Consider the following 72,089-nt stretch of genomic DNA (forward strand, 5'->3'; position numbering starts at 1 on the left):
TGATAAAAAAAGAAATTGATATGATTATTGACTTTAAAATTTCTTTATGAAAATTAAAAAAGTTTTAAAAGATAGGTGAAAGAGTGTGAGGTAAGTTAAGACATGAGTCGGATCTGGAGTCAAAATAATCAGAAAGCCAATATTTCAAAAATGAAAGTTTGTGTCCACGTACCCTCAAGTAAGCAAATATTGTTCCTGGTAAAATTCCGGTTTTAAGTCTGTAATTTACTAAAACAATATATTTTATTTACTATGTAGTTGTTTGAAATGGCCTCAGAAACCAAAAATAAGGAATCAAGAAGATAACCACAAGCTTAAAATATTTGTTTCTCAAATGTAATTGGCTTTATATAAATTGGAAGAGGAGACTGCTCTGGTAAATGTTCCCTTCTGCAAGTGTTTGGTGCAGGTCTATGTATATATGTATATATCAAATTAGATCAATCAGATCAAACTTGTAAGAATAATATTAAATCTCCTGTATTCTAATTAATATTTTGTCTGCATGTCTCATAGAGGTATGGTAAAATTTCCCACTTTGATTTTAGAAATGTCTATTTCTCCTACTAGTTCTATAAATTTCTGCTTTATATATTTTGAGGCTAGGTTACTAGGTACACACAAATTTAGAATTGTTATATATTCTTTGTGGACCATCTCTTTCATTATCATGAAATACCACTCTCAAAACTTGGGGTTCACAGTGTTTCTTACATCTGTTACTTAAATTCCACTGATATTAGAGAATTCTCTTAACACTTCAAATATTGATTCTGTACAATCAAGTTTCTCACATCCTTCCAGGACTGCAAATTAAATGTGCAGTGTTAACAGAAATAAGCAATAAACCAATCTATAATACGAACAGAAAAGCGTCTTATTTTGCCCCAAATGAGGACTTTAGCCTGGGAGACACAGATTCAAGAAGCGTTTGAATTCTGCCTGACTACAAAATGGGGGAGGCTCATAAAGGCAAAAAACACAAAGTTATGTAACTTGTTTGTTAAGGATTATAACTGGAGCTGGCAAGAATTAAGGGTGCTTTTTAAGCAAGGATGGGTTGCGGTCTGAAATGACTGCATAGTTACAAGGGGAGACCTTGAGACTATAAGGCTGCAGCCGGCAGCTAGCAGATATTGTTTTGAGAAAGGCTGGTGGTGTCCTTGAGTGTGACACAGTTCAGAAAATTCAAGTTCTCAGTGATCCAGGAACATACCTGAAACCAGGTTCACAATGGCCAACCAACTCCATTTGAATGCCTAAACCACAGTCACTCCATTTTGACTTTTAAAATGCATTCTTTTCTTTAAGGGTTAAAGCCGATGTAGAAGGCATGTTTAATAGACCATAAAGAGGCTGTTTTGGTTAGCCTGAAGTTTTAGTTAAATCATGTATAAGCCAGAATGTCTTCTCCATAGCTCAATATGTGAAAATTTCTTCTATCAGTATTATACTTGTTAGTAAATACACATATCTTTTACTGTGTGTTTTTGATGTTTTTGTCATATATGCCGCCCTTCAGTCTCTATTCTTTAGTCTGTGTGCTATCTGTTGAATTATTAATTCCACTTTTAGTATGTGATTCTTCAGTTCTAGAATTTCTGTATATTTATAAATTCTAGTTCTAGGATGAAATTTCCTGGTTTTCGTTTAATAATTTGAACATTTTCATCACAATTATTTTAAAGCCTCCTTCAAACAACTCCAATATATGGCTCTCTTGTGCCTCTGTTTCTATTGTCTAATTTTTATCTTGATTATTGTCAGCTATTGCATACTTTTATGCTAGGTTAATTTTGCTCAAATGCCAGATGGTGTAAATAAAACAATTTAAGACTTAATTTGACGCTCAGTATAATTTATACTCCTCCTGAGGACATGTGGTTTCATTTGTGGCAGGTAGCTTAATTAATTTAATCTAATAAATGACTAAGATGCTTTAAAACTGAGATTCAGTACCTGAAGGAATTTTATTTCCTGTTAGCCCTACTTCCAGGGTGTGCATCTTTGGGGTTCTTAGATCTCAGAGGGAGAGCTGATCTGAAATAAGTTCCTTTGCTATAGCTGGAGAGGAACCTTAGACTCCTCTGTTCACTGAACTTTGGTCTATGTCACCCAGAGACGTAGAAACACCATTTTGGCATTACAGTCATTTAAAATCCTTTTCAACACTTGGCAACTCAAGTCTTTTTAATTTTCCCCCTTACAGTTTGTGTGAAGTGGTATCTTATTGCGTCTGAACTCTGGGTTTCCCTGGTAGGTAGTGATATAGTACATCTTCTCATGCACTTACTGATCATTAGCATCCTTCTTTGGTGAAGTGACTGTTGAACTCTTTGCCTGTAGCACTGTTGGTTTCGTATTATTGAGGTATGAGTGTTCTTTATATAATCTGAACACAAGTCTTTTATAAGAAATATACATTGCAAATATTAATTTGCATTCTGTAACTTGATTTTTTTTTTTTTTTAGTTTTCATAATGGTGCTCTTTAAAGAGGTAAAGCTTTTAATTTTGAGAAAATTCTGTTCATTTTATACAGGCTCATGCTTTTGGTGTCCTGTTTCAGAAATCTTTCTCTACTCCAAAATGTTACACATTTTCTATGAAGTTTTCTTCTAGAAGTTTTACATTATTAACTTTCACATTTAGATCCATGATCCATTCTAATTTGATTTTTGTGTATTGTGTGAGATATGTGTTGATGTTTACTTTCCTCTTATACAAATATAGATATTTAGTTGTTCCAGCACTGTATGTTGGAACTTTTTCTCCCTCACTGAATTGCTTAGAATTTTTATTTAAAAGCAAGGAGGATAGATGTATATTTTCTGACTCTATTCTATTCCATTGATCTATATGCTTATGCTTTCACTAATATCATCCTTTTGATTACTGTAGTTTCATGTCTTGAAATCAGATAATGTACATTCTCCAAATCTGTTCTTGTTTTGAAAATTACTTTTGTTGCTCTAAATTGGTTTCAATCCTATATAAATGCTCAATCCTGCTTCCTTTCCTCTGCCACAATTGTTGATTCTGAGTCTTTCCTCATTAACTCAAAGATTCAGAATCTTTTTCCCAGGCACCTTGACTTGCAACACTTATATTTTATATATGGTAAATTTGAGGCTCTTTAAGAATGATTGGAGATTAATGTCACAATATAGTACATGGCACAAATGTTGTTATATCCATTCATTTTTAACTGAGAGCCTCCTTGGCTATTAAACATTATTTGTTTAAAGGAAAAGAAATCTTAAACTCCTTATAGTTGCTAAATAAGCACTGCATGATCTTTCCCCTTCCTACATCTCCCGTCTCACATCCATCTACTCTCTTCCTTATTCTTTATGCTCCAGTCTTACTGGCTTTCTTTCAGTTCCTGGAATTGAATAAATTCCCACAGAGGGCCCTTGCACATGGTGTTTTTCTCTGCCTGGGGTGCTCATCCCTCCAATCTTCTCATGGTTGATTTCTACTTATACTTCAAAGTTCAGTTTAAATATTCTTTCCTGAACACAATGTAGATGCTCTGTTATTATCCACCACAAAGCTTGTGTGTTTCTTTTACAATTTATATTTTTAAAATTATTTTACTATTTTGATTTTCTCCTGTACAAGGGAAGATGGTGTCTACCTTGTTCCACTGTTTCTGAATCTGTAGTGATTTGCAGAACATCTTAAAGATAGTTGTGTTAACGCCTGTTGAATTAAATAAAAACGTTTGATATCTTATGGAATCACTTTACCTCTCCCACTTTCTTTTAAGACAAACATTTTTCTAAGTTTATTTAGTTTTCTCAGGCTTCTTTGTACTTTACCTCTGAAATAGGATATGACACTATTGAGTCCATACTTTCTGGTATAACTGTTTATCCAGTAAGTTTATCATTTTCCTCCTTTTGTTCGGTGATCCCTTCAATGTGGGTATCCCCTAAAATTTTATTCTTTGTCACATCCATGGATTTTTAGCTGTTGCTGATGCCTAGCCTTCTCAAACCCAGTGTTTTAGTCCACTTGGGCAGCTATAACAAAATACCATATATTGGATGCTTAAACAATAGACATTTATCTCTCACATTTCTAGAGGCTGGGAAGTCCTATGTTCTAGTGCCAGTGGATTCAGTTCTTGGTGAGGGCCCTCTTCCTGGCTTGCAGATGGCTGCCTTCTAGCTATATCTCTTATGACAGAGAGAAGAAGCTCTGGTGTCTCTTCACCTACTTGTAAGGCCACTAATCCCATCATGGGGGTTCTACCCTCGTGAACTCATATAAACCTAATTACCTCCCAAAGGCCCCCACCTCCTGATTTGATTACATTGGGGGGTTAGGGCTTCAATGTATGAATTTTGCATGGACACAAATATTCAGTGTGTTATTTCCAGTTTCAAGGTTTTATTTCCACCTGCCATCTGGACATCTCTACCAGGGCGTGACATACAATTAAAATTCAATGTGATTATAAACCAAAGCTTGTACTTTTTATATTTTCATTTTTAATCTACAGCATTCCAGGATCCAGGGTAGCTGACATAAACTAGTAGCTGACACACAGTAGATTCGGTTATTCATTATTAAAACATGAATAAAATTATTTAAGGACCAATCAGCTCCTTCTCTTTCCTCCTCCACTTCTCTGGATGTCACTGGTTCACTTGGTTACAAACTTTTGGGTCAACTTTGTCTTTTTTTGTGTTACTCTTTCTACACAATGTCCAGTTAAGCAATATTTTGCTAAATTCTACATTTAACTTGAAAAGTGCTTTGCACAGTTAGAAATTTCTTTTCAATGTTGACTCCTCATTTCAGACTAATCCAAGTCTATTTTAATAAATCTTTTTCTTCCTTCATACTTCTCTCAACTCAGACACATCCTACATCATTGTGAGACTAGATTCAGTACAGCTCATATCAACATAGTCCCCGATTCACAATTGAGCGAGAGCTCTCAGCTGCCCTTCAGAGAATTAGGGCAACCGTTTGTCCTCCCATGAATCTCCTCCATCTCCAGTAGATTCCAGCAAGTAACTCCCTCTTTAAATGCACATGCCTTCTGTTTTTTATATCTGAACTTTTGATCATGTTATTCCTTCTTTTGGAACATATTTCTTTTCTTTTCCTATAAAAGTCTTGAAATTCCACCCATCACTGAAGGTGGTACTCAAAATACTCCACCACCTGGAGTCTGTTTTTTTGATACTCACAAACCTTAGAGGTGCATTTTGCTCTAATTGATCCTCCAGCATTTTGCTCATGTCTTGCTAACGGCACTAAGCACATACAAGGCTTAGTGTGCTCATTTAGCAAAGTTAAAAATGAAAATGTATTTCCTTCCCCATCCTTATTAAATCTTAACTTTTGAGAGCAAAGACTGAGACTAGTTCACCTTTTAAACTGACACATGCCACACAAACAGAAGCTTAATGCCAGGAACACTCCAGGTGGCACTTGGTTGGTTGATGAAAAGAGATGTATAAATAAACAATTCCTATTAAGTTGACTTGATTTTTTTCTTCAACCAATCAGATTTCTCCAAGCTTTGAAGAACGATACAGATAAAATTAACCCAGGAAATATCTACTCTGGGCAACTGAGGAATTTTTAATATGTGGATAAAACAAGAAAGTATTGCCTTAGTTATAGGTTTAAAAACATTACTTCCACACAATATTATACAAAGACTCAAAACTACTTTTAGCAGAAGAACAATGACACTAGTCTACAGCCTATGAAATTCACCCTCCTTCAAACGACGTTAAGCTTCAAACAGATAAAGCAAAGGAGCATAAGATAACATTGCCAACATAGGGTTGCCTGATTTATTTGTTTCTTGAGAGGAAGTAAATTTTTTGCCCATCATTTAACACATCACTAGGCTTGCCTATTCTTTTCTATACCTTTATTTACAATGTATCTGTTTAACTTTACCCTGTGGTTACTCCCCTGTCATGATTATTCACTGTCTAATGTGTTTTATTCAAAACCAACTCCATTCCCAGTGACATTTACTACCATTGAGCTTCTTAGTTTGACCATTTACACTTTTGGAAGACGATACAATGTCACACTCATGTACATAACATCCCTACATTGTGATGTCAAATATATTACCTATTAACCAAATTTCTTCACATATCTGGCCAACTGAACAATCTCCTTAAACAATACTTTACAACATGAAATAACACGTCATAAGAAAATATTTCGTACTGAATATCTCAACAAGCCAATTTCCCTACTAAAGAAAGACCTCACACAAATTAATTTAAAACACGTTTCCACATATAAATGACATTTCTTAAATAGATTAAAAATTTAAGAAAGCATGCAAAAATCTGTTTCATTAGAAACTGTCAAAAAGCAAATTTGATCACAGATTAAACTGACACTTATTGAATATTTGTTATGCGGTGATTACTGTGCCGTGGATAATTTATTAAACAAAACAACAATGTTCCCGCCCTCGCGCATAGCACAAATGGTGAGCAAATGAGAGAATTTTTAAAAATTAAATACTTGCAGAAGTTTGTAGCAACAAACTATAACACATGCTGTGGAATACAGCTTGCTGAGCCAGTTACAATGCGACATGAAATTCCCCAGGAGCACCAAAATGGATCACCTGCGTTACAAATTCCCCTCTAAGCCTACAGTACAGAGTATGGTGACACCGTCTGTTGCCTGTTGGTCCCTTGATGTAAGGATGTAGAATGCTCTATAGTTCATACTTCAACAGAACCTTTATTGTTTGCCTTTAGGGCAGCCTCTTTGGGGACTAAACCCTCTAACCCTGCAAAGGCCAGAGCTGTGTAGAGTGGAAGCTGAGCCCCTCCGTGGGTCTTTGGGAAAGATGGCGGATGTGTCAGGGCTCCTCAGGGACACAGAACCAATAGGGTGTGAGCACACAAACAGAGAGATTGATTTTAAGGACCTGGCTCACCTGATTCTGGAGCCTCGGCGAGTCCACAATCTGACGAGGTAGGCTAGCAGCCTGGAGATAGACCCTGGGAAGAGCTGCTTTTTGCGTCCAAACGGAGTTTGCTGCAGAATTCCTTCTTCCTCGGGGGAACTCTTTTGTTTTTAAGGCCTTCAACTGATGGAATGAGGCCCATCCCCATCATGGAGGGTAATGGAGGATAATCGATTTGAAGTCCATGAATGTAAAGGTTAATCTCACCTACAGACCCCGCGGGAGCGGGCGGCGTTCCTGCAGTCCCCGGCCTGAGGGCCATGGCGCCGGCCGCGCTCTTCCGCGAAGTGAGCCCGGCGCTGTGCAAGGCCCGGGGCGCCCTGCAGCTGGAGGAGCTGCGGCGCCACCTGCGGGCAGGCTTCTGCGGGGACGTGCTGGCTGCGCCGCCGCAGGAGAGCGGAGGCTTCGCGGTGGGAGGCCGGGTGGGAGGCCGACGAGCCAGCGCGCGGTGCAGGCCGCCCGGCTCTGCCTCCTGCGCAGCCGCGCGCACCGGGGCCGGAAGGCGGGCTGCGAGGGGCCCTGCGCGCCGCTGCACCCCTGCAAGTTGTGGTCCAGGACGAGTGCAAGTTCCTGAGGGACCAGACGGACGGTAGGAACGGTTACAGAATTAATTTAAAAAGAAAAGGCCTTCCCTGGTGGCGCAGTGGTTGGGAGTCCGCCTGCCGGTGCAGGGGACGCGGGTTCGTGCCCCGGTCCGTGAGGATCCCGCATGCCGCGGAGCGGCTGGGCCCGTGAGCCGTGACCGCTGAGCCTGCGCGTCCGGAGCCTGTGCTCCGCAACAGGAGAGGCCACGGCAGTGGGAGGCCCGCGTACCGAGAAAAAAAAAAAAAAGAAAAAGAAAAACACCTTTGCAGAGATATCCTGAATAATGTTCGAGAAAATATCTGGACACTGTGGTGCAGCCAAGTTGACACGTGAAATTAACCAGCACAGATGGTAATTGGGCTGTGCCTGTTTTTACTACTTAGTTCCTGGACCCATGTATTCTTCCCATTGAAGATAGAGCACCACCTCAAGATCTCTAATTTAATGCATAGGCTGTATTTTAGGTCACTGGGTATCACTGTCAACTCAGACCGGTGCTCGGTGATCCTGGAAATGTTTGGCTATTCCACTTTTCCCTGTGTACTCATCAGAATAAATGGCTATAGGTCCTTCTGGGGAAGGACTGGGACAGTCATTGCCAGAGTATAGCAGAGGACTCCCTTTCAGACACCTGGCCACTTCTTCAGTTAGTAAGTTCTGGATCTGAACATTGGTTAAAGTTTGAGAACGGAGCGAGTAATTATGACTTCCCAGTGGGACAACTGCTCTCAGCCTCCTTTCCCTCCATTTTTGCCTTTTTCGGATTGTAAAATTTCACCAACACCCTTATTAGCCACTAGTCTATTGGCCGCTAGGGATGCCGTTGTCTATGAGCTATCTCCAGGCGCCCTGCCAGTTAACTTGTCTTCTCCTCCAATCTTGATGTTTATGCGGTACTTTGGGCCTCTTGATGTCCAGCAGTGAAATACCGCCATCTGACCTCCATTACTTCATGACACATCATTATTATGAATGGTAAAGAGGCAGCTCTGTGACCGCAGAGGAGGGCCTGGACTGAACTTTTTGTGTGGCACTGGTTCCCCTCTCGCCGGCACGTCCCTGATGGCCTTGAAACCATATTTTTGGAGCTTCGCATAGAGCATAACCTGGTGATTTTTTTGGCCTCACTTAATCTGTCCATTCCAGCACACCCTCTTTACCTGGTCCCTTTGTTCCTTCCAATGCCGTCATTCACAGCAGCTTAAGCCTTTCCACTTTGTTCAGCATTGGTCAGAGCCCGTTTTTTAGGCCTGTCATAGTCACTCTAGTGGTGAGTAGAGTGTCCCATTCCTAGCCTTGCTAGGCTGATAAATCCCTGCGATCCTAGAATGTTCCCTGAGGTCAAAGAAATATTGCTTATCCAGTCATATATATTAGTCTGTTTGATCAAGTTCCCTCAAAATCCAGTCCTAAGGGCAGTGTTCTGGCTCATGTTACTGGCATGTAAGTGATTGTTATGTTTCCTTCTGGGTATAATTTCTTTCCTTCCTTCTCAGCTGAGCATTTCCCCAGCCTAGCTCTCCTGGGATTTAACCCTTGTAATTGGCTTAGTAGCCAAGAGAGGGAGTTGAGGGCAACTCCGGAGAGGACCCCTGTAATCTTGCAGGGGTTGGGCCTCTTGGGCATCTTCCAGCAAGACAGCTAGCTCTTACTAGGAAGAAGTAGTCAGCTGTGTGAACTGTAACGGTTTGGCACACAAATGTCTGTAGAGACAGTTCCTTCACAGGAGTCCATTCAGAAGTCCTCATTCCAGGTTTTAGGGTCCCAATCCAGGCCCTGATTTTTTGCATGGCATACCCACCTTCATGGAGCATTTAAACATGTCTGTAACTCTGCAGCTCTAATTTCTGGAGTTGGATGCTTAGCTGTGTCCCCTCTTCCACTGCAGGATGAGGGGCTATCTGTAAACTTCCATAGAGGCCCTCTGGCTCTCAAACTCAGTCTTTAAGTCCTGAACTTCACATTATGCTTCTGCAGGGCAGTAATTCGACTTTGCAGTGATAAGCTCCAATGCCTTCTAAGCATTGTTGCCCTGATACTTTTCAAATGCCTGAACTGTTAAATCTATAAAGGAATTTCTCTCCACCGGGATAGTTTCCCAGGCCACGTCTGGTGAAATCATTAGTGATTAGAGTATACCATGTGCCAGGGATTACCGGTGCCCTTCATTCGTCAAAATAGCATCCTCTTTGCCTGCCAGTCAGTGAGTGACCTAGTCCCTGATCCCATTTTACTGCCTGCTTTCTGGCACCCCTTGCATTAGTTTGGGTTCTCTGAGAAACAGATGTTACACAGATTTACAAATGCAAGTCATTTTTTTGTGGAAAGTCATCCTTGAGGAAAATGAGGAGTCAGAAGACGTCGGTAGAGTGCTCAGACCTTGATGTAGGTCTGACTCCTATGAAGGAAAGGAGAAAGCAAACAGAATTGTGTAGGAAAAGTCTTAGACTGTAGTGCAGTTCTAAGAAAGTTGCCTCAAGGCAGATGGGGAGACTTCAAGCCAAGCACATTGGAAGACTGCTTGTCTCCCAGGAACAGGCCTGCCTTAGTATTTTAGCTACACTCAGTCCCTGGCTACGGGAAGTGTGACTTGGGCACAAATGGCAGTGTTGGGTTGCAGAGCACAGCAGCTGGGACCGTCTGTCAGTTTCACTCCCTGTAGTCAGAGACTGGGGAGGAGCATTTTCTTGACTGCTAGAGTCCAAAATGCTTTTCTCCTCTTTGGAAGGAAGATAAACCCTTTGGAAGGCACATGTTGAAAATGGCAGAATCTCTGTCAGCCTAAGTTCCTGAGTGAGTGCGTGGAGGATGGGATCTCCCACTGCCAGTATGTGAGAAAGAAACTGCTGCTGCGTCCAAGCAATCTACATTTTAGAGTCTGTTTGTCATAGAAGTTCATTTATTTTAGGTGATGCTTCTTCTCGGCCTGCCTGCAATTCTCTTTTGTATTTGCAGTTACGTGCTTTTGCTGACATCTAACAAGTTCTGACCCATATTTTTCACTGCCCCCAGTGGTGCCCACTTACTAATCTCTACAATATGTTTTTCTGATCTAAAAAACAATGACCTAATAAATAAATAATAAAAAACAGTGACCTATCTTCACCCAGAGATTGTCTCTTGTACCAGCAGGAATCATATCTTTGAGATGGAGCTTATCTAACATTCAAAGTCTAATTCTGCCCAGTGCTTTGGTGTCCTACCCTAATTGCTTATTAGATTGCTCTTTTTTCCTACCCTACTTCAACACTGCTACTTGTGTATTTCTGAATACTGTGCATTTGCCTGGTTCTTAAAGCACTTTATCTTGACTTAATTGAAAATTTCTGTTTATTACTTGAGTCTTGCCTGTTGGCTGTTGTCCCTTTTCCTTGCCTAAATTAGGTGTTAATGTTCTCCCTGGTTCCTTACATCATGTCTTCTCTGAAATACTGATATTGGTTTCATATCTGGAAATTTTGAATCCTCTACTTCTGTGCTCTCTTATTTTATGACCCCTTGGTTCTGGACTATCTTCCATGTACCTGGTACATGTTTTTTTTTTTTTTTTTTTTTTTTTTTTCCCGTACGTGGACCTCTCACTGTTGTGGCCTCTCCCGTTGTGGAGCACAGGCTCCAGACGCACAGGCTCAGCAGCCATGGCTCACGGGCCCAGCCGCTCCGTGGCATGTGGGATCTTCCCAGACTGGGGCACGAACCCGTGTCGCATGCATTGGCAGACGGACTCTCAACCACTGCGCCACCAGGGAAGCCCTGGTCCATGGTTTTAATAGGGATCCCTTTGTTATTTTCTGTTCCTGGTTCTGATTTCCAACTCTTTGCACAGCCTTTCATTACACAAGACCTCACTTTAACAAAGCCATTTTTCTCTCTGGAGTACCTTCCGATATCCCACTCCCAGGCTGATCTGTCCTTTAACAAACAACACAAAGCAGATGACTTTCATAGCTCCAGTGATTTCTTCCATTCCTGGGTTATTAATTTATGACTATTTTGTTTAATTGGCCATTTATTGTATCTTTAAATATTTTTGCTACACGTTGCTAATTGGTTATTTTTATAGCCATTAAACTTTTGGAGAGTTAAAATATTTTTGCAGCTAATATAAAAGGTTTGAACAGAAACTAAAAATACATATATGTATATATATATATATATATAAATAAATAATTTTAAACTCCACCTTTAATTTTTTTTTTTTTTTTTTTTTTTTTTGCGGTACGCGGGCCTCTCACTGCTGTGGCCTCTCCCGTTGCGGAGCACAGGCTCCGGATGCGCAGGCTCAGTGGCCATGGCTCACGGGCCCAGCTGCTCCGCGGCATGTGGGATCTTCCCGGACCGGGGCACGAACCCGTGTCCCCTGCATCGGCAGGCGGGCTCTCCACCACTGCGCCACCAGGGAAGCCCCCCACTTTAATTTTTATAGAGCATAAAAATGTTTAATGTTCTAGAAAACAAACCTGCGGTTACCAAAGGGGAAAGGTGGTTGAGGAGGGATGAGTTAGGAGTTTGTGATTAGCAGATACACAAAACTATATATAAAATAGATAAATAGTGAGGTCCTACTGTATAGCACAGGGAACTATATTCAATCTCCTATAAAAAACCGTAATGGAAAAGAATATGAAAAATAATATATATGTATATCTGAATCACTTTCCTGTATACCAGAACCTAACACAATATTGCAAATCAACTATACTTCAATTAAAAGAAATTAAAAAAAAACTCCTTCTTTATAGATATTGTTCTGAGGACTAAAAAAATAAAATAAAAGTTAATGTCCTAACATGTATTTTTCAAAATTCCCAGTTTGGAGACAGGAATTATTCAGATTGATTTTCTAAATATCCCCATATTGTTCATTTTTATTTTAACTTCATGCAGGGTGGCACTAATTCATATAAAATATTGCTGATTAATATAGCACAATTATTCTAAGCAAAGAGAGCACTTTTGATTAGTCTTTCAAACCACCATGGTCTTCATCTATCCTCTTACTATGTCAGTGGAAATGATTAAAACACAATTTTGAAGCCATCTGTAGAGTCAAAGTAACATTTGCCTCCTCAGATGCTAGAGTAGTGTAGGGAATACCCTATACTTTTTTCTCCTGTTACCTTGTAAAACCCTAGCCATGTGTACCATCAAACTCAAGCTCTAATATTCAGAGTTAAAACAAAAATCAACATTAGTTTATTCTGGCACACTACATGTATTGACCTCTGTGCAATCATTCACTCCAGTTGTGAAATATTGTAATACAATATGTGGCATAAAGAGCACAGCAATGAAGTTAGCTCTCCAAACTCAGCCCCAATGTCCTTGTTTATAAATGTGAGTAATACAAATTACAGTATAGAATAGCTTTGGAGATGAGACCAGATAGCATGTGTAAGTACTCAGTACTGGAGAAGAACATTTGTAAGGCTGCTAAGTACTAAATAAATGGTTTTTATTTAGCTGTTTTGAAGAGGAAGAGAAGATGGACGCAGCAAAATGGGCAAAGGGAAAAGGGAAGAGGAAAAAGGAAATAGGAGAAAGGCACAGAAAGCCTCCGGAGGCCTGGATATTCACTGCTCTGCAATCCTTACGAAGATGATTATGAATGCTATAGTGAGTTATTTTGAATACATCCAGAAAGGGTTTTTTTTTTTTCAGGAATTGTTAAACATGTTAAAGAATTTGAGAAAATTGCTATCATTTCAATCAACAGAAACTTTAGATGTTAGACTATTATATAGTATAGGGTTTCTTTTCTTTCTTTCTTTCTTTTTTTAAATTTGCCACAGACATGGTTGTATCCCTTTCTGGCTCTATAGCCTTGGGCAGATCATTTAGATTCTTTATAAAGTGATAATTAATACCTCTCTCCAATTTAACTATCTTAAGGTTTAGATGTTCTTCACGAGGTTTTTTTCATTTAAATTAAGCTTTCACTTAAACTTTCTTTAAATTAACTTCCTTGACCAAATTAAGCTTTAAATATTTTCATCAAGCTATTGTAGATTGTTAAAGTACAATTCAAATGATTTTAGTTCCACAATTTCTTTCTTTCTCCCCTCTCCGCTGCTCTCTTTCTTTCTCCCTTTTTGTTTTCTTTATGTTCTCCCCTCTCTTTCCTCTACTTTCTCAAATATGCATTCAGTAAAGTTGGTTTCTGTTTCTTTGCAATTTCAGTATCTTCAGTACCAGCCTTTGAGTATGTATAATTATTTATGAATGAGTATAACTGAGTGTAGAATTCAGCAGTTTATTTCTGAACCTATTTTAAAGTAATAATGTAATAATTTCAAAATATTTCCAAAAAGTCTTTGTTTACATTGTTTTATATGCTCAGTGAACAGTTGAAAGAGAGCCCTACCTTATCCCTTTATTTCTCTTAAAATACAAAAGCTGTCATTTTAAAGCATTACTGAAAATAAAGTAGAACAAAAGATAATTCTAAGAGAAGAATTGAGAACAACACAAAACAAAAAACAATCCAAACCACCTTCCAAATGCCTTTCACCACACTCTGCAAGGTACTGAAATAGACTTTTCTATTCCTGTCACATCCAGTTGCAGGATTTACCAGAAGTGGACCTTGTTCCAGTTAGATGAAGTAAGGTTATACTGAAAGCTGCTGATGTGTTTTCAGAAGAATTGTTATGATCCTTGGGAGAAATTTCTTAGAGTAATAGAATTTTAGCAGAAATGAATCTGTTACTAGCTGGGAAAAATTGTTACAGCCACAGAGACTTAAGATGCCAAACTTGCAGTTTTGATTATGGTCTATGAAATTAGGACATAGGAGAAGGGAAATACATTGAAAGAAAGTTTTATTATTTTTTAACAGAAACTTATACCCCTGTGAATTGTACCATCTCTTTTTTTCAGAAAATAGTAATTTTTAACCATGGCAATGAACTTCACTTGCACGTCACTTCACAGTAATACCTTCCCCTTCCCTAGCTAATCCAAATGATGAAAGGAAGACAGACACATGGACTATTTTCTTGATGAAATCTTTATCCTGAGGAACTAAATTTAAAAATTTATCTTTGGTTAAAAACACTAAATTGAATAACTGACTGAGACCGATCACCAACTTAAAGGTCACTCTAGATCACTTATAATTTAGGAATTTATTTTTAAACTAAATCAGTTCTAGTTTAAGTTATATATTCAGGTGAAACTGCTGTAGGCAAGAAAAATTTGGAGAACCAAAGGTAGCATTTGACCGTAAATGAGGAAGTGTGTCATTTACACACTAAAGCCAACAAAAAAACGTTAGGGAAAATAATGAGAAGTTGAAGTTCATGTTCACAGTTTCATATTAAAAAGTGCACAATTTGTTTTCACATTTATAACTGTATTAGTCCATTCAGGCTGCTATAACAAAATACTACAGACTAGGTAGCTTATAAACAACAGAAATTTACTTCTCAAAGTTCTGGAGACTGGAAGTCTGAGATCAGAATGCCAGAGTAGTCAAGTGAGGGCCCTCTTTCATCCTGCAGACTTCTCACTGTAACCTCACATGGTGGAAGGGGCTAGGAAGTTCTGTAGTGTCTCTTATAAGGGTATTAATCCCATTCATGAGGGCTCTACCTTCATGGCCTAACCATCTACCAAAGGCCCCATGTCTTATTAACATCATATTGGGCATTTCAATGTACACATTTGAAGGGACACATCAGACCATAGTGATAGTAGTGGGACAAAATGAACCAGAAAATAATATAATTTTTTTGTAGATTTCAAGTGTAAACTCAGTCTAATCATCTCACTAAATTCTGTCTTTGCTGCTTGCTACTAAAGATGTCAACTAAGCAAAATCAAATCATAAGAAGCAATTAGTAATTTCTAAAATTGGAGGTTTTTCAAACAACAAAAGATTGCTGAGGATCCAAAGTTGATCACCAGGCCTGTGATGTAGGAAACTTGTCTCTTCATTCCCACCCTTTCCATTGTGACCACTGTTTAACATGCCCTATTATTATATTGGAAACTGATTGTTTCTCCAGCCCCTAACTGGAACATTTTTGGCACAATTATTTTAGATTAACCAAAAATACATAATTTAGAAATACTGTACTCCAGGTTTTTTCCTTCTTTATCTGTTTTATTTTCCCTGAGTTCCTAGCTACGTGATTTCCAAAATTGCTTTTAGCATTTATTGCTGAAAATTCTAAATTATATGCGTATTAGCAAGATCATAACCAAAGTAGATACGTAATACACGCTTTAGTGGAAGAATACAGTGTTCAGTGGGGCACACATTTTTGTACCAAAGGACTCAATGCTGTATTTCTAAAACCATAGTAAATAGTAGTGGGAAATAAAAACGTCCTACTTCATGAACAGGCAGCAAGCTGTCCCCTGAAACAATAAGCTTTGGATAAAACACTTTTGCCCTGTTACTTAATAACTCATTCTGGGAATAAAAATCAGCTTTCGGGCTTCCCTGGTGGCACAGTGGTTGAGAACCTGCCTGCTAATGCAGGGGACACGGGTTTGAGCCCTGGTCTGGGAGGATCCCACATGCCGCGGAGCAACTAGGCCCGTGAGCCACAACTACTGAGCCTGCGCGTCTGGAGCCTGTGCTCCGCAACAAGAGAGGCCGTGACAGTGAGAGGCCTGCGCACCACGATGAAGAGGGGCCCCCGCTTGCCACAACTAGAGAAAGCCCTCACACAGAAACGAAGACCCAACACAGCAAAAATAAATAAAATAAATTAATAAACTCCTACCCCCAACATCTTCTTAAAAAAAAAAAATCAACTTTCCATGTGTCAATTTACTTCTTTGTAAAATAAGAAAAATATTAACTATCTCCTGTATTGGTATTAGGATGTAATTGAATACAATTAAATTGTCTGTGCTGATGTGCCTGTCACAGGATTTGCCATATAATACATACTCAAGAAATATTACTTTCCCTGTCCAACGAATGTTAATCTGCCTTCCACGTACAGATAAAAACAGGTGTGTACTCAAGACTCAGCAAAATTCCTCTATTGTCAGTGTAGCAATATAATCTCATGTTCTGTTATTTTGGACAAGTCACTTTCACTCAGTGGATTATCTAGAACTCCTAATTTATATCAGAGCATAAATAGGGTCTTCGTAATTATGTGACAAGATTATAAATGTTTATAATTATGCGACAAGGTTATAATTTTTTTTTTTTTTTTGCGGTTCACGGACCTCTCACTGTTGCGGCCTCTCCCGTTGCGGAGCACAGGCTCCGGACGCGCAGGCTCAGCGGCCATGGCTCACGGGCCCAGCCGCTCCCCGGCATGTGGGATCTTCCCGGACCGGGGCACGAACCTGTGTCCCCTGCATCGGCAGGCGGACTCTCAACCACTGCGCCATCAGGGAAGCCCTATAAACATAATTTTTTACTTTCAGTTCCAGCTGAAGTGTCTAGATAATACTAAATTGAATAAAGTGGCTTTTATCTTTAACAGCTTATAGAAGAGATTATGAGGCAGAAAGAAGTCTTGCTAAATGTGAGAAAGAGATTTTACATGAGGAACTCTTTGTGTCCTGAGCTCCCCTGCCCCGTCCCCACTCCTGCATTAGGGGCTGGGACAGGCAAGCCCTTGCCCCTCACTTCAAGGAAAGAGAGGAAGTCTTCAAAGTGACCAGGAAGAGAGCTTGACGTATGTCCCCTGGGATTCACTCAAAAGCAGAATGGAGACCTCACAATAGTAGGGAGGAAGTGATGGCTGCTGGGAGGTAAGCATGCACTACAGTGTCAGCAGAGGAAAAAAAATGTGTGGGTCCTCATGCTCCAAATGGGTTCACTCATGAAAGATAACCATCAAAGGATCATCTTTGGTTCTATCACAGTCAACTGAAAGGGTGCAAATACCTTGGGCCAAAGAACTGGTTGCACTAAAAGATGCCCAAGGGATTACCAGGGTGTTGCAAATGACCAGCCATGAAATTTCTTGCACCCTTAACAAGGGAATTGTAGGCCAGATATCCCCAGAGTTAGAGAGTTTCCAAAGAACACACAAAAACTGTCCAGAAGCAGAATTGCTTCATCTTGTAACATTCTTCAGTTTATATAGACATGCTGTGTGTAGTGCTCTCAAGTGAAGAGGAGTTCATCTCTCTAGTATACATTATTAGTTTAAGAAAGTTTATTTTTGCATTCAGATTGCACAAAATATCTCTACCTGAAGAATGCAGTGATGTTGTTTTGCTAATTTTTTTTTTTTTTTTGGTGTAGATACCTTTGAAAACCAGATATTGCTAATGCTCTAACACCATAGCAGTATAAATGAAGTAAGTACTTTCCAGTTCTTTCCTGCTTCCTTTCTTTTATATCCATCAACTTTGGAAAGGTCAAACTCTGAATTTGCAAAGTAGGAGGAGTGGTAGATATCGAGGAAACAGAAAAGAAATCAACTACATCTCCCTGTTTTTTTTAACCTACTCTATTAGTTGACACTCCATTCTTCTGTTTATATATATATGGTTATTGTTGCACAACCTTTGAGTAAAGAGAAATATACCTACCTAGTAAGCTAGTATCTTATGATCTGTTTTCTCTATCCATTTGAATTTTATGTAGATCTATACACGAGTGGATGTAACAATGCTAATGTTTCTGATAAGGTATTTTCCTTTACATTTTATGTTAATGATAAATAGAAAGAACAAATAGTGTGTGTTTTTTAAATGTTTTCATAAAGATTGGTTTTGAATCTATGTCTTCTGGTTAACTATTTACTACTAGAAATAGTTCAAAGCAAAGAGAGTTAGACCACATCCTGCAATTTATGAAAGTATTGAAGCATGACTTGAATAGCTATTACTAGGTACAAAAGCTGTATACCATCTTGTCATTTTTTTCAGTAAATGATAACATGCTTATATTCATTCACATATAAACCATGTAAATAGATGTTTTCACACAGAAAAGGAAACCCTGACTGGTTGAATTGTTCTAGTATAACTGGGCTCGAACAGACACTTAAGGGTTTAAGAGGGAATGCCATGACCAACAAATCCAGACGCTCTCTGAGCTCAACTAATCCAACAGAAACATTCAGCTTTATGCTTGTACCCTTGAGACAGCTTGAATTCAATAGCTATTTGCAGAGTTATGTGAGGGTGAGACAAAAATGAACATACCATGTAAAATAGTGTTTCAAATAACATATTGGTTTGAAGACATTTATTGCAATTCTTATATGGCTTTATTTCTTTCCTATGGGATGGCTTAGCTTGTTAAAAGAATATTGCCCACTAAAATAATATAAACTTTTTTGTCCTTAAGGACAACATAAACATAGTTAACCTATACCGTCACAGTCTTCTGAGGCTCATACTGAATAAAAGAGGATATTGTCTGGACAGTCAGCAATTCTTTCTTTGCTCAAAACTGTGTAATTACCTGAGGTGTTGCTATAAATCCAGTATTTACAACATACATTCCTTAGAGCGTGAGGTAATCACATATGTCATAGGGGAAGAAAAGAAGTTTCCATTTTTTCTGTGAGACCCTTTTTTCCCCAATCATTGAATTTAAGCTTTGGAAGAAGCGTGAATATAAATAATATGCAGACCAATGCATGAAATCGTACAAAACTACTTTAAACAATACATTTAATAATTGTGGTAACAGTGTCTTATTTCTAGTGAACGTAGAATGACTAATGACCTTACTGCTACTATTTCTTTTCATGCTTTCTGTGTATATTATTTCAGAGGTTTCCACGTTGACATTGTTTCTTATGCTCTCTCGTGTAAAATTCAAACATTTTCATGCCATACTTCTTGAATTAAAAACATTCTCACCTCTTCCAATTTGTTGTACTGTGTAAGTTCAAGGTTACTTAAAAATTGCTTCTATTAGAAAATTTTAGAGCAGACCTTGCTTGCCAATAAAATGTCCTTAGAAAGGTATTGCCAAGGAACTCTGTTCATTTTTCTGTTGTTTGTTTTCAGGATCTTTGCTTACACACACACACACACACACACACACACACACACACACACACACACATTACTTGGAATTCCTGAACATTCTAAGAGCAAAGCTCACCCTCAAGGCTCAAGCGTAGACAGGGTCCATGAGGCTTCGTCCTGGAGCCACTGTGAGTCAGAGTGTAGCACAACATAGAACTTCATACTCAACCTCAGTGAAAAACATTTAACTCCCAAAGCTCTCAGCCTTCTCTTCATTGCCTCAGTGTAATCCATTTATTCATCTCAACAAATGATTATTAAAATTAACAGCCAGTGTGAACAGAACAGGGAACACAATAGAAATAATCTCTGCTCTTCTGGAATTTATAGCCTAGTAGGAGAAACATATTAAACCTGGAACAAAAACATATACAATATGCATCCATAACAATGTATGAATGTTACAAGAATTTGACTTTAACAGCTTAATCTAATAGGGATGTATTGTCTCACATTAAGGAAGTTCTGTTGTGACAGGTTGTAATTTTCAAAGAAGGTCACACCGATATATTCTACCTTCAGTGCTCTTCCTACAATTTAGAGGTAGATCTTATATTTTCTCCTTTTGAATTTGGTAGGGTTCTACTATGGTAAATATGACACCATGGGACTTCCATGACTAAATTTTAAAAGGAAATAAAACTTTTGCCTCATCCTATGGTTACACTGGCTTTTGTAAAACAGCTACCAGGCTATGTAGAACCATGTGTAGGCATCCCAGTCCCAGCCCCAGCCCCAGGTCCAGCTGAAGTCTCAGTCAACAGTAGGTGTCAACATCTGGTATTTGAGTGAGTCTTCAGATGATTCCAATACTGTCTTCAAACTCTCCAGCTGACACTGAATGGATCAGAGATGAGCCATCCCTGGCAGACCCTGGCCAAACTACAGATTTGTCAGTGAAATTAGAATTAATATTGTGTAAACCACTAAGTTTGGGAATTGTTTGAACAGACTTTGATACCTTTAAGTGGGGAGTTAGCAAAATTTATATATATAAATGTATACATATATATGTATACATTTATATACACACACACACACGTATTTATATATCTTTGGGAATTAGTGGAAAGTGGACAAAAGGAAGCTTGAAAAATCTTGAAGTGAGAGTTAATAAAAGCCAAAAAGGGGGGGACTATTAATAGAAGCCTCATGGCCCTTAAAAGGCTGTCAGTGGGAACTTTAAGGAAAGTAAGAAAAATATCATTGTAAGTGGGAGGAAAGGGGGAAACTTTCTACTACCACTTGTTATGTAGTAGTAGAAAGTTTAGATATTCTGTCACTTACAGTAACATGAAAAATAGCATATTTGTTGAATGCACTTAGCCAGGCAAAATGTTGAAGATGCTACCTACCTCCTTCAAGCTGCCTATAATAAAATGAGGAAGTAAAATTTTAGGCTAAAGAAAGAACCATTAGATAAAAGTGAGCCAGGACTTGCTGAGTTCAAAAAATGTAGTCGTTTCTCATTTCCTGCCTGATTAGACAGAAAAAAGGATGCTAACATTAAGACATGATTTTCGAACAAATATCAAATCCAGAGGACTGTACCTGGCATAGATAACCAAAACCAAAACCAAAACCAAACAAACAAAAAACACTTAACTCTCTAGAGCTGCTTGTCTTTCTGCTTTGCCACTTTAAGCATGTTGATTTTATGCTCATATTCATAAGCTGGCTGTTGTATTTCTAGAATGCATCCCGCTCTACACAGGAGGGAGGATAAAGGCAAGGGCAAATGTTGCATGAGTTATTTAGACTGTCTTGTTTCAGTTTCAAAATTAGTTAAATGAGGTTAATGATAGTAGCTACCTCATAGAGTTCTTATAGGTATGAAATATATTAATAAGGACAAAGCATTTGGAATCATGCCAGAAACATGAATACTATAAAAGTGTTTATTTAAAAGAAGAAGAAAAAAAGTGTATGCCTGATGAATCTATTCTTCTGATCAGAAAAACAATATGAAAGCTTTTTTATGAAAGCCCTAATTTGTAGAATTCCTCTCACCTCCCCTTTGCCAAAACTGAATCACATATTTTTAAACGGGTGAAATTCCATATTAAAGAGTATCGGAGACTTAGTAATAAAAGAGAAAAAGGGACGCTGAGCAGGCAACTGTTATCAGCGTCCTGAAGAAAACCTGTAAAATCCCATGTGAGCATGTACTAGGGATTCTGAACCCAGACTGAGGACCTACGACGTTTCAAGTAGGACAGAATGTACTGTATGTATTTGTGGCACAATTTGTTGATAGGATATTTGGGGGTCATACTGGGGAAAACACATTGGGGAGAATCATAATGAACTTTGAAGACCAAAGCAACAATAAACTTTGTCATTTAAGCAATTATGTGTATACATACACATTTTTCTTTTACATATATTCATGTATTCACAATTTTCTTCCATTATATCTGTTACACTTTCTGTTTTAAGTGTGTCTTAGATGCAGTTTATTTTCACTATTTTTCATTTTTTTAAGCTTTATGTATTTTTATTTGCCTTTCTTCAGTGTATTCTTCTGTCATATTAAATATTCTGCTGAATCCTCTAGTAAATTTTTCAGTTATTCAATTTTAAGCTCTGGATTTTTCTTTTTTCTTTTTTTTTTTTTAGATGTTGGGGGTAGGATTTTATTAATTAATTAATTTATTTTTGCTGTGTTGGGTCTTCGTTTCTGTGTGAGGGCTTTCTCTAGTTGTGGCAAGCGGGGGGCCACTCTTCATCGCGGTGCACGGGCCTCTCACTGTCGCGGCCTCTCTTGTTGTGGAGCACAGGCTCCGGACGCACAGGCTCAGTAGTTGTGGCTCACGGACCTAGTTGCTCCGCGGCATGTGGGATCCTCCCAGACCAGGGCTCTAACCCGTGTCCCCTGCATTAGCAGGCAGACTCTCAACCACTGCGCCACCAGGGAAGCCCCTGGATTTTTCTATTTTTTAACAGCTTTTTTTTGTTGTTGTTGAGTTTCTGTTCACTCATTGATCTCACACTGTTCTATAATTTTTTTAATGTGATTTTCTACAATTTGGGGGCATATTTTTACTAATTTGAAGTCCTGTTGACTAAATGTAATATCTAACCCAATTGGAGTCAGTTTCTATTAACCGCTTTTTTCCTCCCTAAAGTATGAGTTATATTTGTCTGTTCCTTTACATGTCTATTAGTTTTTTGTTGAAAATTGGACATTTTACGTCATATGTTTTTTGACTGTGGATTTTCACTTTTACTTCTGAGACTGTTTAACTTTTATTCTAGTAGGCAGATGATGGAATTTATTTATTTATTTATTTTTAATTAATTAATTAATCTTTTTATTTTTGGCTTTGTTGGGTTTTCGTTGATGCACGCGGGCTTTCTTTAGTTGTGGCAAGCAGGGGCCACTCTTCGCTGCGGTGCGCAGGCTTCTCATTGTGGTGGCTTCTCTTGTTGTGGAGCACGGGCTGTAGGCACGCGGGCTTCAGTAGTTGCGGTATGCAGGCTTCAGTAGTTGTGGCTCACGGGCTCCAGAGAGCAGGCTCAGTAGTTGTGGCTCACGGGCTTAGTTGCCCTGCAGCATGTGGGATCTTCCCGGACAAAGGCTCCAACCCATGTCCCCTGCATTGGCAGACGGATTCTTAACCACTGAATAACCAGGGAAATCCCAGATGACTGAATTTAAAATGTGAAATGTGTTGACCCACAGTGGTCCGTAATGATACCTCTGCCCACTTTCTTTTAGATTTTTGCATCTTAATTTTTAGCCTGGCTACCTGGTGGCATCCCTCTGCTTGCATAGTTTAGAGATCAGGCATGGATTTGGGTAGAATTTATACTCAGATTTTGAGGATTACTCTTCCTGTGATTCTCTTTCTTCTGTAGTTCCCCTTTAAATTCCTGGTTACTCAGTCATCCCAGAGTTCAACTTCTTAACCTCAAGCCAGAAAGGCTTTAGCTTGCTGATGTCTATGCTGTGTTCAGGTAAGGAACATGCTCAACGTTGCAGCAAACTCTGAAATCTCACCGGGAGCAAGTATGTCTTTCAAGGGTTGAACTCTCCCTAGTTTCTACAGGCTTGTACCTCATGCTGTCAAGGACTTACCACATGCCTGTGTAGTCATTAGTCAGCCAGAGATGTGAAAATAGTTTATATTCAATTTTTGATTTTAGCCATTCTATGGCTTTTCTTTGCCTTCCCTGAATTTATCTGTCACCTTGAACTGGCAAAGCAGTGGCTTTCCTTCACCAGAACTGGAGCTGGAAAATGAACCCTGGCTAAAAGCCACATGCTCACATCTCTTACCCAATAGGGTAGTATTTTTTCAATAAAAGTTTTCTCAACTTGTTGCGTGATTTTGCTTGTTTGCAATGATTTGGTGAAGTTTTTATAATTATTACCTTTAGGTGGAATTGCCAGCCCTCTTCACACTGTCAGTATCAGAAGCCCCCAATACATTTTTCATCACTCTAATTTCCATTTCTTTTCAAGTTATACTAGCATTGTTACCTATGTTTTAGGTATGATTTTAGGATGATTTCATAATCTCACTTGTGTATTTTAGGATGATTTCATAATCTCACTTGTGTATTTTAGGATGATTTCATAATCTCACTTGTGTATTTGGTGCAGCACAATATACTTGTCCACCTGTCCCAAACTATCTAAGGTGGAGTATCACTTTGAAGCACTTATCCTGAGCCATTTTATTTACATTATCATTGCTCAAGTTCCAGGACTGGTAGTTTTCCCTGCCCTCAGCCATCATATATTTTCTAGTGGTAGATAATTAATTATCCATTAACCTCTCCCTTCATATGTCTAATTTTTTATGACCTAAATATCTCAATGAGTATTACTTCTTTAAATAATAATTCTAATATCCAATTACTGAGTAAAGAATTCAGAGAGGCTGGGCAGAATTAGAAGCAGTTGCAGTTGTACGTTCCAATTTGTCTGGTTGTGGTCTTAAAATGACAGAAATGAGGACTTCCCTGGTGGTCCAGTGGTTAAGACGCTGCCCTTCCACTGCAGGGGGTGTGGGTTTGATCCCTGGTCAGGGAACTAAGATCCCACATGCTGAGCAGTGTGGCCAAAAAAATGGGAAAAAAAAAATAGTAAGTTAACTGTACTTCAATAAAAAAATTAAAAACAAAAAAATAAAATGACAGAAATAAAAGGAATACTACCCATGGGTAGAAGCTATTCTTCATCTCTTCCTTTCCTCTCTTTCAATGTTCTCACTTTAGAAAGGATAAGTATTATGCATACCCAACTTTTCTCTGTCTTATAAACCACCTGCTGATGTGAATGTAAAGTTCTGTATAAGGGATTGATGTGAGAGGGAACAACATACATATTTATTTACTCCTTTGAAAATGTTCGTTCATTGTCTTATGTGCATAATGACGTGTTATTCTAAATGGTAACCAATGAAATTGTCTAAAAAGGTTTGAAGCTAACTGTTTAAAAAGTCTGTAGCTTTAATATTTACATATGTAATATATGTACACACAAATATATAGTCTAAAACTACAAAAGAATAGATGTATGAGTAAGCAAGTGAGTGAGTGAGTGTATGTGTGTAGGTACTCAGTGAGATCAGGAATTTCTAATATCCTATATCAAAACTTATGGCTTTAAGCCTCAAAACATGTTATATTATTTCAATGTTTAGAGGTCTGCCTAATCTTCTCTATCACGAGAGAACAGAAGAGTTCAGCTGGAGTAGATGAGAGACAAGTCAGTGCTTTACGGGCTCTTTTCTGTAGTGCATTCTGAGCTCTTACATACTTGATGGGTACAGTCTTTGTCGGGATTCTTGCATCTTGTGATACAAATATAAGAAATAAATAGAAAGAATGTTCAACTTGTGCCTTTCTTGTCCAGCCACACACTTCTTCCCCCAACCATATGTCATTAATATAGCTAATGGGATTTTGGCACCAGACTGACTGGGAAGGGATGTGGTAAAGGTGCGGGCAGATGACATGAGCAACGAAAGCACTCACTATTTCTCTGTTTAAGCAGTGGCAGCTCCATCAGCCTTTCCTTTAGTGCTCACTGACAGGGCTGGAGGCCTTTCACGGCTGTGTCTCATGCATTCATGGGTCGCTCTGACACCACAGATCCTTTGTTCAGGTCTGAAAATACAGCTCATTGCTTTCCTTCTCTCAGCTGCCATATGGCTTTGTGGAAACTGGCCTAAAAGGAAGCAGGAAAAAAAAAAAACCCTAGAAATAAAACAACCAACAGATGAAATTGATTTATTTTCGGCATTAAGAGATGGGGGTAGAGGCCTTTCAGAAACATAAAACCTTGCACTGAGCAGGCAAACAGGCTGCTCATATGACAGCTCTTGTATATGTTTTTTAAAAAAATAACATGTGGCAGAAAATAGAAGGCCCATTGTTTTACTTAACTACTGTATCCAATTTGAATGACATGGAATTTTCAAGCTTAAGTAAATTGTCCAGTTTGCCAGTGTACTTTAGTTTTAATTGGACAAAATACTTCAGAGCTTTAAAATATGTATGGGCCATCAGCTTTCGAGAAGTTTATCTTACTCTAAAACTTTGCAAATAATTCTTGTCTGTGAATCACTTTATTTTAGTTCTTCTACTGTAAGCTTCTCAGCTGAGGCAGCTATAGCGCTCTTCCGAATTGCTTTAAATGCCTAGTTAGAATGTATCCAAAGGATGGCTTTTGAAATGACATTTCGTCATGCTGTAAAGACGTGACAAGTGCTAAAAAAAGCAAATTAATAGAGGACATATATTTGAAAAGACAGTCGTATCTCTGAACAATTTGTTAAATTGAAATATTTAAATTTGAAGAACAAGATATATTTGAACTCTAAAATATTATTCTATAAGGCTATATCTTTTTACTTGGATGTTTAAAATGTAGATAAAAGTCAGAAAAATGGATACATGTGAGTGGTCCACATGACAGTGGGGTAGAGTTGTAATTTTAGATCTATCATTAATACATTGTTTGACTTCGGCAAGTCATTTAATGTCCTCTGACTGTGTTTGTTGTTTTTTGTGTCTCAGGATTTTCCAAAATTTAAGAAATATATATATCCCTGTATTTAAAAAAAATCTTGCTGCAAAGCTTTGCATTTAAATAGATAAAATTAGTGCTGCTTGGGACTTCCCTGGTGGCTCATTGGTTAAGAATCCGCCTGCCAATGCAGGGGACACGGGTTCGAGCCGTGGTCCAGGAAGATCCTACATGCTGCGGAGCAACTAAGCCCGTGCACCACAACTACTGAGCCTGTGCTCTAGAGCCTATGAGCCACAACTACTGAGCCCACGTGCCACAACTACTGAAGCCCGCGGGCCTAGAGCCCACGCTCTGCAGCAAGAGAAGCCACCGCAATGAGAGGCCTGAGCACCACAACGAAGGGTAGCTCCCGCTCGCCGCAACTAGAGAAAGCCCGTGCGCAGCAACAAAGATCCAAGGCAGCCAAAAGTAAAAAAATAAATTAAATTTAAAAAAAAATTAGTGCTGCTCTAAAAATCTTCTGATGTCCAAAGGAAGTTACTCCAAGCGATTCTGTGCTGCTCTGTCTTTTTGGTAATTCCTTGGTGACTTTTTTTTGAGAAACCAGTTGTATGATTTGTAAAAATATTCATCAGTTTCAAGTTGCATTGTTTCAGGAGGAAAGAAATTGAGGGTGTAAATTCATCTTGGCATCTGGATGTTGGAAGATCCGGTCCTCACTTGTTACACCGGTCTGTGAGCGAGGTGTTTTGTTGACTACAGCCAGCAGGCAGGTTAGTTTTGAGCATGTGTGAAGTTTTCAGAGGAGACAGTATTTAAGAATTTTAAATGGCTAGCTAAGAGCTCTATTTATATAATATATATAATATTATTAACATAATATTATATATTTTAAGCAACAGATACTTATAACTATAAATATTTAGGAGAGAAAGATATTGGAAAGGAATTTAAAAGCAAACAGTCTTCTCTGGTTTTTCTGCTTAAGGTCAGATTAATTTTTATTAAGACCACATGGCATTTGGCCCTGTGGTTTACAATTATGAAGCTCAAGAAAGGATTATACTACCTGAAATAAAAATACAGGGGGGTAGAAAGAGTGATTGTTCTCAAACAAAGCAAATATATTAAAAAGAATTTTCACGTTTGAAATGTGCAATTGCTATTAGCAATTCTTTGTGACTTTATTCTCTGTAGGTCCTTCTCTATGGTTCGCACTCTGCAGTTGTACTTAGGGATCGGCTGTGTTCCCCTGAATCGTAAAGAATTAGTTTCTTCTTTAGCAGGAATCTGGGAAGCATATGGTCTTATGCAGATGTGCGCGAGTGTAATGCTTCTTTTTCTCAGAGTTCAGACAACGGCATGTGGCTCATGGCTCACTTTGTGTCTGTCCAATTTTTGTTCCATGTTTTCCAACTTGGAGGAAGCAGAAATGAAGCTGCTTCTCACCTCATTACTTGATCTGTGGAGAACGTACTATAATGACTTGATGGTTTGTATGGTCCCAACAGGAGTCATAAAAATCTTAACTTGTACGATGTGTTGAGACTTAAAGTTTTTTCTGCCTCATTTTCAATAAGATGACAAGAAGATGTAAAGAAGGAAACAAGTTTCTCAACAGCTAAACTAGTCAAAATCCTAGCCTTGTCACTGAAAGTTTCTAGAGTTCTGAAAATCTGCTTCCATTCCTTAGTGATGCAAACTTCCTGGTTTATTTATTTTACTATGATTTCATCTGAATATTATTAAAAACTGCATTTTTATTTGAAAAATTATGATTTTAATGACTTCCAAGGGAAAAATATGGAATTATCTTTAATAATTACATATTATTAGAAAAAGATTAAAAATTTTAGTAAAATATCTGATTGTGAATATCTCACTTTTGAATTTATACTTTGGTTATCTGGTAACCATTTTGAAATGGTTAAATGCTACTACTGTCATAACCTTTTCAGAAAATCTCTTGATGTATCTATACTCTCTGTTTAAAAGTCTGGGCTTTTATCTACATCACCACAAATTTAAATATACATTATGATAGATAAGATGATCCTTTGGGACATAGCTACTTGAGATGATAAATCTGGTGTTTACCAGAACATTCTTTAAAAGCATCCTTTGTATTCTTTTATAAAGAGAGTTGCATAGAGAGTTGTTTTGAGGTGTAGAGTATTGATCGGCTTCAAGGTTGCTGCAGCAGTTTGAGTCTAAGAGTTTTCTGGCTGCCTTCATGACAAAAAAAATTTTCTGTATCTGAAGTATAGTTGATTTACAATGTTGTGTTAGTTTTTGGTATAGAGCAAAGTGATTCAGTTCTATATATATATATATGTGTGTGTGTGTGTCTATATATATATATATATATATATATATATATATAAACTTTTTCACATTCTTTTCCATTATGGTTTACTACAAGATATTGAATATAATTCTCTGTGCTATACAGTAGGACCTTGTTGCTTATCTATTTTATGTATAGTAGTTTGTATATGCAAATCCCCAAATCCCAATTTATCCCTCCCCTACCCCCTAGACAAATTTTTAAATGGTTCATGTTCAGGAAGCAGAGACTCAACAGGGATTTGGAATAATACAGAATTGCTTTAAAAGACAAGCCAGATATTGAATATCATTTTAAAACTAGAAATTTATCTTTGGTGATCTAAGTTGTTTTCATTTTCACTGTTTTAGGCACCCAGTATGGTTTCCATTGCTGTAAGTCTTCTCTGGAAATTATGAAAACAAGGAAAAAAATTCTTAAACAAACAAATGAAAAATACGGAGACTAAGATTTCTTAATTTCTTATAGCTCTTATCTCTCCTTGGGAATATTTGTTTTTTAAAAGAGAAACACATTTGTAGGACACATGTTTAACTTAGAGGAATCACATTTTCTGATACAAAATTTATTGTGTTTTGTAAATAGGAATAATATTTGGAAGCGAGAGGCAGATGTCCTTTCCACATGTAGTACCTTTAGGAGGTACCAGATCCACAACTACGTTCCAACTAGGTCTGAAAAGGTCACATTCTATTCAGGTCACATACAAATGAGATGTATTTTACTATCAGAACTCTTGCTTCCAATTACACCTGTGAAACAAAAAAATAATTGGACCGATATAGGTCCGATTGTCATGAAACTACTTAATAATCATATAAATTTGTGCAGTAAAACCCTTTCTGGACCTCCAGATCCACATCTATATAATGAGGCTAATTATATCAAACTATAGGACTGTTGTAATGATTTGGAACAATTCAAGAACAAAATAGTTTGTCTGGAATATAGTAGGTACTCACTAAATGATAAAATATAATAGATATAGAGCATAGTCTATTTTTTGTCATGATACTATAATACACCAGGCGTTGTGCTGCATGTTAAACTCACAGGAACTTATTTAATATTCTCAACAATCCTCTGAGGCAGAGGATACTTAAAATTATTTAAATATTATTTAAAATTTTAAAATATTTTAAATTAACCTAATTTTAAATATGAGGAATTTAAAGCTTAGAGATACTAACTTGTCCATGGTTTCATGGTTGATGCTAACTGTGGAACTGGGTGTAAAACCAGGATTAAGAGTTCTTACCCACTAGAATAAACGGTCTCCATTTTGACATCCATCTACCTGTGCTTCCAATAGAATTCATTTCCGTGTCAGCATTATCCTGTTTTTGTAATGATATATAAGGATACACCTTATAAATTTATACTTACTCATTCTAGATTAGATAGGTGGTTATTATTTACTCTACTTATCAGATCACAGGTGGCAGCTTTGCAGTTCACTATCTAAATCTACTACCCGATGTGGAATGGCATAAGCTGCAGGACCCTGCAATACAGCAATTTAGTCAACTGCGAATCTAAACTCCTAAGTTGTCGATTTTCTCTTTGAAAAACATAAACGTGAAGGATAAAGAAAATTCCAAAATAAAGGAATTGAATAACTGGAACATTTGCTTTCTGTGAGATGATGGCAAAATGACGTTTGACCAACTGGTAAAATATTTTAGTATATCTCTTTTAAAGACCTAAGATTTTGACTGGAATTGTTAGAATACTTTTGAAAATATTGAAGTCTAGACAAGGAGCATTAAGGATAGAGATTCCATCAACCCTGAATGAAGCAGGTGAACCCAACAATAAAGTTGTAGCAACCATGCCGCCTAAGATTTCTCTGACCATGTGATGACACCAGCTGCTCTGCTAAAAAGCCTTTGAAAGTGTTCTTCTTTTAACCTCCTGGGATATTTCCGATTCCAGCTCTGGATATTTCTTGGCACAGACATTTTGGACTACAATTTATCTTTGTACTGGCGGGACAATTCTAACTCATGATCCTGAGCTTGGATAATAGAGGATTATTGGCAGGGAGAGTTCTGTGGTTGGCCTTTAAAAGCTTTTTATTTTCCTGTTTAATCAATCCCTTGATTGTTTATCTTTCAGGCATAAGATAATATTTTTGCCATTCTCCTTTTGACCGAATTTATTTGGATAGATTATTTGTATTTTTATTCATCTGTGAAAGAAGCATAACAATTTTTGTCACTAATGCATATGCATTATGTAGTATGCCAGAAATAATGGTGTGAGAATAGCTTCATTTTTCACCTCTTGATGCACTTTTTTTTATGACTAAGAGGCCCCACTGGACTTTATGTTCTGTTCATCTTGTTATGAAGAAAATTCCAGGAACAACTTTTTTTAAAACTATGAACAGATTATTTTGAGTCTTAGTATATCCTCAGCATACTAGCACTTTTTTTGCCATTTCTTTCAAAACACCTTTATTTGGGGGAGTCAAGCATTTAATTTCTATCAAAAGGTAAAATTTTATTTTGTAGATTTATCTTAGTGATCTCTGAAATTATGAAACACAAAGATGCAAGATGAAGCAAATTCTGTGAAAACGATGGCTAGCATAAAATATTCAATAAATTTTTATTAATGACATCTTAAGTGATTGTGTTGATACTCTCTATATTTAGCTGTTACTTATTTGGGACCAAGATTAACAATATATTTAAAATGTATTGTTTAGTTTCCATAGTTGCATAAAGATTTCAAGGGAAAAACAGGAATCATATACAATTTGTCCTTTTTTTGTTATATGAACACAACTATTATGTTATCAGCATGTTAAGTAGAGATATACAGGAAAATACAATAATACATATATGAAAATTGATGCTTTCAATGAAACAAATACTACAGGTAAGAAAGTGTAATACTTAGGCTAATTTTTTGCGTGTGTTTTATTTTTTGTTTTTGTGTTTGTTTTGGTTGTATGGTTGGCTTTTGTGCCTAATTTCTCCAGATGGCCAGTTTTCTTTATATCAGAAGATAATTGTTGTATTATCCAACTCACCTGGCTGGTATAGCATTTTACAATTTGTAATGAAATAGGTCAATTCTTGAGTAGAGGCAGAGCAATTGATTGGATGAGAATTCTGTCACTTTCATGTTCTTAGACTACTGGTCTGCCTAAGACTCTGTGTAACTTCTGTAGATAGGCTAAGAAATTTATTGGTTTTCCTCAGCTATTAAAGTAGGAAGAATATTAGGGATATTCCACTCATCTGAACACTGGATGAACATTACATAAGTGGATATGAAGTGATAAAGTAGTCAAAGATATTAAACTCCTAAAAATAGCAAACGAAATATTGATTCTTTTAGAAATTTTCTCAAAACTGAAATTGGACAATAGAAGTCAACCATTGTATTGACACAAAACAACATTTCTGAAATACTTAATTCTATACGATTTTCAGAATACATCTTTTCTTTTACTAATATGCCTACATAATTTTTTAAATTAATTTATTTTTGGCTGTGCTGGGTCTTCGTTGCTGCACACGGGCTTTCTCTAGTTGTGCCAAGCAGGGGCTACTCTTGTTGCACTGCGCAGGCTTCTCATTGAGGTGGCTTCTCTTGTTGTGGAGCACAGGCTCTGGGGGTGCGCAGGCTTCTGTAGTTGTGGCAGGCAGGCTCGGTAGTTGTGGCTCGTGGGCTCTAGAGTGCAGGCTCAGTAGTTGTGGTGCACGGGCTTAGCTGCCCTGAAGCATGTGGGATCTTCCCGGACCAGGGCTCGAACCCAAGTCCCCTGCATTGGTAGGCGGATTCTTAACCACTGTGCACCAGGGAAGTCCCTGCCTACATATTTTAGAATGAAAATGGATTAATCTATAAGTAATGACTTGATAGAGTTGTAACAGGTAATATTCCATGACTGGTGTCGTCATTTTGTTAAGTATCAATACTATGTTTCTTTTAGATTTTGCTTAGTGCAATCTTGAGACCTCTCATCTCCTACACATAAGACACATAGTCTTTAGTAAATAGTTATCACATTTAAAGGAAAAAGTAAATCAACCCCCACTTTACATTGTTCCTCTGAAATATTAGCAAGCTTCTTGCAGCATAGATATTTAGCTTATAGGGATGTAGAGGAAACAAAAAACGTAAAAAGTACTCTCACATTTCTTCCTTGATTTATTTACACAGATGTACTAGAAGATCCAATTAAAGAAGAACAGCTAAAACATAATTATTCTATTTTATAAAAGTGGTTATTAAAAATATCTAAAAGATAAATGAAACCTATTTTGTAGTTCTATAATTAAAAATATATAAGCCACAGTAATAAAATTTACTTAACTTTCATTAGTTTAAGGAAGAAAACTGTACTTTACTTTTCACTGATTAGATTACAATTGCTATAATCTAATTTTGGAAAAATTTGGAGTAAATAGTAGACTCAGGCCAAGCTGAAACTGATAAATGCATACCATACAATGCATGTTACAGAACAGCCTAAGAATATGAGAGAAGAAAAATCACCAATAATTCCTAGGCATTGTGGTAAAATTTTGCCTGAAAATCAGAGTCATTTTGTTTGTTCTTACGGCACCTCACCTAGGCAGACTGGATGGGAAATAATGATATTTTGGTTTACATCTGGGGAAGAGAGTCACAATCATCTGAAGCATCAGGAGCAAGGAATACTTGATTGCATAAAAGGAGACTGAGTAGGAAAATATTCAGGAATAAAAACTTCAGATTTATAATCAGGAAAATTGAAACTCTCAGATCTGCCCAGGTCGCCTTCACTAGTGATAAACCCATTCCACAGTTGCTGTGAGTATTGGCAGATAACTCCCAGCTGCTGCCTACTCCACCTTACTACTCCTATCTCCAGGCTTTGGCCAATGGCTGAATGAAATGCTTTGACTGAATTAACATATAATTTTATTCAAAAGTAATTTTCATTGTAACGTCATTGCTGTGTGAATACTTCAGCCATTTGTTGCTTAAGTATCATTAAGGAACAAGTACAGCCACTAGATTTCACAAAAATCTTTGATTTTTTTCTTTAATAAATATAATTCAAACCATCTGAAAGATAAAAGATTAATTAGCAAAAGTACAATCTAAATAATAGACTTCCCAATTAAGAATTATGAGACCCCTAACAAGAAAAGTGTTTAAATAGCAAAACTTCCCTCTGTCCTTCCTTTCATAGAAGTATCTAGTCATACAACTACCTCATTTCCAATTTTAATAAATTTCTTGCTGTATCTATGTTATATATCTGTAATTTTCAGCAACTCTTACCCAATAGCTAGGTAAGCAATCTTATCTGACCTTCTGAACCCAGAGGTAGGGATCCTCTAAGTAGAAGAAAATAAAGAATGCTTACCCCAGTTCCTACAGAGATTCAAAGACTTTTGAGAACAGCTTTATCATATCTGTAAACTAATTCTCTTTTTATTCCTATTATTGAGATTTATAACTAAGATTTTAAGTATAGAGAACACTTTTTGTGTTTTCAAGTTTAAGCACTATAAAAATTATTCAAGTTATGAATGAACCTCAAAGGAAACTGAGTGTACTTGAACATTTATACTTCCGACTGCTGTAGCAGTTATCTATGATCCCAATAATGTTGCAAAAAAGCAACCACAAAATCTCTGTGACATGCAACAATATTGTAATAACTATTTTTGCTCATGGTTCTGTGTGTCAGCTGGACAGTCCCGCTGACCTAACCTGGGATCATGGGGTTCACTCCTGTCTTTAGTCAGCTGTTCATCAGCTACAAGTTGGCTTTTCTGATCTTGGCTAAGCCTTCTGTCATGTCTAGGCCTCGACTGTTACAACTATGCCTACTGGGCTCTGTTCCTTGTTCTAATAATGAAGGCAAAGAGCAAGAAGGAACTGGAAGTGCACAAGCTCTGCTCACATCAAACGTGTCCTTGTTCCAGTAGCTAAAGCAATCACGTGCTCAAGCTCAGAGTCCGTATGGGAGGGCATGACCAAATGCTATAAAACTGAAGGCCGAAAATGCAGTTAATCTCCTGCAACGGGCGGCACCTCAGCTTGGACTCTTACTAATATATTTCCTTACCACTGCTTTCTATTTCAGGGTTAACTGGTGAGCTTAGAGGAAATAGGGAAAATTTTTCTGGGGTTTGAAGGAAGAGATGTAGCCAAATATTAAATCTGTTGTCTGAGAATATGACATAATCACAGGATCTTTATTTTCTTAGGAGGCAAAACACCCCAGGAAGAGTGAGGATTTTTTACTGAGGCTCAAAAAAAAAAAATCATGATGTAAATAAACTTATTTCAATTAAATCCAAAATATATAAATAATTTACTATACACCAAGTATAAGTACCAATGGTAGATGCTTGGTATTAACATTCAAGGAATATGTCATAAATCAGTGTTCCTCAAAATTTAAAGTACACTTGAATTGCTTGAACGTTTTGTTAAAATTCATATTCTGATTCAATAAGCTTAGGATGAGGCACAAAATTCTTCATTCCTAAACAGCTCCTGGGTTGAACCCAATATTCCTGGTCCATAGAATACCACTTTGAATAGCAAGGTCATAGATTATACCTACAAGAAACAGAGCCTAATATGGGTAATGAAAGTGAGGCATGTAGACAGATGTCACTCTGTGTAAATGCAATGATAGAAATATATGTAGGAAAGTGGAACTGAAGCGAGAGGTATTAACTATGTTTGCATTGGAGCAATCACTACATGGAGCTACCTAATACCACAGCATAATGAGGGAAATACAAGTACTTCTATACCACTGGAGTGTGATAACAACAGGTTAGGGAAGTTACTGCAATTGAGTATTTGCCAAATCATGAATGTAGTTGATGGGAACCACCTATCCATCTACAGACTTAAGGTAGGCCAGTCACTTGGTTAGATATATGCTTTAGATATGCTTTTTAGCACCCTCACCCTGTGACCATATGTAAGAAGGGGAAACATGAAGGCATTGAGAATACTTTAGAGATAATTTCAATAGTGGAGGTTCTCTATGATGGCAGCCTTAATTAGTGTCATGACAGATAGAGTGATGATAATGTACTCAAGACACATTTAAAAGATAAGATGGTGATAGATTAGTTCAGTAAAGAGAGGTAGGTGGAAAAGATACAGAAACCTCTCCAGTTAGCTATTACTGTAGATACAAGTGTAAGCACATGTGAAGAGGGTTATTTCTCAAGAGAGAAGGGAGTATTAGAAGAAAAGAATATGAACTATATCCTGGTCAGAAAGACATTATGCAAGGAAGTTGATGTTTCATCTCAGAGAAGAAAAGAAATTAGCACTTATTGGCAAAATCTAATTCTCAATGTCTCTAGTCTTTCCAATAAGACTTGGTCCTATTTTAGAGTATTTAGAGTATTTTAGCAGGTGGTCCATTTTTGGTGACTCTTTCCTCAGATGTTTACCTATTCTTGCACCTTCAGAGTTGCTGACTGACACCTACCTATCGTCAATATTAGATGCTTGTTGTCATCCCTGCATGATTTTATTCTTGGAAACTTCCCCTCCCACTTGGTAAATCTACCAATCATGCTGTCCATGCTGTCAACATTTTGCTGAACCAGAGCTGTACCTGGGTCACTGGGGCTATCAGAAAATACCACTATGTTTTCTAGGATCACAAATCATAAAGAGAGTGTGAGCTACAACTACATTTCTGAAGGAAATTTAGTCATAGGAAAGAGAAAATGAAAGGACCTGGCATCCTAATGGCATCCTTTATGTCCTGGAATCCAGCCCAGATTAAAGCCATGTCTATCCTAGAGTGTAGCTATATAATCTGATAACTTCCTTTTATGGTGTTTAATCTATTTTGAGATAGATTTTTGTTGTAAACAAAAGGATCTCAGCTAACTTGATGCCTACAAAAAATGAATAAAATTACCTGTCTTTCCAGTTTCAGTGGATTAAATTCTTGCTTGCTCCTAGGCACATGAAAACTATCACCCTATATAGTCATGTAGTTCATGCTAGGTAATTGCACATCAAATAGGTAGAATGTCAGAAAAAAAACCAAATAAAAGCATAACACTTTATTTTTTTACTAAGGACTGATGTCTTTATTACTGATGTATTTAAATTATTTACTAATAATTTAGTAAATTGTACTAAAGTATTTGGCAAATACTCAATTGCAGTAACTTCCCTAACCTGTTGTTATCACACTCCAGTGGTATAGAAGTACTTGTATCTCCCTCAGTATGCTGCGGTATGTACTTTATTCCATAAATTACTGAGCCCTAATTGTGGGCACGGCATTGTGCCAGGCATTCTAGAGCAGAGAAAGTTGAATAATTTACAGTTTCTGTAATAAAGAACATTTTTAAATGGAGGGAAAAGAAGCACCACAGAATGAGTTTATTTTGTGACATGGAGGGGACTAACTTTAGTAGCATGATAAAGAAGCCAGACCTTTCACAGCAATCAATAGTTGTTTTTTTTAAGGGATATTATAATGTCTTCAAAGCCAAACAAATAAACTAATAACACCAAGGGAACAACATCTAGGGATCAAAAAAGAATGAGCATAGTCCATTAGCAGTTTCTGGCAGCCTGGGGAGGAATGATAGTAACCGGAGTTATTATTAAGAGCGCATGAACAGAAAGGAATGAAACATAAGGGAAAATCTAAGATTGTAATCATTTGCCTCAAGTTACCTTAACATGAATTCTATGAAGACCCTCAGAGGTCATTTATTTATTTAAACTAATATTCAAAAATATTTCCTTAAAATCTAAACCATGAACAATGAATTGCATTTTTTAGAATAGATTTCCTGTTATCTGAAGGTCTGTTGCAGAGCACTTGTATAATAATTGTTATTCACTGCTGATAAACATAAACTCTTGACAATATGCAGACCAAATTGTTTGTATTTAAATAGCATGTATATATTACTACCTCTAAAGAACAAAATGTCTTTAGTATCATAGTCTAAGATAGGTAAAAACAAACTCCATAAGAGGCAAGTTTTTCCTCAATAAATGACAACTACTTTGAAGAGCAAGTTACTAGTGGTCTAATATAATAAATGCAGAGATAAGTACTTATTTTTGCCTGAAACTGACACAAATGTATTGGGTAATTTTCTTTCAGAAATGTTTATAAATATTTACTACCTAATCTTAAAAATAGTTATTTTTTCCAGATAAGAATTGTTTAAAAATAGAAACGAAAAATATCTTGCCTGAGTCTATGTAATATCTTATACCTGAAATTCATTTACCTAAATATTATGATGGAAATAATTTCATTTTAAATAATCACTAAGTAGAGCTTTCTACATACTCTGTCACCATACGTTCAGGCAGAGATAATCACTTATTCATCTCATTAAAGGGAAATAATTCTTAGAAAATATTAATGTTCATTGCTCTATTACTCTCAATTTCTCCCATTAGAATCTTGTAAGCAGATTTTAGTGATGCCTGGATAGTCATTTTACTGCTATTTTGTGATTCTCAGTATAGCCATTTATTCATGCACCCACTACTTTATTCCATAAATTACTGAGCCCTAATTGTGGGCATGGCATTGTGCCAGGCATTCTAGAGCAGAGAAAGTTGAATAATTTACAGTTTCAACTTTCAGTGAGCTTACAAACAATGAAGGCAGAAAACCTACATGCAAAATATGGTAACATAAGGAAATAAGATTGTGAAGATAAATGGATCACTGCAATCATGTGAAATCAAGTAAGATTTGAAGAAGAAGATGGCATTTGAACTTTAGCTTGATATATAAATTATATTTGAACAGATAGGGAAGGAGGAAGGACAAATCAGATGAATGGGTTACTAAACCAGGTAAAAGCAAACAGGTAAAGCTGAAAAGTATAGAGCAGGTTTGGGAGAAAGAGACAAACAAGTAGCTGCATAAAGGGGAAAAAGAGAAACAAAGTAAAATCGTATATATAGTGACCAGGTAATAGTAGGTATTGAATGCTTGCCTGTGAATACTCACTTTACATTGTAGAAAATGAAGAGCTATGAAAAATGTTTGAAAAAGTCACATCAAGGTCAAGCTATGGTCTTTGAGACTAGGGTGCACGATGGATTATGTGGCATTGATCTTGGAGTCAGGAAGAATAGGCTCTCTAAAAAGTCTTAGAAAGAGAAATGGGAGTTGAATTAGAGTAGTTACACTGGAAATGTAAACGAGAAAACAGATGAGAGAAATATTGTGGAAATAAAATCAATATGTCTTGGAGACTGGATGAAAATTGGAGAGGCAAAAGCAGGAGAGAAACAAAAGTCAATGACAGGCTTGTTATTACAGTCCTAGGTGGCTAGGAATGGTAAAATAATTAGCAAAAATATGGTTTTAAGTAGAGACATACCAGGATGTGGCAGGAGATAAGTGAAGACTGAAGTGTTAAGTCTTTGGCTAGGAGGTTTGATTTGAGAGGTATAAGCAGTCTAATGCAGCAGATCCCAATCCTGGCTGATTATCACAGTTATCAAAGGAGGGTTTTGACCCAAACAAAACAAAATTATAACAAGAAGTTGTCAGGTTCTGTCCTCAGGAGTTCTCTTTCAGTAGGCCTAGGTTGCATCATGGGGTTCAGTATTCTTAAAAAACTATTCCAAAAATCAATCAGATTTGGAAATTATAGATCTATATAACACTGTGCATGGAATGATTAAATAATAATGGTACTTAGACTATTCCTTTCTCTTTCTGGGAGGATGTAATGCAGAAAATATGAGAAAGTCATTTATAGCTTAGAATCCATCAAAAAGTAACTGTTACCTCCAAAAAGGGATCTAAAAGTCTTTTTTTCCCTGTTACAACAAAACACTCAAGAGTGTTCTTGCCACAACTAGAGAAAGCCTGTGCATAGCAACGAAGACACAACACAGCCAAAAATGAATAAATAAATTAAAAAAAATAACAAAACAAAACACCCAACAAACAAAAGTCCAGGACCAGAGGGCTTCACAAGTGAATTCTACCAAACATTTAAAGAAGAGCTAATACCTACCTTTCTCAAGCTATTTCAAACCTTTAAAGGAGAAGGAACATTTCTGAACTCATTCTGTAAGGCCGGTATTACCCTAATACCAAAACAAGATAAAGATATAACACACACAAAAAAAAATTCAGGCCGGTATCTTTGATAAACATAGATGCAAAAATCTTCAACAAAATATTAGCAAACCCAATTCAACAATACATTAAAAGGATCATATACCATCATCAAGTGGGATTTATTCCAGGGATGCAAAGATGGTTCAACATCTGCAAATCAATAAATGTGATATGTTGTTTTAACAAAATAAAGAATAAACATCATATAATCACCTGAATAAATGCAGAAAAAGCATTTGACAAAATTCAACATCCATTCATAATAAAAATTCTCACCAAAGTGGGTAGAGGGAACATATCTCAACATAATAAAGGCCATATATAAGCCCACAGCCAATACCATACTCAATTGTAAACAGCTGAAAGCTGTTCCTCTAAGATCAGGAATAAGACAAGGATGCCCACTCTCACCACTTTCATTCAACATAGTATTGGAAGTCCTAGCCATGGCAATCATACAAGAAAAAGAGATAAAATGCATCCTAATTGGAAAGGAAGAAGTAAAACTGTCACTATTTGCAGATTACATGCTACTATCTGTAGAAAACCCTAAAGAATCCACCAAAAAACTATTAGAACTAATAAATGAATTCACTAAATTTGCAGGATACAAGGTCAATGTACAGAAATATATTTCTTTTTTATACGTTAATAACAAACTATTGGAAAGAAAAATATGGAAAAGAATCCCAATTACAATGCATCAAAAAGAATAAAATACCAGTAATAAATTTAACCAAGGAGGGATAGACCTGTACTTTGAAAAATAAGACATTGTTAAAGAAATTAAAGATGACACAAATAAATGGAAAGATACAACATGCTCATGTGTTAAAAAATTAATATTGATAGAATGTCCATCAATAGTGTCCAAAGTAATCTACAGACTCAATGCAATCCCTATCAAAATACCAATGGCATTTTACATGGAACTAGGACAGATAATCCTAAAATTTGTATAGAAACTCAAAAAACCCCAAATAGACAAAGCAATCTTAAGGGAGAAGAAGAAAGAGGTATCATGCTCCCTGATTTCAAACTATACTACAAAGCTACAGCCATCACACAGTGTGTTACTGCCACAGAAAGAGACATACAGATTAATCAAACAGAATAGAGAGCCCAGAAATAAACCCAGGCTTATATGGGCAATTAATCTACGACAAACAAGCCAAGAATATACAGTAGGGAAGAGACAGTCTCTTAAATAAATGGTGTTGGGAAAAGTGGACAGCTACATGCAAAAGAATGAAAGTGGACTACTTTCACACACTGTATGAAAAGTTAACTCAAAAATGGATTAAAGACTTATACGTAAGACCTGAAACCGTCAAACTCCTAGAAGAAAACCTAAGCAGTATGCTCCTTGACACTGCTCTTAACGTTCTTTTTTTTGGATCTGTCTCCTCAGACAAAGGCAACAAGCAAAAATAAACAAGTGGGACTATATCAAACTGAAAACATTTGCACAGTGAAAGAAAATTATCAACAAAATAAAAAGGCAACCTACTGAATGGGAAAAGATATTTGCAAATGATATGTCTGATAAGGGGTTAATATCCAAAATATATAAAGAACCCACAGAACTCAATATGAAAAAAATAATCTTACAAGATGGGCAGAGAACCTGAAGAGAAGAAGATATTCAGATGGCCAACAGGAACGTGAAAAGATGCTCAACATTGCTAATTATTAGAGAAATGCGAATCAAAACTACAATGAGGTACCACCTCACTCTGGTCAGAATGTCTATCATTAAAAAGTCTACAAATAACAAATGCTGGAGAGGGTGTGGAGTAAAGGGAACCCTAGTACACTTCTGGTGGGAATGTAAGTTGATGCAGCCACTATGGATAACAGTGTAAGGGTTCCTCAAAAATTACACACGGAATGACCATACAACCCAGCCGTTCCGTTTCTGGATATTTACCTGGAGAAAATGAAAACAGTAATTTGAAAAGATATATGCATCCTAATGTTCATAGCAGCACTTACAATAGCTGAGATATGGAAGCAACCTAACTGTCCATTGATAGATGCCTGGATTAAGAAGATGTAGATATATATGTGTATGTGTATATATATATATATATATATATATATATATATATATATATATATATATATATATATCTGGAACATGGATGGACCTAGAGGGTATTATGCTAAGTGAAAGAAGTCAAAACAGAGAAAGATAAATAGGTGAAGGCGATTATTAGGTACAAACTTGAAGTTATAAAATAAATAGTAAGTCCCAGGTACATAATATAAAGCATGGGGAATATAGTCAATAATATTGCAATAAGTTCGTATGGTGACAGATGGTTATTAGACTTATCATGGTGATAAATTCACAGTGTATATAAATGTATAATCACTATGTCGTACACCTGAAACTGACATAATATTGTATTAAACTATATTTCAATAAAGAAATAAAAAGAAAAAAATTAATTAAAAAATTTTAAATAAAAAAATAAGAGAAGATGTTGAGAAAAAAATAACAAACCCCCAAAGAAATATTTTACCACTGAGTTTTTATAAGAACAGCAACATCATCCAAATAATAACAGACCTAAACACTATGTTTAATTTTCAGCTATTTTATTGTTATTATTTATTCTTAACAAAGAAACATACAAATAAACAAGGAAATGATTACTGTAAAAGGGAGGAAGTCTTCCAGTGTGGAGTGGTGGGACAGTCCAATGACTGGGGAAAGGAATTGGGGGTGTTTTTAGATTTATGGCAATGTTATATTTTTTGACCTTGGTTTTAGTTATTTGGGTTTTTACACTGGCTAATTCATAGCATTGTTTAAATTTTGTGCCTTTTTTCTGAGTGTTATAATAATAATAATATATGTTGTAAACATAAACCAAAAAATTAAATTTGTAGAAAGTTTTTTATGTTGTAGCAAATATGTGGTCAAGAACGTAGATGTGGGCTTCCCTGGTGGCGCAGTGGTTGAGAGTCTGCCTGCCGATGCAGGAGACGTGGGTTCGCGCCCCGGTCCGGGAAGATCCCACATGCCGCGGAACGGCTGGGTCCGTGAGCCATGGCTGCTGGGCCTGCGCGTCTGGAGCCTGTGCTCCACAACGGGAGTGGCCACAGCAGTGAGAGGCCCGCGTACAGCGGAAAAAAAAAAAAAAAAAAAGAACGTAGATGTGAGATTTAAGCATGGAAAGCAAAAAGGAGATTTCTACATCTAAGATCTTGGAAAATAAGCCAAATGTGAGTACATTTAGGAAATTTTAGAATACACAAAGAAGTGAATGATTAAGCTTTATAAAATATTCTTTTGCTCCATAATCAAGGATACATTTGGGTAAGTAATTGTTCTAAAGAAAAACAATGACTTTGATGTGAAATAGATATTCTGCCATTGGACAATGTCAAGTGCAGGACCACACACATAGCAGGTTTGCAGGCGCATAGTTTCTCAAGGAAGACAGCATGGAGTTTAGAAACTGGAGTGTGGGTCCTTCACTGCCTGTTGTCCATTCTAGGCCTGTGACAGAGGTCCAGCTGATTCAGGCTCAGACTCTGGGAGAGGAAACATGACCATGGGTTCTGGATTTTGTAAACTGCATGATTGAAAAACACTGGCTCCTCCCATGGCTTGATCACCAGGCAGGTACAGGAGCAACAGGCCTTGACAGAACCTTTTCTCCAGCCCTCTCCTGCCCATTCAGGATTTGTGGTTATGAATCGTGTGTGACAGAATCAGCTCCTTCCTTGGTGTGATTAGGGAGTTTATTCCAAGTCTTGTAATTGCAGCTTTATGATGTGGCAAGGTAGTGACAGAATGCCTCATAGGCCAGCATCTCCCCGGGCATGATCGTGGATTTGGGGCGAACGACTGCCTTAAGCACTAGGACCTAGTGGGTTTCCGTGGAGATTTACATAAGGCTAAAACGTTTTATGACAGACTGTCTGACAGAACTCAGGTTGTCAAGTTAATCTTCGCTGGGTATACCTGATTCAAACCTGTGAGTTTCCCTATATACTATATTGGAGAAATGAAGAAATCAGTTTTAGGTATTGAAAAGGCAAGTAGGAAGGTACGGTTAGTGTTTTGCTGTGGACATTAGCTTTATTTTCCAGGTGGTATCCCTCCATCTTTTTTTTAAAGTTTCTCTTTCCTTCAAACGCCACTTTTCCCCATTCTCATCCCACGTGCATTACAGGGACTGATCCTATTCGCTAACTTTAAGGATAGGCTAGTGGGCCCATTAGAATCATAATAAAAAGTCCCCCACCCACCTGAACTGCAAGCTACAATTCTGATCACAATTCCGCTGTGTGTGGAGGTTTTTCCCCACACCACCAAGCAATTCTCTGCAACACCAGATTGGTGTCCTACAACTTAATTCCACTCTGACACCATCTACTGGGAGACAGCATCAGATCACAGGTTAAGGGTTCAGTCCTACAAAACTGTACCACCCCCCAACCCCCAGCTTCAGACTCAATCACAAGCACAGGTGTGTGTTTTTGACTGACTGGCCATAGATTGGAGGTTCTAATAACCCTCTCCTCAGGTTCGACTAATTTGCTAGAGTGGCTCACAGAACTCAGAGAAATATTTTACTTACTAGACTATTGGCTTATAATAATAGGATATAACTAAGGAAAAGCCAGATTGAAGAGATGCATAGGGCAAGGCATGGGGAAAGGGCATGGGACTTCCATGCCCTGTCTGAACACACCAGTTTCTCTGAATCTCCATGTGTTTGCCAACCCAGGGGCTCTCCAAAGCCTGTCCTTTTGGGTTTTTAATGCAGGCTTCCTTACATAGGCAGGACTGATAAAATTATTGGCCATTAATGATAGAATTCAACCTCCAGCACCTCTGTCCTCCTTGGAGGCCAGAGGGTGGGACTGCAAGTTCCAACCCTCTAATCACAGGGTTGGTTCTCCCGGTAACCATGCTCTGTCCTTAGGGTCTTTCCAAAAGTCACCTCATTAACATAACAGAAGATATCTTTATTGCTCTCCTTCTCCTCACTTTGAAAACTCCAAGGGTTTGCTGACCTCTAAAAAAACAAAAGAGCCCATCATTTTACCAGCAAAATAAGTTTATTTGGTAATGGCAGAGAATTGTGATTCAGGACAAGCAAATAGCCAAGTCCAGAGAACAGAGGAGAAGGGCTTGCTCTTCTAGAGGAAAGGAGGAAGTTAGGAAGGACTGTGGTGGTTCTTCACTGGCTGCAGAAGGCATGCAGCCTATTGTTGTTGGATCAGAAGATCTGTCCTGCTGGGGTCTGTAAGCTGCGGTGAGAGTCATGTGGGTGAGAGCTCCCCCTTCAGGACTTCCTGACTCCGTGTTAAGTGAGGTTTCCTTTACTTATTTTCACAGGTTTTAGGAGCTCTGTGCCAGGAATAGTGGATGAAGGCCACATATATATATTTCTTTTTATGCCACAGCATCACACTAGTGTGTGAGAGAGCTTGTGGATAGTACACTGTGGTTGGGGGTGAAGAAACTTCCCTTAATGGTAAGTTTCAGCTGTGGCTGGAATACTTTGGGAAAGAATGAATGTGAAGGGAGGAGAAGCTTTATTGGAGTGAGGAAGCCGAGGAAGCGTGGGGCTAAGGCTTTTTGGAAAAGTATGATATACTTGCTTTTTTCTACTCTTCTTTACTTATTCAGTATTCACATCGCTACAATATCTTTCACTCCAACCAGTCACCAAAACTGTTTTTGCTTATGTTGCTGATTACATCTTTGTTGCCAAATTTACTTAGTGCATTCTTATTATTGCTGTATCATCTGAAAGCTTTTAGCTCTCCATACTTCAGACAATCTCTGTCATCTTTGTTTCCCTGGCCCTGTCTGTTCTGATTTCCCTCTTACCTACCCAATCTTTCTCAAGTTTCTTCCTGAGTTTCTCACCTGAAGCCCACTCTTTAAATATTAGTGCATTCTGCAGTTCGATCTTTAGCCCTTTTTTCTTTCCATTATGTGCAATTTTTCTGAGAATTCTTACCATTTCTAGTGACTTCAACTCTCCTCCATAAGCTGGAGACTCCAAGAGGTCTACCTTGAGTCTAGGGCTTTCTTTAATTGCTATTTTAATATCACTCTACATCACTGCCTGAATGGCCGATAGTTACCTCAAAAAATAAACATCCTAAACTATACTTGCCACCAATTTTTTGGTGTTTCCTGCGCATGGCTCCTCTTCATTTTCCTGCTCTGGTCAAGTTGTCTGCATTAGGAATTTCACATGTGAATGATTAAATGTATCCTCATGTTTAACTGGTGAATTTTCTAGGATGATCTTATTACTACACGGAATTTAGATACTTCCCTAATTGAAATTCTTCAATATCTTGTGCAATCTGGAGACTAAAATCTTACCTTCTCAACTTGTTTCTTAATGCTCTAATTCCTGCTTAACTTTCTGATTCTATAATATAATACTTGCAGTTCCTAGAACGGTTCATGTTCTCTCATCTTGGTATCATTTGCTCTTTGCTATTCAGCCCCCTGCTGTTTATTTTATCACCACTTTTTTACAAAGCCCCCTTTAGTTTTCACTTTCAGGAAATCTAGGAAGGTCCTACATCCAGGGCAGTAAGGTTTTTCATCTTGTGTGCCTCTTAATATGATGTGAGCACCTATGTACAGATCACACTAGTCTATGTGCCTGTCTGTGTATTGTATTTGTTTTAAACATTTTGAGAGCTTGTTGTTTTTGTATCCTCAGAGCCTTGGCAAAATGCCTGATGCTCATTCAGCATTGAAAGGATAAGGAAGAGAAAAAGGTGATGAGTGGAAGAGGGAGGAAGGAAGAAAAGCAGATGATGGGCACCTTGATGAGAATGTTTAATTATCCAAGATGGATAAATGTGGATAATACGCAGAGAACTGTGGCCCTAAATTTGCTTTCTTTTAAGCAGTAGCTGACATAGCCACAGCTAAAGGAAATACATAGGGTACATGGATTTGAATCCCATCTTAGAAGCTGTTTACAATCTGGCTCTGACACTTAGTACCTTGAGCAATTTACTCACCCCTTTGTGCTTCAGTTTCCTTATATGTAAAATTGTGGCACTAACAGTGTATAACTTTAGGATTTTTATGAACAGTAAATAAGTTTGTACAGGCATACCTCATTTTATTGCACTTTATAGCATCTTGCTGATATTATGTTTTTTAAAAATTGAAGGTTTGTGGCAGCCCTGCATTGTCAGATGATGGTTAGCAATTTTTAGCAATAAAGTATTTTTTAGTTAAGGTATATACATTTTTTTTCAGACATAATGCTATAGCACACTTAATAGACTACAGTGTAGTGTAAACATAAATTTTATATTCACTGGGAAACTAAAAAATTCGTGTGACTCACTTTATTGCAATATTTGGTTTATTGTGGTGGTCTGGAATTGAACAGGCAATATCCCTGAGGTCTGTCTGTATTCAGAAAGTGCTTAAAAGAGTGCTTGGCAAATGCAAACCAGATAAGGGTTTAATAAGTAAATAAAGAAGTTGATGTTGGGGAATTCACTATATAATTTGTAGGGTACTTCTCTAAAACTACTCATTTGTTCTGTGTTTGTGTTAAAGAGTCCATAATTAACTGCAGTATTATTGGCCACTGAGAAATATAGTTTTATATAAAAGTGTTATCTTCCATGGCAGCCAAAATGAACACATCAGATTTTCCACATTAAACAATTTATCAAGCTTTGTACATTTCTTATTATATATTTTGAACATGGAGGAATACTTGATTCCAAAGATTATGATTTGACTTTGAGTAATAAATGTCTTCTTCACAACATAGAATTAAGAAGAGAATGATATTTATTACCATTTTCTTGTGTGCCCTTCAGATTCTTTGCCTTTTAATTGGAGATGACATTTTTGTAATCTTCTCTGCTACTAACAGAATTGGCTATACAATTTATAAATTAAAATGTTATATTTGCACCTTCATTTCAGTTGAACTTGAGTGCAAGTCCAAGAGTTTCAACAAGGTTTTATAAGCCTGAGCCCTCATTTCTGTGAAAAATATGTCTCACAGGCTATGCTTTTCAGCTTTGTTTGATGTCATTTCTAGTTATAATTGTTCCATAACAGCTTAGGCATGCTAGTGGGTTTAGTACTACCACAATTACTGAGGAAACTAGAAAGAAACTTTGTACAATTTTCCTATAGGCCTCAGGAAGTGATTGCCCTTGATGTTTGAAGCATGTATTTAAATCAAAACAGCGAAAATGGAATAAACTATTCTAAGCATGTTTTTGAACTGTCTACCAGTGGAGCTACATAAATCAGTTTGGGCTCACAGGCAGAGGATACAAAGGGATTTTGCTTCAGATATAAAGGAAAACAATCTAAAGACAGGGAAGAATTTTAATTAAATTGAAAATGTGAATCAAAGTATTAACATTGTTCTGATGCAGATTCTTATTACCATCAGATTCATCACGCCTTAGACAATAGTAAAATTCTGAAAATCTAGTAGAACTTTGTGGCACAAGAAATTCTCTCTGCTCATATGCAAGGCTGAATTTCTTTGTCTTTTTTGTTAACTGCATTGCTACCAATATTTATGATTAAAAATTAAAACTTCAAGTAAAGTAAAAAAAAAAACAAAAAAACTTCAAGTAAAGTGCTTTCCTCTTTTCCTTGAAAAGTTCTATGATTTAATGGATGTGGATAAAAATGATAAAAATGATATGTCAAGTAATAATCAAATATGGAGAAAAGGATACTTATTACTATTGATTATTTTGATAAACTTGTCCTGCTCTCATGATTTCAGTTTTTTTAATTAGATTTTACAGAAAATCTGAGTATGGGTTAAAAATTAATATGGTATAATTAGATTGCTATAATATTAAAGAGTTTTCCTTAATTTTTTAAATCATAGCTTTATAAGTATTTCTTTTCTTAGAGAGTTCAACTTTTTAAAGTGTGGAGAAAATACCGACATTTAAATAAGCTAAAATATAGATTTCTAGGAGAGTTAGATGGAGGAATGAGGAGAGAGAGAATTATAAATAAAATTTATAATTTTATTATAAATCTATAATAAAAAGAAAGGAAAGTGGTGGAATAAAGAGACAGGTAAAACTATGGGAGAGAAAAAGAAATAAAGAAGTCCAGGAAAATACAGGAGAGAAATAAAAATAATTGAAAATAACTGAGGTAAGATGTCAGATTATACAAGTGAAAGTATTAAAAGTATATTGCATTACGTTACATTTTCAGAAATAGTAAATGTCTCCTATTACTTTCATAACTCAATTATTGTCATAGAAAGGTTGTAAATTTCAGGTACCCATTAATTGATATCCAAAGTCCATCTCCTTGTCAGATTCCAATCCTTTTCCTCTTATACCATAAAAGTGGTGGAGACGTTTTGCCACTAGATTTTGGAGAAATTATTTAGTCATGCTTCCTTGTTTCATTAAAAGTCATTGCATCTAACTTCAGTTGGGTCTTCTGTGCTAAACAGTGTTCTTTTTATTCATACATAAATAAATCCTTATACATGTCTTAATTACAGGTACTGCAGCATTTTCACCAACTCTGAAGGCCCTAAGGCCATTCTGACCCTCCCACTAAAACAGTGAGTTAACTTCGCCTCTTAATTTACAAATAACAACACTCTAATATGAACTTAAGGTTGCTATCCATCTCTGTAAAAATCTCTTTACATTTTCCATGATTTGCTAATCATTTCTCTTTTTAAAGGATGAATTGCCATTCCCCTTTTCCAGATTAACCTCTTCCTGCCGTCCCCAACCATGACACCTCCAGCCTATTCTGGTGACCCATCACACCTACATTTCCTTAATCTTGTTCTGTTGATCATTTCCTCTTCTATTCTTTCATCTTCTAATTATTCATCTTCTATTTACTCCTTCCCTGTGGCTCTTTGCTAAGACCTTCAATCATGGTCACTTGTAAAATACACTAAAACACCTTTCATCCTGCACCCGATCAAGCTCCCACTCACTCCTCAAGAGAGTCAACAAAGTTATTTCCATATCTTTATCTTTTACTCACCATTCGGATAATTGAAGTCTCACTTCTACACCACCTTGACTTTATCATTGTATTCAAAATCAAGAGTGACTCCCTAACTGTCACACTTAATCCACTGCTTTTGATTTTTCTGCTGGATATTTGCAGTATTAACATCCCTGACCAGCATATTTCTCTTGAAAATTCTCCCTAAAATCCAAAGAAAGTTATCTCTCTCTCTTTGTCTTTTCTTTCCGATCTCATAACTCCTTAGTCCTTCACTGATTTACCCCATTTCTAAATGTAGGTGTCTGCTAAAGGTCTGTTTTCAATTTCATTGATTTCGGCTCTTTGTTAGTTCTTTCCTTCTGCTTGGTTTAGGTTTATTTAGATTTTTAAATTTTACTTTCTTAAGGTGGAAATTTAAACTATTTTTTTTTTTTTTTTTTTTTTTTTTGCAGTACGTGGGCCTCTCACTGTTGTGGCCTCTCCCGTTGCAGAGCACAGGCTCCAGACGCGCAGGCTCAGCGGCCATAGCTCACGGGCCCAGCTGCTCTGCGGCATGTGGGATCCTCCCGGACCGGGGCATGAACTCGCGTCCCCTGCATCGGCAGGCGGACTCTCAACCACTGCGCCACCAGGGAAGCCCGGAAATTTAAACTATTAACTTGAGACTTCTTCTGCTCTAATATGAGCATTTATAAACTTCACCCTTAGCATTGCTTTAGCTGTTCCATTGCCTTAGCATTGCTTTAGTGCTTTCTCTCTAAGAACTGCTGTGGTCACAAATTTTGATATATTATTGCTTTCATTCAGTTCTCAGTATTTTCTATTTTTTTCTTGAGACTTCCTTTTTGACCCATGAATTATTTAGAAATGTACTGTTTAATTTTCAGATGTTGGAAGATTTTTCTGTTATCTTTTTGTTATTAGTCTACTTTAATTCCATTATATTTAAATGACATACTTGGTATTATTTCATTTCTTTTCCATTTGTTGAAGTGGTTTTTATAACTCCCCAAATGGTCTACGTTGGTGAATGTTCCACCTGCACTTGAAAAGTCTGTATATCCTGCTGTAGAGTGTAGTGTTCTCTAGATATTAATTAGTTCCAGTTGGTTGATGGTGTTGTTTATTCTTCTATATCCTTGTTGATTTCTATTAGTTCTACCTCTTACAGAGAAAGGAATGTCCTCTACTTCAAATTATTGACCAAATACTTTACTAAAACTCTGCTACTGGCCTTAGTTTTGAAATCTGTTATTTTTGTTGCCACCTCATGATTGCGGTTTCCTGAGGCTTCTATTTCCTTCCCTCTGTCCCTGAAGCTTCAATTTTTCCCCCCTGTCCCATGAGGCCTCAATATCCTTCCAGTGCTGCTTCCAGCTCTGGTTGCTCCATGGTCACAGGAAGCTGCTAGCAGCAGCAATAACACCATGAAAATATATAGAACACATACAACTTAATAGCAAAAAACCTAAAAGACAAGAAATGGGCAGAGGAACTGAATAGACAGTTTCCAAAGAAGACATATAAACGGCCAACAGGTATATGAAAAGTTGCTCAACATAACTAATTATCTCTCAACATTACTAAGAATCAAGGAAATGCAAATCATAACCACAATGAGATATCCCCTTATACCTGTTAGAATGGCTATCATCAAACAGGCAAGAGATATCAAGTGCTGACTGAAAGTGGAGAAAAGGAAGCCCCAGTGCAATGTTGATGGGCATGTAAATTGGTACAATTACTACAAAAACAGTATGGAAGTTCCTAAAAAATTAAAATAGAACTACCATATGATCCAGCAAGCCCCCTTCTGGGTATATATCCGAAAGAATTGAAATAAGGATCTGGTAGAACTTTCTCATGTTCATTGCAGCCTTACTCACAATAGCCAAGCTGTGGAAATAAGCTAATTGTCTATCAATAGATGAATGAATAAAGAAGATATATATATGAGTGAAATATTATTCAGCCATGATAAAGAAGGAAATCTTGCCATTGTGACAATTTGGATGGACCTTGAGGGCATTGGGCTAAGTGAAATAAGTCAGACAGAGAAAGACAAGTACTGTATGTTATCACCTATATGTGGAATCTAAAAATGACAAACTCAGAGAAACAGAGAGTAGAGTGATGGTTACCAGGGGCTAGGGGTGGGGGAAATGGGGAGATACTGGTCAAAGGGTACAAATTTCTAGTTATAAGATTAATAAGTTTGGGAAATCTAGTGTACAGCATGGTGATTATAGCTAATAATACTGTATCATAGATTTGAATGTTGCTAGAAGAATAGATCATTAATGTTCTCATTACAAAAAAGAAATGGTAACTATCTGATTGGATGGAAGTGGTAGCTAATACTATGGTGGTAATCATATTGCAATTTATAACTGTATCAAATCAACACTTTGTATACCTTAAACTTACACAAGATTATGTGTCAGTTGTATCTCAATACAGCTAGAAAAAATAAAAAAATAAAACTCCACAGAGGGAAAAACAGACTAATGAAGGAATTCTCATGATCATATCAAATGCAGGAAAAGCTTCACTAATTCATTTATTTCTTTACTTACTTCTTTGGTTGACTTTCTTTTCTTAGTGGAAAATGGTAATTCAGAGTTTGGAAGGCATTTTGTTGGACATTGGTACAAACTGGTAAAAAAAAAATGTTTTAGATGATTCAACAGTGAATGAATCATCAACAAATGGTTTCAGTTAAACTTTTCTCAAAACACTCAGCCAGGGTACACCAACCAGTTCAGGTGTCTGGTTTTTATAAATTTGTTATTTTTTTAAAACTGTAAATCAGTTAATTTAAGATATTTCAATATTTGGGTGCAACATAACATAAAACATTCTTTTATAATGTGACATGTTTTAGCCAAACAATAGAGAAGTAGGTGATTACATTCAAGGAATTGAATACAAAGCAGGTCACAAAGTAGGAATATTTAAATTGCATTTGTTTATAGAAGATCCTAATATCTTTGTGAAAATCATGACCTCACAGAAAGCCCTGGCTGACAGTCTGAATGCTTTGTTCAGGAAAGAGAAAATAAATAAATGAGATACACAGTTTTGGCCTGCTAATCAGCAAAATATTAAATTATTTTCTGGATTTTGATCGTGTATTGGTAAACAGTTTAAATACTCTTATATTAAGAATGACAGTAATTTTCTAACAAAACTGGTAACAGGAGGTGCTAAATATTTTCCAAGTTGAATTGATAATTCTAGTGTATCAGTTGGAATTCTCCAGAGAAACTGAACCAATAATATATAGATATAGATATATAGATATTCTAGATACTCTCTCTCCCTCTGTGTGTGTGTGTGTGTGTGTCTGTGTGTGTGTGTGTCTGTGTGTGTGTGCCTGTGTGTGTGTTTATTATCATATTAAGTACTAGGCTCATGTGGCTGTGAGGGCTGGCAAATCTGAAATCTATAGGGCAGGCTGACAGGCTGGAAACTCAGACAGGGTTTCCATGGTTCAGTCTTGAGGCAGAATTCCTTCTTCAAGAAACCTCAATTTTTGCTCTTAATGTCTTCAACTGATGGGAAGAGGTTCATTCATATTATCCAGGGTAATTTCTTTTACTTAAAATCACTGATTGTAGGTGTGAGCTACCTCTACAAAATATCTCATGGCAACACCTAGATTAGTATATGATTAAATAATTGGAAACTACAGTCTTGCCAAGTTGATACATAAAACTAACCATAACATCTGGTTATCTGTTTTTATAGTTTGCTTTCATTTAAAGTGAGATATATTAGGTATAATATATGTTTATATTCATTAATTCAACTAATTATTGATATTAATAGTAATTAATCAGTATTAATACAACCAATATATAAAATATTATATTTTATATTCACTAACTCTTTTTTATTAAACACTTACTATGCACTAGGTACTGTGCTTTGTTCTGAGACACATACAGTAAATGTGATATTAACTCTATCTATATACTTGAGAAGTTTAAATTTTGGTGAGATGAAATGTTCAGTCTTGACTTTGTAGACATACATAGGTCATCCCCAGTTTTCAACTTGAAGAAAGCTCTAAAGTATATTTCATTCATTAAATATTACCTTGTGGTTATATGTGCAAGGCTCTGTACTATGTGCTCTGCATACTTTAAAGGGTAAAAAAAAGTGCCCTTCCCTCAAAGAATTTATAACCTGCTAGAAATCCACTTGGCTCTTAATTCTGTCACTATGTGATCTGGGCAAATTACTGTAATTTGAAATTCAGTTTCCTTATCTATGCATGGGCATTACACTAGACAATATTTCAGTAAGATTTCTTTATGGTCCTAAAATATTATCATTTTAAAGATTCTCTGTGTTGAAAATTATTCTCCAGAGAATAATTCTCCAGTGGTTACATTATTTATAATGATTTGATTCAAAGTAGGAAATTAGTAATTGATGGCTTACATTCAAGTACTGAGGTCTATACATGTTTTGTTTTATTTAGATTCTCAGCTAAATTGCCTTCATAAAACAATGAAAGTTAACCTCAAAGACTGATGTAGAAAATTACCAATAAATAGGAAATGCAGTGGCCAATAGCAAATTACAGGCTTTAACATTATGTAAACATTAAACTATTTTGAGATAGTCAACTGGTTATGAACTACATTTAGAAAAAAAGTGTTAGGTGAAGTTTGAAGATTTGAAAAGCTACAATATGCATTAAAGATTATTGTTTGGAAGTTGCATTACATTTGATCGCCAAATTAAAACTTATTTTCAAAATTTGGCCATTCAAGATTAAAGGAACTTCTGCCTTGTAAAATACATATTATAAGGAAGTAACGTTTTTAATATTGTAATTCACTGTGTTTGTATTCATTTCCATAAAAAACGATTGCACAGGGCAAGGATATTATCATGATGTTATTAGTAGCATTCACATTTTAGGAATTTGAAGAAAAATATACACTTTTTTATGTATCCTTTCTTGGTGAGAAAAGAGCAAACCTTCTATTCTGTGACTAAACTGCCTGCCATTCTCTGTGAACACCAAAGCTTCATTCTTCATATTTGCTTTCTATTTTCATAGCGATGGGAATGGAATGTAACCCTCAGCACTCAGCCATTATCCTGCCCTCTGTGGCTATAGCCTTTGACTCAGGCCTGAGTTCACCATAACTTATTTTTACAACGATCCTGAGATGCAGCCAGCCCACTTGGCAATATTTTCACTCCTACTCAGCTCATTTCAAAATGGAGACTCTCACTGTTTCTCTTTTCAGAGCTTTTCTAGTTTCAGCATGAAACCTTTTAAAATAAAACTGCTGTTATGTGAATGACTGAAGACAAAATGCATTTTGCATTTGGTCTTGACTATTAAGTTCCATAGAGCTCTCTACTTTCCAGTCTTATTTATAAAGCTATTACCCTATCTAGCAATATTTTCTCAAGAAATTTCTGGATAGTACACAACTTTTTTTTTTTTTTTTAATGGCAGCAAATGGGTTCACTGTTTTCATAGAGTAAATCCCCAACATGTCAACATGTGTGTCTGGAATGCTTGCCTTGTTTGGTAACAGATCATTGGAATTGTTTGTGACTATCAGTGACTCAAGAGGATTATTGCAAGATTTTGGACTGGGGTTCTTTCCTTTCTGACTTTGCTGTTCTCCTTCTACAGTTTTGTTTTGCTGTTTAGTATATGCATTTTTTCACCTAGGTAACCCTTCCCCCACCCTTGGTGGTTTTTTATTAGTGCGAATTGATGGGCTACAAATTTGTAAGCTTTCATTTTCTAGTTTTCTCCCAAGAACTGCTTTTAGTGACAATTAATTAATTAATTTTTCACATGATGAATTTCATAACCAGGGAAGTTGTAGAAATAAATGGCAATTAAAAAACATGAACTTATTTCACTTGTAATTATGGCTTACGGCTTGCTTAGTCTAGTGGTTCTCAAACTTGACTGAGCTTCAGAATCATCAGGAGGGCTGTTTAAAGCCAACTGGACTCTGGGTGCCACCCCAGTTTCTGACTCTATATTCTGGGAGGTGGGGCCTGAGAATCTGAACTTCTAATAAGTTCCCTGGCGATGCTGCTGCAGCTGGTCAGGGGGCCACACTATGGAAATCACCTCTGTAGAACAGGACAGAATACATGACTTTAGTCATTGTGTACAAATAAAATACCAGGCTGTCATTTACTGAACAGGGCACAATGGCACAGTATTTAAGAAACAGTTTTGCTCTTCTCTTCATAAAACAGTCCACTTTCCTTAAGCTTAGCTCTTGCATTCTGTAAATATAACTCGAAGAAATGGTCATATTTCTGACAAGCCGTGAGGCTTACCAAGGTCAGTTTTGTTTGTTGTATCACTTAAAATACAATTCTACTTACAATTGCCTGGCATGGATGAGTGAACTTTTTTTTTTTTATGTACATAATACTTTTTGACACTGGGAAATAAGAAGCTATGAAAATAAGCTTGATAAACCAGTAAAGAAGTCTTTCCTTAGATGGTCACAATCTGCCAAGAGCAGATAAGGAAAAGGATCCTGTGGGGACAATGATGAGAACCCTACAGCCATCAACCGCATGTCAGCACTGGGCTAGAAAACAAATAGAATTCCAGACAATTCAGAACAAATACTACAAATCGGAGGCAATCCCCAAACCTCCTGTCAATCCTATATATTTTTTTTTGTTTTTTGCGGTACGCGGGCCTCTCACTGCTGTGGCCTCTCCCGTTGCTCAGTGGCCGTGGCTCACGGGACCAGCCGCTCCGTGGCATGTGAGATCTTCCCGGGCCGGGGCACGAACCCGTGTCCCCTGCATTGGCAAGCGGGCTCTCAACCACTGCACCACCAGGGAAGCCCAATCCTTTACTTTTGAAAGACAACTAAGGAGCACAAAGGACATTGGACAATTCCACACTAATGGTTACATTGTGACTTTCTTTTGTCTTTCTTCTCTTGATCTCAAATTAAATTTGTCTTCAGTAAAAAGTTTTCTCTATGGAGCATATAATTTCATCTCCAACATAAAATACTCAAGAAGAGACTGAGGCAGAACAAGGGTAAGTTAAATATTGAAATTATGTGTTAATTATGATGAATTATTTTAGAGTAATGAAGTAGTGTTTAGCAGATTTCTGTTGTGTCTTTATTCTTTTTCAAAGGGTTTTGAAGCTATAAAGTGTTACTGGAAAAAGATATTGTCAGATGAAGTTAAAATAAGTGATCATAGATTCATAGATCCACAGAAATTACAGTATGGTTAATTATTCCTTATATGATAATGAAATATTTTTTACAAACTACTGCTTAATGAGTAGTTTTCTGAATTTTTAATTGTAACATTATAATAGATTACAGGACACATTTTAATGCTACTTCTGACACAGAGTAGTTAAAATGAATGGCAGAGCAGATAATGGATTAGATGGAGTTTGTGAAATATAGGATACTATAGTTTAAAATACTTGATAAGTAGTTGTGCAACAAAGGTAGATGAGGGATAAAAACTATTAACACTAATATCCCTTAATCATTGGGAAAGTGCTGTGTTCAAGACACTCTTCTAAATACCTTACATAGATTATATAATTTAACCTTCCTCCCCCCCACCAAAAAAAAGACACAATAACAAAGTCTGTATTACCATTCACATTCAATTGATAAAAAAAAAAAATTTCTTGGGCTGCCCAACATTACTTCCAAGGCTGCACAACTGATAGTATCCCATGAAGTTTGTGGAATCTTAGGTTTAGAGAATTCAAATAATTTGGTAAACTTATGCAAGTACTAAATGCTGAGGCTAGAATTTGAACTCATGCTTATTCTTTTAATTCTTTTAATGTACATTAATGTAAGTTTATATTAGCGTTTTCAGGACCATTTATATGGCTAAACAAACTTTTCTGGTTGATAAAATAACTTAGTTGGAATGAATCTGCCAAGATGGAATTTTACCAAAGTTGGCTTAGAAAGTAAACGCTGTTAAAACGTGGGGGCTGTGAGGTAGACAATTTGTAAAATCAGACGTAGCATGTTTAATTATATGCAAAAATGATCAAGAAAAAATGTGGCATTTTATGGAATTATACGTGAGTAGCAAATCCAGGGTGAAATAGCTAAGTGACAGTAATTTTTTCTAAATGTCTGTGAAATAAGAGGAAATAAAGACTCCATAAAATAGAGAGATTAATATTGATTTGTAATATGTTTTTCTTTGTATCATGTATTTCCTCTTCTTGTTCCAAATTGTGAAATAATATTTGATTTGTATTCTTCTAACTGATTGTCATCCTGAATTCACTACTTTACTTGTCAATAATAAAGAGTTTCTCAGAAGACTTGGTTTGGTCAAGGCAGTTGACGCTATGAAGAGCAAGGCTTCCTGAGGGGAAGCTTCTCTCCTGGGGTCGCTGTGTTGCCTGGGCTCATCTTCTGTTTTGCAGAAGCTCTGAACCAAATTTTCAGCCTCCAGACACCCTCTAGACTGCTTAAAGAGAGAACATTTAAAAGCATGTCTGTATTTCTTTTAATCAATTTCAGTGACCTAAGAGAAGAAGAAAAAGGAGAAGAGACATGCAGGTACAAATAATTTATTCAGAAAAGTAGTGGAGAAAATAGAATGGCTTGAAAGTCAGAATATTTGAATCAGCTTAGAAGCAACATAAAACCAGCAGAAGTAAAATGACAATGATGTTAATACAATAAAAAATGTAGTGTGTTCCAGTAATGGCTAAGAAGCAGAAAAATCTTTTAAAATAAGTTGATGATAAAGGTAACATTTTGCAATAAAAAATGATAAGGCAAAACAAACTGATGTTAATTTAAAGTTAGGCGGAAAAGACTGACAGAATAGAACTATGACTTTACTATCACATAAGCTCATAAGTTGGGAAAAATCTTCTAAGTTATGACATTGTCTAAAACATTTGGTTTTAACTGTAGCTGAATTAAAAAAAGATCTTATTATACTCTTTTATAACTATTGAGATATTTTATTAAGATACTAAACGTAATCATTGTATAATTTTTTAAAAGATATCTTTATATAGCCAAATGAAAACATGCAGGTACAAATTATTTTCTTTCAAATGAACAGTATTATTACTCACTGCTTAATTCAATGTCCAGAAATGATTACAGCATTTCTTCCTTCCTTAAGTATAAGTTTGATAGCAGTAATTTTCCTTTGAAAAAGTAACGTTAGAGTAAAAACATTGACATTGGTCTGAAGGGAGCTTTCATGCATCTAAGAAGTAATTGTCAGCAGTAATTAGGCTGCATCTCAGTTAAGGCTTACTGACAGATGCAAGGAAGAATGAACAGACCATCTTGTAATACAACATGTACCTACTGCATAAATGAATCATTTAACAAATACATATTGAGTGTCTTATTATTATGTAAGAAATCTAGGGAAGACAATATTTTTGATGTACTGAATAAAACTATAGATGCCAATTATGTAAGTAAAATGCAGACTGTCATTCATTAATTCACTAAGTAAATATATTTATGGAATGGCTAATATGGCTTTTTTTTCATGAAATTTACATTAATTGAAATTTCTTGAAGAGTGTTTGAGGTTCAGAATGTTTGCTCTGGAAAATGAGGTAGACAGTTGATGGAAGACATAAAAAGGAATAATTGAGAGCACAGCTGAGATTGGAAGAGATGTCACTGGCACCCTTCAAAATAGACTAATTTTATCTAGAGGCATTCAGCAGTCTGTCAAAAGCAGTAGAGACTGCACATAATGTACTACATTATTTTGAGGTTTAACAGAACAATAGGTGTTCTTAGAAGTGATATGTGACCTTAAATTGCATAAAGGATGTACATAGAGCTGTAAGAGGTCTGTTAACTAAATAATGTGAAATTTCCACATTAAAAGGACAGGTAGAAAAATTAGAATGAGTGAATTATACTAAGGAATGAGAAAGGTGGAGAATCAGACATGGCTATTAAAAAAAAAAAAAAAAAAAAAAAAAAAAAAAACCTCGGGCTTCCCTGGTGGCGCAGTGGTTGAGAGTCTGCCTGCCAATGCAGGGGACACGGGTTCGTTCCCCGCTCCGGGAGGATCCCACATGCCGTGGAGCAGCTGGACCCGTGAGCCACAACTACTGAGCCTGCGCCTCTGGAGCCTGTGCTCCGCAACAAGAGAGGCCACAACAGTGAGAGGCCCGCGTATTGCAAAAAAAAAAAAAAAAACCAAAACCCAAATTACAAGAGATATTCAAAATGAAGACTGTTATCTCCATCTTCAATATTGCAGAAAACTTATGGTAAAAATTACCCATTGGATTTGTTAAACAGCAGGAAACTGTCATGAGACAGCTCCTGGAACTTCACTGGTGAAAGCCTGATTGTAGAGGGTTAAAAAGTGAATAGGAGGTAAGCTGGTGGAAAGAGCAACTTTAAGATAGGCATTCTCCTCCAGCTCAACAGAATGTACAAATTGATTGGAAACTGGGTGCAAAAATTGTGGGATGCCAGGTGAAATCTCTCAAATGTCATATTTCCACTGTTGAATGTAAGCAAGAACTGAGGAGCAAACGCAGTGCGTACTTAGAAATTAATTGGTTTTGCTCTATCAATATTGGTGGTGAGAAAAGTCCCACTTTTTTTTTTATTGTAGTGAAATTCACAGTACATATGAATTAAGCATTTAAGCACAATTAAGCATTTTAAAGTGTACAATTCAGTGGCATTTAGTACATTCACAATGTTGTGCTTCACTTTTAATAAGCATTGCTTTGAAACATCAAAACAAAGAGTGTGAAGAAACTAGATAGGGAAAATATTTGACTCTGGAGAAGAAACAAGCAAAAGGAAAGAGAAACAGAAACCTGAAATGGGTATTAGAAGGATTCCCATCTTTGTTTTTAATATGGTCTAAGATAACTAATAAAGTGCTACTCCGGCTAATCAAGGGTTGTGGCAAAGCCGTGGTTTTCACGATAGCTTTATGTCTCCTTACAGTTGTGTGTGCATGATTTTCCAAGTTTTTTTCTTATCTTTGAATTATAAATCATAGATTTTTGTCGGTTTTATCTTTTGTTTTTCGGTTTTCTTCAACAGCAAGTATCTCTTCTAGACCAGGCTGCTGAAAATCAACATCTAAAAAATAATTTTTAAAAGTAGAGCTAAAAAAACAAAAAGTAGAGCTATAAGTTAATTTCCCCAAACCTATAATTACAGAACTTATTTCTAGGAATTGTATTTAACTAAATAAAAGATCAAGAAAGAATTCTGGTGTTTGGAGAAAACTGAGTGAAATAGTAGAAGTGCCACAAATAAATGATGAGATTAGGTCTCCGGTTGTTTTGGGAGAGACAGGGTAGCAGAGGAATGTGGAAAAGAGAAGAGGGGACATGAGGATTGAGGATGAGAGAACTACAGTAAAGGAGACACAGATGTGGAGTCCAGCTGCTTATTGTCTTTAATCGGACAACTTAGTTGACTGTTTATACTTCTTTCTTTTATTAAAAGCACAATGACCTAAGCTGACTCAGATAGTTTTCTTCTGCTACAAACATGAGATCATAGATAAAATGAAACTCCAAAAATAATGTCTAATCAAACACAAAGGAATAAAAGGAAACATTCAAGGAGCATAAAGAATAATAAAAATCAATATGGTGTGAGCTGATGGCCCTGTAATCCACAGTGATTTCTATCCTCCTCTTAGGCTTTAAAGGCTGAAGCCTAGCCTTCTAATCCCCAGACAGGAGGACAGAGGAGATGGCCACAGGTTGTTGAAGGTAATTAAGCTCTACTTTCTAGCCTTGCATAAAATACTACTTGAAAATCCTTTCACAGAGATTCTCCATCCATTAAAAGTGAACTATAAAAACTACACACAAAGATGTGGACATAAAATTTCTGTTCTGTCTAGTCTTCAGTTTAAAGGTAGGAAAGGTAGCTGGGAAAAATTAAAGACTTGCAGCAAAAAAATTTATGCCTAGCTTTCAAATTTATAATATTTACCTACAATTTTTCCAAGAGCATTGAAAGCTATATAACTTTGTCAGAAATAAGGAAACTGAAAGAATATAATCATGTGAAAAAAATATTTGATGAAAATTACCTCTTAAAACTCAATTATAGGGCTTCCCTGGTGGCGCAGTGGTTGAGAGTCTACCTGCCGATGCAGGGGACATGGGTTCGTGCCCCAGTCCGGGAAGATTCCACATGCCGTGGAGCGGCTGGGCCCGTGAGCCATGGCCGCTGAGCCTGCGCGTCTGGCCGCAATGGGAGAGGCCACAACAGCGAGAGGCCCGCGTATCGCAAAAAAAAAAACCAAAAAAAACTCAATTATAAAACCTGAGAAGTGAGCCTTCCATGAGAGTGTTAGTAGATACAAGAAACAGAAAGTGACATTAGAAACTAAAAATAATAAGAATAATAAGAAGGAAACTACTAAACATATGCTCAAAATTCTTCAAGAGCTAACAAAGAAAGAACAAATTTGAAAAAAAATAGGACTTGTAAGTAATATATGTATAATAATTGAACTGAAACTCAATTGAAAGACTAAAGAAGATTATACAGAGCTAAATAGAGAATTGGCGAACTGGGAGAAGGATCTAAGGAAATCACCTAACATGCCACAGAGGAAGCTTGTGCAGCTAGTGATACTGACTAGCAGGGAGCATCAGAGATCTTCTGGGATGTTTGTGACCTTCTCCTTCTTATCCTGGAGAATAATTAAGAATGCCATGTTCACTTTGTGAAAATTCACAGAGTTGTAAAATTAAGAGTGATCTACTTCTATAAAGAGGTAAAAAACGTTAGGTATAAGTACACAAAATATGGGATATGTAACATCTGAAATTGTAAAGGGGAAAGGTAGTATAAAACGTTCTATCAGTTTTAGGGAAGTCAAAAATGGAATGAACACCAGGAAAATGAACATGATGAGTAGATAGACAAAACAAAATAAAATGATTGAAACAGCCTAAATACAAATTTACCTCTTTGAATACAAAGGACATTAGATTTGATAAAATACTGTAACAAATTTTATTTTAAAATATCATACTTAATAATGACTAAGGCCTATCTCTTTGGAAAACAGGAACAAAATAAGATTTTTTCTTTAAGCTTCTCAGGGTTCTAGCCAGTGTAGAAAGAAAAGGAAATATGGGGCATTAACTTTGAAAAGAAATAAATAGAATTCTCATAAAACTTACCAATATCAAAGGCCATTTGGAAAAACCAAATCCTTAAAATTAGACTTCACCAAGATTGCTGGATACAACATAAATATTCAAAACTAAACCTGTTGTGAAGTCTATGCATAAGAAAAATGTTATCTGTTCCTTTCCAATCTAGTTTTTCTTACTTTTTCCTTCTTTATTGTACTAGCTAGAACTATGAATTCAACATTGAATAGACAGAGTGAAAGCAGATATACTTGCCTAGGCCCCAATCTTAGGGTAAAAGCTTACAATCTTTAATATTAAGGATAATGCTATGTTTTTTTGCAGGTAATCTTTGTGTTTTACTTTGCAGTTTCTATTGTTTTGTCTTCAAATCCACATACCTTTTCTAGTGCAATGTATAATCTTATGTTAATCTCATCCAGTGTATAATTTCACCTCAGATATTGCAGTTTTTGTCTCTAGAATTTTGATTTTTTTGAACATATGAAATCCAGCTACAATAATGGCTTTAACGTCGTTTTTCACAACTTCTAACATTTGTCAGTTATCTGTCAGTTTCCAATAATTATTTTTCCCCTCCTTAGAAGTCATATATTCCTTTTTCCTATCATTCCTAGCTCTATGATTGGATGCCAAACATTTTGATTTTTACATTTAAATGGTGCCATATTGTTTGATTCCTAAAATATTTTTGATCTTTGTTCTAGGAGGCAAAACTGAACTGCCTCATTTAGTTACCTAAAAACAGCTGGATTCATTTTGGTCTTGCTTTTATGATTTTTTTAAGGTGTTTCCCGAACAGTGCTGAGTTCTGGTCTAATCGTTCCCCATTGCTGAGGCAAAACCTTCCTGAGTATTCCATTCGGTGCTTTATAAATCTTGAGATTTTTCAGTCTGGCTGATGGGAACAGGTACTATTCACTGCCCCGTGTAAGAACCAGGCACTGTCCTCTCTAATCTTGTCGAATGTTCTTCCCCCACATCCTCAGGTATTCCCCTTACAGGCACGTGCTGCCCTGTACTTTATTGAATACTCAGGGGAGACTCTGCAGATATCCAGAATTTTCTCCCTATGCATTTTTCTCCTCTCCAGTACTTTCTTTTGTAAATTATAGCCACTTAGCTCTCCCTAGGGGCTCTTCTCAGCTTCCTAAACTCAGGGAGTGTCCAGGATTCTGCACCATGCTTAGAACCTTCCTCAAGGCAATAAACTGGGATAAATGCAAGGCTCTTCTGGCTTGCTTTCCATCTTTCCTTTGCTTTTTGTTGTCTGGTGTTCAGTGTCTTGAAAATTATTTTTTAGGGCAGTGAGAACACTCTGCATGATAGCAAAAACATTTGTCCAAACCCATAGAATGAACAACACAAAGAGTGAATCCTAATGTGAACTATGCACTTTAGGTGCTTAAGATGTGTCAATGTAAGTTCATCAATTGTAACTAATATATCACTCTGGTGGGGGATGTGAATAACAGGGGAGGCTATTCATCTGTGGAGTCAAGGGATATATAAGAAATCTCTGTACCTGCCTCTCAATTTTGTCGTGAATGTAAAAATGCTCTAAAAAATAAAATCTTAATTAAAAAAGACACACTATCTGAAAGGTAAGTAAAAAAGACAAAAGGAGGAAAATGAATGATAACTACATAAATGATTTTCAACTTTATTAATCAAGAAGTGCAAATTAAAACAATAAGTTTTTCCCATCAGATAAGACTTTAAAATGGGCAGGGACTTTCTCACATACTACTGGTAAAAAATATAATTTAACACAAATGTTTCTGCAAAGAAACTTGGAAAATACATTTTTAAATATGCAAAAATTCCACCATTGTTTCTTTTTTTTTTGGTCTGTGCTCTTCGGTTGTTACAAATGGGATTACAGATCTGTTACCTGTTATTATATTTTGGCCAGAGCTTGTGTTTTATTAGCTATCATTTTCAAATATATTTACTTTTCATTTTTGTTTGATTGTTATAAAATGTGTCTCTCCTCTCTGCTCTCTGTTTTTCTCATTACTCTAATATTGTTATATATTTCTCTTTTCCATCTTTGGTTTCTCCCTTACTCTTTTTTTCTCTATTTCTTCTGCTTTGTTTCTTCCCACTAATCCCTACCCTGTATCTTTTTCCTGATATCTGAGAGTTCTTGTTTTATACCTTCTGGATTCCTAGATATATATTTCTGAGCTATTATATATCTAATTTTAGCTGATCTTCCAATGCCTGCACAATTTTTAAAAAATTCTTTTTCCCCACCTATATATATTATTGTTTTTATCTTTGTTGCTGTTTATTTCTGGTGTTTTCCCATTATTTATTGAAACATCTGGTTTATTTTTTTCTTGGAATACACTTGCATGGGGTTAGATTTTGTTTTATTTACTGATTTTTGTAGTATCCTATGTTTAAATGATGAGGGTTTTCCAGGGAAAATAGCTGGGGCCCATTTTCAAACTTATGGCTTTTTCAAGCATTTGCTACCTGAAGCTCCAGTGGTTTTGTCCTGCTCAGTTTCAATTCTGTAATTAGTATTTGATTTCTGTGTGAGCCATTTTCCTTTGTAAGAGAGTATTAGCTTGATATATCTGAATTCTCAGTAGGATATGCTGTAATAGCAATATTTAATCTTCTGTATCTGCTCACATACTTTCGCATTGCAATTATTCAGCCTCTGTGAGGAATTTTCCCAGTTTCACTGGTCATTCTCATTGCATCTCTTCATGTTTCCACGCAGGCTGGAATACACCGCACTAAGTGGTAATAATTTTTTGGCTACTTTTTTGGAGGGGGAGAGTTGTTTACATGATTTAAGGTTATTTTTGTATTTTATTTTCACTCTGCCATTCCTACCACCAGCTGCTGTTCTATTGCTGCTGCTTTGGTGGTTCAGTCAACCTCATTCTTATTTTGAGATTTGTGGGCATTCTCATTGCCTCATTTTTAAAAGGCGTAATGAGTGTATCTTTTTCTTTTTCATGTCGTGTTGACTTATTTGGTTTTTAGAAGGAGTTTGGGGATTATTTTAAAATACTCAAGTTTACTATATGTAAAATTGTGAGAAAATAAAGCAAAAATTAAAAGAGAAGATATTTAATAAAAAAGTCAATAACTGTAGTAAGAATACTACTTATAAAGGAATAAATCTAACACAAGAAGTGTAATATATTTATGGAAAACGCTTATAAAGCTTTTGAAAAAAAAAGAATGCTAAATAATTGAAGATATATATTGTGTTTGTGGGTGGCACACCTCAGCATTGCCAACATGCCAGTTCTGGCCAAGCAATTCTATTCATCCATTGTATTTCATAGAATTTGATCAAACGCTTACTAAAATGTATGCAAAAATGAAAAAAAAGCCAAGATTAGCAAAAACATTGGTAAAGAAGAAAAGTAAAGGGGAGCTTTATCAACACTTATATATATATATTTAAACATCTTTATTGGAGTATAATTGCTTTACAATGGTGTGTTAGTTTCTGCTGTATAACAAAGTGACTCAGTTATACATATATATATGTTCCCATATCTCTTCCCGCTTGCATCTCCCTCCCTCCCACTTTCCCTATCCTACCCCTCCAGGCGGTCACAAAGCTATCAACACTTATTGTAATGAAGGTATTTGTAAGATTACAAAAACATAAATATTAGTAGTACACAAAAGAAAATTTATTGATACTTACATGGTAAACTTATTCTAGCAGGAGTAGGAACATCACAAAACAAAAAATGTTCACTTTAGTGGAGTAAAGTTGAGAAATGGGATTGTAAAGATACTTAAGAGACTTCAGCTTCTCTTATAATATCTAAGTACTTTAACAAATATTGGAATTGCATATGGCAAAATGTCTACTTCATTACATCTGAGTTCTTATTCCTAATGTACCAGGCATATTCCCCCTCCCCCCCCACTTCTCCTCCTTCTCTTTCTCCTTTTCCTCCTCCTCTTTCTCCTTCTTCTCTCTCTCTTTCTCTCTCTCTACAGGAAAAGAGACGTTTTTTCAAATATACCTGAATTATTTGGTTGTTTTTCATTGGTCAGTAGACAGTGGTCTTGATTTTGAAAGACTAAGAAAATGTTTATATTGCTCTATTTCTCTCCTCTAACTTCCTGCTTTTATTTTGGTTGGTAGTGTGGATGGAGTCTAAGAATAGAATTTATGAGGAGAAAACAGCTGTTAGCACCGAAATGATAGAGTCCATTAACTGTCCTTACAGTATGCATTGTGCATAATTGCGTGATTCAATTTTATTTAAGCTTAAAGCTTTTTAAAAAGTGTAGCGGTAAATACTAGACTACTAGGCACTAAAATCTATGATGAATAACCAGTTTTGCATTACACTTTAAACACTGTGAAGCTATTTATTCTTTAAAAAGAGGCAAAAAATAAAGTATTGGCTAATTAGACTAGCTAAACATCATTCATACAGAGAAAAACTACTTGTTGGGGGTTGCACTAGCCATTTTTAGGACTTATGTTTGAGGCATAGTAATGGCAACACAAATAACATGGTGGGCAAGAGATATCTGTTACTCAGTTGGAAAAGCTGAAAAGGTGATCCTGAAGTGGAGCTTAATATTCAGTTACATTTAGGTAAAACAGATCCTCTGAATAGTGGGTGAGTGTGGTCTATAACCAATGACATTTAATAAAGTGGAGTCCTAGTAATAATGTTATTTTATACATGACCTTTTAGATTATCTGAAAGATGTTTAAAACTGACATAGGGCTTCCTTGGTGGCGCAGTGGTTGAGAGTCCGCCTGCCGATGCAGGGGACACGGGTTCGTGCCCCGGTCTGGGAAGATCCCACATGCCGCCGAGTGGCTGGGCCCGTGAGCCATGACCGCTGAGCCTGCGCGTCCGGAGCGTGTGCTCTGCGATGGGAGAGGCCACGACAGTGAGAGGCCCGTGTACCGCAAAACAAAAACAAAAACAAAAACTGACAGCACACGTGATGTGATGGTTGATCCAATTTCTCTTATATAGCATGTTAGAACTATCTATAGGGACAAAAATGAAAAAGCAACACATTATGCATTTTCGATGTCTTCCAAAATTTTTGGTCATGCCACATGGCACCTTGGCAAATTTGCACATATCCACAGCTAATCTGAGTCTTGGAAGCTGCCTGGTGATACTCCCAGAACACAAGAGGATAGAAGACATATAAAGAAAGAGCTTTGACAAGGCCATCTCTCACTCCCCTCCATCTCCCCTGGGAGGTTATCATGAGACAGTTTCTCGTCACCTCCTGGGTACTGATGAGATAGGAGGCTTCTGGAACTCCACACTCAGAATAAAGCTTCAAAACATAAAACTGCTCAGCAGCGGTCAAGAATCAGCTCCTCAGCAATATAATATCCCACTACTCATGCTGGAGTCATTTGGCCCCTTTTGTTTCAGTGTCATCCTTTTTGGTGTTGGGACAAAGACCATGGGAAGCTGGCACCTTTTGCTAATTTTTGTTTCTCTATAAAGTCTCCGAATCTAAAAGCGACTCCCTGTAGCTTTACTAATAAAATCAGCCAGGACTTGGACTGGACTTGGACTGGTTTTATCTTGTGTGTGCTTGACAAAGCCATATTAAGAAATAAATTTTGCATCACTGAAATGGGAAAACAGGTCATCTTCCCAGCATTGAATCAATAAGGTTGTTAGTCCTGCTTCATGAGTCCTTGCATTCCATTCCTTGGAACCCATCCAGCATGTGCGCGCGCGCGCGCGCGCGCGCGCGCGCGCACACACACACACACACACACATACTCTGTCTCTCTGTCTCTCTCTCTCTCTCTCTGTTTCTCTTTCTCATTCTCTCTCACAAGTTATATCTATAACACAGCCCAGGGGTGTTCCTGATACCTGAGTTCTTATCGTCTTTAAGTGCATTATTTTATCAAGAAATAAGGTTCTGTCAAGGGTCACTTCTCCCAGGAATTGAAACAGTGCCCCTGAAATACAATTTTTGCAGCTAAGTCTTAATATTAATGTCAAGTATCTCTGGATCTGATGACCCAGCTGTAAGGAGTACCTCATATTACCTGTTAGACTGTACGATTTCTAACTGTAGTTAATTTAATTTATATTGGTTTTACTGCTGTATTCTCATACATAGAATCATATTAGGTACAGTTTGGTGCTCAATTATAATTTTTGATTGATAAATGAAATATTAGAATAGTGTGGTGTAATATAACATAGAATAGGACAGTTTATCCCAGGGTGTGTTGAAAAACTTGCCAGTATTTTAGAAAGGTGCTGATTTAATTTCAGTCTTATGAATTAAAGTGATAAAGAATGACATGTCAAAAGAGTTTACATGGCATCTTCAGTGCCTTGGAATACTGTACAGGGTAAGGAGTAGAAGGTGTAGGGACCATGTTGTCCTCTCTTCTTTCAGTTGAAGTTTTGAGAAGAAGAGAAATAATAAAGAAAACATTAAAAAATCCTCTATAAATTTTTAATAACAATATTTACCATTGCAAACTCTACTTTATGTTACTAAGATAGTGAGCTTAGGGTGGGGATAAAGACAGTTTTCTTAAACTATTTTTAAGTAATATAGAGGTTGGCAAGAGAAATGCTGACCTGAACTAACAACCTTTTATTTCTATCTTATCGAGAAAATTTTAAAATGCACTCAAGAACAAAGACTAAATCATGAATGCATATCATCCATCCTCCAATATTAACAGCTGTTAACATTTTATCGCATTTAATTTCTGTGTTTTCATTAAATACTTAAATATTACATACACAGCTAAAGTTTATTTTATTCCATATCATTTTTTCCTATCTATCATTATGCCAACAATCACTGCTACCACACTAATCAAAAAGATCATAAACATAGATGAGACAGGATTTAACTCATGAGAAGAACGTTTTTGGGTTTTTTTGGTTTTTTTGAGAGAGATGCTGGTATTCTGAAATTCCAGCCCACCTACCAGGAAGGGTGGGTTGTGACTTCCTCTAATCTTAACTCAAAAGAGCAGAGCTTCCTCAAGATTATTTGGAGGTGGCAGTTTGATTTGTGGGTCTTTTTGCACTTGTGGAAATCCAGAGCAAAAGATGACATATTGGCCAGATACTTTGGGGTCACATTCAGTGACGCTTTGGGATCAGCCTCCACTCTCACAGTGTGTCCACACAAAGAATCTCAAAGTTATCCATGAACTACATCGAAAGAAAATTTGCGGGAGGTTACTGCCTTTCTGATTTTGTCCTATAAACCATCAAGAGGAGCAACAGGCTTCAGCCAAGGAGGAACTGGAAGTGAAATGCTGGATTCCTAGCATCTGAGGAGGGAGTAGGTGACTTAATAGAATGCATTCACCTAACCAAAGGAAACCACAGGGAGAGGCCAGCCGTGGTAAGGAGTCCCATTCCACTCACTCTCCCACGAGCTGGTCAGAAACCACGATTATCATAATGAAAAATGAGAGGTAGATGTTTAGGTTGGAAAAGGTAGAAGGAAAAAAAATGGTTATATTTCTACTACTTCCTGAGGAAGCCCCTCAGTTAATATTTAAACCATTTCAGAGTTTTGATATTACATGGCACTGGACATAATAATTATCAAGACAGGGCAGTATTTTACAAGGATACATTACTGTGGGTATTTTTTTTACTGAGAGTTCGAGAAGAGCCAAAATCCTGCTCAATATGTATTCAGTGACAGGAAAACAAATGTAAAGATATATTCCACAAGTCACGTTTATTCAATGTACAAATAGAAAATCTAACTTATCAGCAAAATTACAGTCATATAGAAGAATAGTATTCATGTATTAACACTGTGATTTTTTTAAAAAAAGCAATCATAGGGCTGATTGCTAGCATCTAACTGAACAAGAGTATGAAACAAGACTGAATTTTCACTATGATTTCAATTTGTATCTGTGTGTATACATTCACTTTTTTTTTTTTTTTTTTTTTTTTTTTTTGCGGTACGTGGGCCTCTCACTGTTGTAGCGTCTCCCGTTGCGGAGCACAGGCTCCGGACGCGCAGGCTCAGCGGCCATGGCTCACGGGCCCAGCCGCTCGGCGGCATGTGGGATCTTCCCGGACCGGGTCACGAACCCGTGTCCCCTGCATCGGCAGGCGGACTCTCAACCACTGCGCCACCACGGAAGCCCTATACATGCACATGTGAGTTTATGTGAAAGAAAGTGTCTGATTAACACTAACATGCTTCTGGAATTATGGATAATATTGTCATCATAATTTTAATTTTCTATATTTCCCAGTTCTCTATAATGTGGCCTTATAGATCTTATAATCAGGAAAAATAATAACAGCCAACATTTAGCTTAAAAATAGCTTAAAAAAAGCCTCTAGAATGCAGAAGAATATGAAATCTTAACATGAACAAAGTGAATTTTATGATTAAATTAAATAGGCAAAGAGGGAAGATTTTAATTATGAAAAGTATATGTAATGGACTGAATCATGTTCCCCCCAGATTCATATATTGATATCCTAACCCCCACCACCCAGTACCTCAGAATGTGACTGTTATTTGTAGATAGGGCTTTTTTTGAATTAAAAAAAAATTTTTTTATTGAAGAATAGTTGATTTACAACATTGTGTTAGTTTCAGGTGTATAGCAAAGTGATTCAGTTATATATATATATACATACATACATGTATATATATATATATTTTAAAGATTCTTTTCCCTTATAGGTTATTACAAAATATTGAATATAGTTCCCTGTGCTATACAGTAGGTCCTTGTTGGTTATCTATTTTATATATAGTAGTGTGTATATGTTAATCCCAAACTATCCCTTAGATACAACTTTTAAAGAGGTATTTCAGGTTAATTGAGGTCAGTAGAGTGGGCCCTAATCCAATATGACTGGTTTCCTTTTAAGAAGAGGAGATAAGGACACAGACAGGTAAAAAGGAAGACCATATGAAGACAGAAGGAGA

General features: G+C 36.6%; 1 long non-coding RNA gene across 1 annotated transcript; it reads left to right on the forward strand.

Moving 5' to 3' along the window:
- The first annotated feature begins 12,936 nt into the window (after window positions 1-12,936).
- On the forward strand, window positions 12,937-53,301 carry LOC137223072 (uncharacterized). The gene is made up of 4 exons (XR_010942708.1): window positions 12,937-13,173; window positions 17,783-17,838; window positions 49,512-49,574; window positions 50,434-53,301. It is a non-coding gene; the product is annotated as an uncharacterized lncRNA (long non-coding RNA).
- The last annotated feature ends 18,788 nt before the right edge of the window (window positions 53,302-72,089 follow it).

The sequence above is a fragment of the Pseudorca crassidens genome, chromosome 4 (assembly GCF_039906515.1).
Source record: "Pseudorca crassidens isolate mPseCra1 chromosome 4, mPseCra1.hap1, whole genome shotgun sequence".
NCBI classification, from domain to species: Eukaryota; Metazoa; Chordata; class Mammalia; order Artiodactyla; family Delphinidae; genus Pseudorca; species Pseudorca crassidens.